This window comes from Triticum urartu, chromosome 5A (genome assembly GCF_056163025.1).
Source record: "Triticum urartu cultivar PI428250 chromosome 5A, HENAU_Tu73, whole genome shotgun sequence".
NCBI classification, from domain to species: Eukaryota; Viridiplantae; Streptophyta; class Magnoliopsida; order Poales; family Poaceae; genus Triticum; species Triticum urartu.
The window spans coordinates 216241224-216313312 of record NC_141877.1 but is presented as its reverse complement, the minus strand read 5'-3'; positions in this window follow the sequence as shown (position 1 = coordinate 216313312).

Sequence of the window (72089 nt, the reverse complement as noted above, 5' to 3'; positions counted from 1 at the left end):
GGAAATATTATTCTCTCTATGGTGGTATGTGGAACTTGTTTTGCAGAGCCGGACACGATCCTCGTGTTCAAAATCTTCTATGAAGTATTCGGAGGAGGAACCCGCCTTGCAATGTCGAAGACAATCTACGCGCCGGACTCATCGTCATTGAAGCCTGGTTTAGGGGCTACTGAGGGAGTCCTGGATTAGGGGGTATCCGGACAGCCAGATTATATCCTTTAGCCGGACTGTTGGACTATGAAGATACAAGATTGAATACTTCATCCCGTGTCCGGATGGGACTCTCCTTGGCGGGGAAGGCTAAACCGGAGGGTTTAGTTCGTAGGACGAACAACAACAATCATACCATAGGCTAGCTTCTAGGGTTTAGCCTCTTCGATCTCGTGGTAGATCAACTCTTGTAATACTCATATCATCAAGAACAATCAAGCAGGACGTAGGGTTTTTCCTCCATCAAGAGGGCCCGACCATGGGTAAAACATCGTGTCCCCTGCCTCCTGTTACCATCCGCCTAGATGCACAGTTTGGGACCCCCTACCCGAGATCCGCCGGTTTTGACATCGACATGGACAAAGACGCCTTCCCCACTTTCTTCGGCTTCTCCGCCTTGGCTGTGGATCCCTTCACCATCGTTGCACACTCGAGTGGAGGAGAGAAGTGGAGGAGTCAGAGCAAGAGAAAGGGGACCTGAGGCCCAAACCTCTATCTCCAAATCTTTTATATCGCTGGACGAATCTCGAGCCGGATGTCCCACCGAAGATCTTTGGATCAATGGCCCGCACGAGAGGCCAAGCGCAGGGCAAGTGCGGCACGTGGCGGATGTCATGCGCAAAAATTGAGGAGCCACGCCCCCACTTTCCCCACTAATGCACGACGTTACCGCTTCTGCGCTCGCATGCGCAAATTCAAATCCCGCAATTTTTGGGCCGAATCAATCTAATTGATTGCCCACAATTCCCTTCCTAAAGGGCACACATCAGTCCGACTGACCACCCTCTGCGTGGACCCATGCACTCGGCCAGGTTAAATACCCGACTGAAGTCTTCTTTAGGATCGTTATGTGACGAGTTTGACGTCCCTCCACGGGTTCACTTGGCCCTCTTAGTAGGCTCCAAGGCGCATGACTCATAAATATGGATTCGTAGAAGGCATGCACTGGCGTTCCCCTGTGATAAGGAGTGGCATCTCTCCGGAGAGTCAGACCACACGCTGGTGTCACCACTCGAGGTGTAATGGCATGCCCTCACTCGGGCCCCTAGTCTATCTCTTTCGAGAGACAAAATGAATGCCAACAGGTTTTTCTCGATGATCAACAACACCCGGTCAACTGGGAAACCTATAATCCAAAATCTGTTCTGTTTTCATCTAAAGGAACAATAAGCCACGACTCGGAAACATATTCCGAATGCCATCGGAACACTTGGATTCAACCGAAGGATCGGTTTGTTTGTTCTACGAAATCCAAACTAATTCGGGGGCTAATGATGTGGTCATCTATTACAGGTAGGGTCAAGGACCCATCATTCAGGACCCACATGGGGCCCATCGCCACCATAGGTAGGTCCTTGGATCATGCCAACATACGAATACTGACATCAAGATGTCCACTCGGACGGCTCAACGGCACTCAGACGACCACACGTCACTTGGCTGATGGACCTCCACTCGGACATAGAAGGCAGGATGGCGTCATGGGAGCTGGAATGGTCGAGGGATCCTAAGTCATCCAATAAATAAAGTCGTAGCTACAGTTACATGTAACTGGCTGTAGTAGAGGCTCATTATACTAGTAACTCACCCATTTAGTGTCATTAAATGCCCAAACGACATGGAGGGCATGGGGCTGCGATGCATTCTATATAAGATATACCCCCACTCCATGGCATGACACGAGCAACCTTTGTAACCATACCCGTGAAATTAAAGCAAGCCTCCGGACATGAGACGTATGGCTTTTACCTCCATGAGAGGGGCTTGAACTCGTTAAACATCAAGTGTTACGCCTGCGCCTTAAATAGGCTCTCTCCTTTATTCATACCCCTAGTACTCATTCTCAGGATCGTAACCCCGACAGAGTTCTCCTAGCTTCCCAAAGGCAGCCACCAGGGCTAGGAAGAAGAAAAATTCAGATGAGGAAGATGAGGACTTCCAACCTAAGGAGGTCACTTCCAAGAAGAAGAATGTTGTTGTTGCCAAGGACCAAGGAGTATGGCAATGCTCAAAGGGAGAGGCATGGAAATTTTTCTGAGATTGCAGCTAGCTCAAGGCCAGGTCAAGGAAAATCTTTGGCCAAAATGGTTGGTAAGAAGAGAGGGAGGACATAGGCTGCCCATGTGGTGTTCAAGCCCACATCTATGAGGAGAGAGGAGGAACCAGTTGCTAATGAGCGACCTCCAAACCAACAGAAGCTCATGGCAGATGTTATGCCTAAGAAGGCAGCCACAACCTCCAAGACCAACACAGCTGCTTCCCCCAAGCCTAAGGGGAAGACAACAAGAAACAAATCGACTACTAAGAAGAACAAGGCCCAGTGCCTGAGAGAGATGAAGATGCTGATGATGATGTTGTAGTGTCGAAAAAGCTCGGACTAAGACTGCAAGAGCACGATGATTCACATCCTCAGGTAGAGAACATGGCTAAGAAAATGGAGAGAACCAGACACGTATTCAGTGAGGAGGACGACTACTATTGACTACCGCTTCCACACCAAGGAGCAGCAGGACTTCTATGAGACAACTCTACTTGATAAAAACCCATAGTGAGTGACATGAGATGGGTCGAGATTGGAAGTTCATCGATGCAAATGAAGGCAACTTCGCAAATGTGCATGAGAACTTCAAGACTATAGGCATTGATGAGTTCACATGCACAACATGGACATATGAGCTCATCATGCAGTTTTACTCTACTACACACTTCTATCCCGATGGGAGGATAGTTTGGATGACTGAGGATAGTTTGGCTATGATCAATACCATTTAGAGGCATACCTTGGTGCCCAAGTCAGGTGATGACAAAATGATTAGAGGACACTCAATCAACAAGCTGCATTTGGTGGACAATTTTTCAGAGGTTGAGAGTGATGGATGTGATTGTTGAGATAATCAAGAGGGTTGCAGAAGATCAAAAGCGCTCATGTGGCTTTGCTCCACACATCAACTCCAAGGTTGGTAGCAAAGTCTACTTGCTTGACCGTCTGCACCTGTCACTCCAGCCTGAGCTAGAGGACTGCATTGTGACCACAACTGAGGATCATCCTACATCTGCTAAGTCTACAAGCAGCGCCAGAAGCTGCGAAGAGTGTTGTTCCTAGCTCTTCCATAGTTCCAAATCTAAAGACGAAGGCTAATCAGATTCTATATCTTCTCCATGCTTCTTAGAGGATTGAGCAGCGTCTGGTCAACCTCATGGAAAGCCAAGAGAGCTTTGAGAGGATTATAGAAACCAACCTCCATGACCTAGATGTTAAGGTCACTGAGGTGCAAACCACAATAGAGATTATGAAGAACAGGTCTTCACACTACTACTCAATTTCAGACAATGCCTAGGTCAGCAGCCGTGCTAGTCACCGACACCAGAGCCACAGTCTCAGCTCCAGCTGTTGCAACATCAGTTGCTTAGTTAGTCCATCCAGCTGTATCTACACCACCAGTCTAGTAGACATCATCCAAGATCTTTGCAGACACACTCATCTCTACATCAACCACGTCTACACACACCAGAGATGTAAGTTAGTGGAGTTTAGCCCTAGGAGCTACTGGAGCCGAGCAGCGTTTAGCTCTTTACTCTTCCAAACTTTTTGGTACTTGTTGCCAAAGGGGAGAATTAGTATAGATCATTAGGGCTTTGAGAGAGAGTGCTTTGCTTTTCTCGTTTGGTTTTCTTTGAGTTTTGTGCTACTTCGTGATACTTTTAGTTGATGCTCATTTTTCGATGCTATGCATGCTTAAATATCTATCCATATGCTCTTTGTATGATCATTCACTTATGTGCTTGGTGATGACTGCTTGTCAAATTTCAGTCTTATCATTTTGAGCGCTCCACCAAGATGTATGTGATATGGAAGAGTGACCCATGATCCTAATCGATTGTGCATTCTCATTCAAACGCAAATTTTTCATAATGCACAATTTAGGGGGAGCTCTTGCTTATCACATACTTCTCTAAGTGATGATGTATTTTATAGATTATATCGTTTGTCAAAGCTTTGATCTATATGTTGTCATCAATTACAAAAAGGGGGAGATTGAAAGTGCAACTAATCCCCATGTGGTTTTGGTAATTCATAACAACATATATATCATTGAACTAATGCTTATTGAAAATAGATTTCAGAGAAGTTGAACGATTGGCATGGAAAGGACATAAGAATGTGGACCCCTCAAAATGCTAAGGACATGGATAAGCAAAGCTTCAAGACTCTACATTTTTGGTTAAGTGATCCAAGGTCACATTGAGTCCATCGGAAAGCCAATATTGTTAAAAGGGGATGAGGTTTTGATCTTGACTCAGTTGCTCAAGTGCTCGAAGATATTGCTCCAAAAACCCTCAAGAACTTTCTCCAATTCATATATGTCCAAACCCTAAAGCGCCAACTTGGTCCCGCAAAAAACATTCATTCCAAACTCACCGAGTTGATCCTATACACTGCCAGAGCCAAACCCTAGAATTTCGGCCTCACCGAGATGATGATTGGTTTCACCAAGTTGCACTCACCAAGTTTCTTTAACCCAGTTTGTTCATTTCAGAAACACCAAGTTGAACTGATGAGAATTACCAAAACGAAGTCTTGCTTAGGTCATCTCATTTCAGTCCGTTCGAGATTCCTAGTTCGGTCCCACCGAAAAGCCCAACGTTCATATCTTTTACACAGGTCGGTCTCACCGAGTTTTTGGTTCAGTATCATTGAGTTGAGTCAAAAGAGTGTAATGATTGGATTTTTTGTGTAGGCCATAAATGCCCCTCCACCCCCACCTTCTCTTAAAGAGATCCATCATAATGAAACTACACTTACACCATTCATTTTTTGAGAGAGAACCACCTACTCAAGTGTTGAGATCAAGGCATTCCAAACCAACCATTCGAACCTTGATTTCTAGCCTCTTCAAGTTGCTTTTGTCGGATTTCGGGTTCCGGCAAAACCCTTAAGGTTCGAACACTAGGGTGTGCGCGAAGATCTCTCCCTCACTGATCATGCCCTCAAGCACTTCGCGATCTCAAAGGCTAGCTCGACGAACTCGCAACACAAGGGACACAAGATTTATACTGAGCAGAAAGGTGGTGCCCCAAATATTGAGCGGGAAGGGAGCCAACAACGGCCAATTTGAAAGGGGACAACTAGTACAAGTTACCTTGACAAAAGCAGTCTTCGCCTGCCAAAGGCTCTGGTGGTGACGCCATCTTGGGCTCCACGGTGACCTCCGTCCTGCCGTGCTGCTGGTCTTGGTCTCGTTGCACTGATATGGAAACCTTTGCTTGATGCATCGGTACTCTTCGTCTCCACTTGCCTCCTTAACACCAAAGAGGAAACAAGGACACCGTGAGCGCTGGCGCCCGCCTGGAACCCACCTGATCTCGATCGTCATGGCTCACGTCATTGGAACCTCGTGAGGTTTGCCTTGCCTTGATCTCTCCGCCCCTCACGAGCCAGCCTAGTGAGGCCGCTCCTGAGGAGGTCTTGTGTCGTCCCCCTCGTGAGGCTTGGCCTCCCATTGCGAGGGTCTTCAATGCTTGTTGGTGAAGATGGGCCGTACGGGCCCACTTGTAGAGCCATGCCGTGGGCTGAAGGCAGGCAAGTCTGGGGACCCCCGTTCCCAGAACACCGACAGTAGCCCCGGGCCCAAGGCGCGCTCGGGGTTGGCTTCGAGGAGAAGCTAAGAGGCAAGTGCGGAGCGCCGCGGGCCCCCAATAGCCTGGGGCCCTAGTCGACGCGTCGCGACTGATTAGACGTGGGCGTCTCTGCTTCCCCATGCTGCATTGATACCCATCTGGCTAGGCGGCTACCGCGGTCTACACGGTTTCCCTCCCGTTGCTGCCGCGCACTCCCCAATTCTTCCGCTTCCTCAAAGCTCAGCCTCTCCCGCGATCCGATCTGAGCTCAATCCTAACATTGCCATGGCATCGAACCAGTCGGAGAAAGGGAAGAGTCCCCTATCCTTCGTCGGGCCTCGCCCGGCTGCTGAGCCTACCGTTGGCAGGTCGCTGGTGCTCAACCAAGAAGCCATGGACAAGGTGCGTCTCATGCTCGCCTCCAGCTTCAATTAGTGGGGAAGGGCGGTGGCCTGGCTTGCGTCTCGTGCCCGTATCGACCGGATAGCCACCGAGGTCCCATTCTTCATCGACGCCCTTTGGGCTGGCCTGGTTCCTCCTTTCTTCGCCTTCTTCAACGCAGTGCTTGCCCATTATCAGATCCACATGCTGCACCTTGATCCCCAATATGTGACCCTTCTTGCCGTCTTCGCCTTTGTTTGTGAGGCCATGGTGGGCATTGCTCCTTCCGTGGCCCTTCTCTGCCACTTCTTCTCATTTCACCTGATTGATCGCCGGCAGAGCTCAGGGTGCCTGAGCTTTCAGGCCGTGGCGGCGACGGCCGGCGCGGGGATTGACTTTGAGCTCCCACCATCCACGAGCAAGTTTCGGACACGGTGGGTATTTGTTGATGTCGGGGTGCTTAGCCCCATGCTCTCTTCTCCATCAGCGCCCGCCATTCCTAGCTCCGGCTGGTGCCACCAAAGGCTCACCGATTCACGCCTTGCCCCCATCTGGCTCAGGCTGAAGAGGCTCAAGGACCTTGACGTGACTGCGCCTATGGTGGCGAAGGAGTTCGCCCGGCACCGAATCGCTCCACTTCTGCACCACTCTCCACCGATGTGGGCCTTGCTCAATAGCAAGGACCACATGAGACTTCAGGGGTCTGGGCTTCCCCTTGAGGCGCGGCGAATGGTGCTCGAGGTATTGACGGGTGTCCCATTGCCAGACGACTTGCCAAGAAAGAATTGCCTTCTGTACCGCTGCTTGAACAAGGCGACATTTGTGGAGCAGATGCCCTCCTTCGATGAGTGGGGGCTGCGTCCAGTCGTTCTGGTGGGGCCCCGTGAGAACCCCGTCGACGTGGTGCCCCTCCTCGCTGCTGGCGTCGGGCTCGCCCAAGTGTGGATGCAGGGGGGCGAGCACCGCTGGAGGCCGATGGCGCAGGCGCCGAGGTGCTGATGCCGCCCAGGGCTCCCGAGGCGTCGTCCTCAGGAACTTGTGACTCTTGCCCTGGGGCGGCGGTTGAGGGGGCGGTGCAGTCCACGTCTCCCGAGGCCGGGGCTCCTGAGGCCTCGGCAGGTCGCTTCGAGGCAGAGCCCGGTAGCTCCCCTCAGCTTGGCGCTCCTGAGGCTGCCCCTTCGAGCACTTCTCCAGTTGCGCCTCGTGTTGGCCGCCATGTCCAGTTCTTTGGTCGGCTTCGCGTGGACTTCGAAGAGCTCCGCAAGAGGAAGGGGTCCCCAAGCCATGGCAGCGGCACCTTCGGGCCATTAAAACGGATGAAGTACATTGCCGTTGACGAGTAAGTACCTTATCTTGGTGATTCTCCGCGTGTTGCTTCCCTTCCTGACGACGTCTCTTCAGGATCCCTTCCGCCAAGGACGTGAAATCTCCAGAGAAGTAGCCTCCTCTCGCCTCGTTTCTCCCGCCAGACTCGAGCGCTGCAAGCCCGCGCGCTGCTCACTGGAGATTTGCTTGGAACTCACGCCCGTCGACAAGGCGTCTTGAACTCGCGCCAGCCCGTCGACAAGGCGTCTTGAACTCGCGCCCTCTCCATCCTTCCTTCACGGCCTTGCTTGGAACAGAACAAGTGTGCCAAGGGTTCCTCCCCTGGTCGTGGACGGTGGCTGGGTGGCTTCGGTCTTGGGATCCTCTTCAAGCAGCGGGCCTCCACTCGTTCGGGCTCCACTTGAGGCATGGCCTGCAACTAGGTGGGCGCCAGCCCCCAGCCCATTGCTGAGAGGGGGCGAGCTGCTTCGAGCCCCATCTGCGGTCCCCGCGGTAGAGGACGGAGTCTGCAGCATGCTTAAGTCGGCGCAAGAATGGAGTGTCGTCCTCCACAAGCTCTTTCAGGAGGTGATGGGCGTGATGAACCGGCTTGGTGAAGATCTCGTGGACATGGACGCGCACCTCCTGGCCGAGGGTCTTCGGCTGGTGGAGGGGCGGTGTAAGCTGAAGGTGGCTATCAACCTCGGGGGCCATCAGCGTGAGCTTGATAATGTGAAGGCCGAAGTTTCCCTCGCAGCCTCTCGTGAGGCCTGCTCCCAAGCTCTGGAAGAGTCTCAAGAAGCTAACCGCTGTCGTGAGGCCGCGGAGAAGCGCATGTGGGAGATCCAAGCCTGGAGCGCCTCCTTCGATCAGCAAGTGGAGGCTCGCAGAGCCATCCTTGCGTCGTTGAGGGGGACGCACGCTGAAGAGGAAGAGATCCGGAAGCGCGAGGAGGCGTTGGCGCTGGAAGCCGTGGAGTGTAGCCTTGAGCTTGAACGTCTGGAGACGAGGGAGCGTGAAGTTGCCCAAGCGGAGGATGTCGTTGGCACGTGTGAGGCTAGGGCCCAGGAGGAGGTCGATCGCCAAGTGGCCGAGGCTCGCCCGGATCTCGAGGGCAGGTACGACCTGAAGCTGAAGCTCATGGAAGCTCAGGCCGCTGGTAGGACTCCTGCCCTCAAGTCCAGTTTGACCGAGGTGGAGTGGCGAGAGGAGGCCGCCGCAGCCGCCCTGGTCTCGGCGCGAGCCGAACTGGCCTCCGCCCGCGCCGAGCTGCTCCCCCTTCAGTAGCGAGTTGCTGACGCCGAGTCTGTCACGCGGTAGAACAGGGAGGAAGTGCTTCAACGGCGGATGTTGGAGTGCGTGCACGCCCCCATGCTCCATGACCTCAGGAACATGGCCAATATCGCCCTGGGCTACATCTGTGATGAGAATGCTCCTCATCCCCACGTGAACCACTACACCAGCCAACTTCGCTTCTTCACCGACGTGGTGACACACCTGGAGAGTCATTCCGACAGAGCTCGCCAACTTGTTGAAGAGAGGAGCCGCGGCCTGCTCAGGCATGCGTTCTCCCGCGTCTTCAGCCATCTCCAGAACATCGACCCCGACTTCGATTTTGACGCCGCCATCGCTCTCGTACCCGAGGCCATCCGGGGTGACCTGTCGCGATGGGTGGAAGACAATGTGGACGCGCTGGTCAGGGCCTTCACTTCTGATGACGATGGGGTGGTGATCGCGGCGGACACGGGTGACGTGGTCGACGACGGTGATGGTGGCGCTGGTGGAGGTGATGGTGATGCCAGCGATGGTGGCAGTGATGCCAGCGACGCGTTTGAGGGCGATCTGGGGGACGTGGCGAGCGACATGTCTGACCGATCCCGTGTTTCCCAGCTGTTTGTCCTGCACACAAAGGCTCGGGCGCAGCCCTTGAGGTTGTAAGAGCATTTTTGGAGGGGAAGCCCCTCATGTAAATATACTACTGCCTCTATCTTGTTAGGTCGAGTTGAATATGTGTCTTCGTGAACTCACGTATCCTGGGGCAAAGTTGCTGTTGCGGTTTACCTTAGCCTGGATGAGCCAGAAACCGACTCGTGAGATTGCGAGTTTCCGGGAAGCTCCTGAGGAACTCGTCGACACGCCCGAGGGGGCCGCGTGATAAGCAAGCACTAGCCGTGGCGCGACATCGCGTGGCGCGCGTGTGCCATGCCTAGCCCCGCTCGCGAGGGGCCTGCGAGGGGGAAGCAACAGGAGCGAACTCCAAATTAAGGCAAGAATCAGATAGCAAGAAATTGCTCGAACGATAAAAGGCACCCCCAGCGCGCATCGATGAAAATTCAACTTCAACTTAAATCTAAATCCAGAAGGCAGGGTTACAAAAAAGAGATCCAAAGCAAATGGCCGCGTCCGGCGCCTAGTATAGTATTCTTGTCTTCGAGTCTTCTCACCAGCGCGGAGCTAAGTGTTGCCACTAGGACGTGGGAGGGAGCCCCCGAGACCCGAGGGCGGCACTCTTGAGGCTCCGAGGCGTGTACAGCCCCACTCATTATGACATGAGAGTGTCACGAGCAGAGACCTTCATAGGCATGAGCCTTACTTCATATCGCCAGACGAGGGCCCCGCCTTGCGCCTCCCTCGACCACCGTTGGGAGCGACCGATAACCTGCACAACACCAAGGGGCAAATGGGACGCCAGCAGCGCCCTCGGCGACCACGGGTCCTCTGCCGGGGGAAGGCTCTGGAGCACCTCCCCGGCAGAGGGCCTACCTTTGGGGGACGCCTTGCTTCGTGCGGCGCGGGGAGGGGCCTTGCTCTAGACCCCTCTCATGCAGCCCCCAGCGTGCCCCCCTGGCGGCAGGGAGGCCAACGAGCTGGGGCCGCCATCCACCGCTGCAACCTGATCCTCCTACGTCCCATGGTTAGCGTAAGCCTGCTCCTGAGAAATTAGTGGTACCCTGTAGCTGTTGTCGCCGCCGTGGTTGGTGAGGCATCCATAGGGCTCCTGAAAGGTGCCGGCTTCTAGCGCCTCCTCCTCCCAGCCCGACTCGAGGAACGAGCCAGGGTCGTCCTCCAGCATGTACTCCTGGTCCACCATGCGGGGCAAGTAGGCCTTCGAGGCCGTCGCCTCAAAGACCTCGCCATAGTGCCCCACGCTCCATGTTTCCCCGCCCAGCGTGCCGTGTTGAGGATGGTAGGGTTGCATCCCACCGGGGCCATAGGTGGCAGCGCTTGTGCCCGCGCCGCCGGAGGTGGCACGGGTGCGAGCGAGCGTCCAGCCCCGTTGGTTGCGCTTGTGTCAGTGAAGCCTGGTGGCACGCCCGTGGGCACGCGGGCACGGCGAGGCCCGCCATGCGGCCCGGCCGCGGCTTGAGGTGTGAGCAGAGAGCAGAAAGGTGGTGCTCCCGAGGCCACGACGTCCAAGAGCTCAGCGATGCGCTCTAGTAATGCATCCCGGCTGCTCTCCATTAATTGGCATCGCAGCAGCTCCCGAGCCACTGTGAGTGCAGCCCTCATGTTTTCTTGCTCTCGTTGGGTGTGTGGTGCCGTGGCTGTGGCGTGGCTTGAGGCTCTTGCGGTTGCCCGCACTTGTCACGGAGTAAGGGCGGACGGCGGCTGACCGCGTCGCCCACGCCCCGCAGTGTTTGGTGGTGCACGTGCTGCCTGGGGTGCTAGCTTGAGGTCTTCTTGAGCGGGCGGTGTTGTTCCTTGAGTCGCTGTACATCGGAGTCGCGGAGTGTCGGGGGACCAACGAGCGGATCAACTGGCGGAACAAGAGCTCCGGCGCACCCCTACCTGGCGCGCCAAATGTCGGATTTCGGGTTCCGGCAAAACCCTTAAGGTTCGAACACTGGGGTGCGCGCGAAGATCTCTCCCTCACCGATCACGCCCTCAAGCACTTCGCGATCTCAATGGCTAGCTCGACGAACTCGCAACACAAGGGACACAAGATTTATACTGGGTTGGGCCACCATTGTGGTGTAATACCCTACTCCAGTGTGGTGTGGTGGATTGCCTCTTGGGCTGATGATGAACAGTACAAGGGGAAGAACAGCCTCCTGAGGAGAGGTGTTGTTGTGCTTGGTGGGTGTGAGGATGGGTTGGATCTAGTCCAAGTTGAGATGGCTCCGGTTCTCTCTCTCCCTTACTATGGTGGCTAATCCTATTTATAGAGGCCCTGGTCTTCTCCCCAAATATTGAGCGGGAAGGGAGCCAACAACGGCCAATTTGAAAGGGGACAGCTAGTACAAGCTATCCTGACAAAAGCAATCTTCGCCTGCCAAAGGCTCTAGTGGTGACGTCGTCCTGGGCTCCACGGTGGCCTCCGTCCTGCCGTGCTGCTGGTCTTGGTCTCGTTGCACCGATATGGAAATCTTTGCTTGATGCCTCGGTACTCTTCATCTGCGCTTGCCTCCTTAACACTAAAGAGGAAACAAGGACACTGTGAGCGTTGGCGCCCGCCTGGCACCCGCCTGATCTCGATCATCATGGCTCACGTCATTGGAACCTCGCGAGGTTTGCCTTGCCTTGATCTCTCCGCCCCTCGCAAGCCAGTCTGGTGAGGCTGCTCCTGAGGAGGTCTTGTGTCGTCCGCCTCGCGAGGCTTGGCCCCCCTCGCGAGGGTCTTGAATTCTTGTAGGTGAATATGGGCCGTACGGGCCCGCTTGCAGAGCCGCGCCATGGGCCGCAGGCAAGCAAGTCTGGGGACCCCCATTCCCAGAACGCCGACAGCTTTCTACTCCAATCCTTCTCCTACCAAAGCCAAATCTGTGAGAGAGTGATTGAGTGTTGAGGAGACCATCATTTGAAGCACAAGAGCAAGGAGTTCATCATCAACGACACCATCTATTACCTTTTGGAGGGTGGTGTCTCCTAGATTGGTTAGGTGCCACTTGGGAGCCTCTAAGATCTTGTCGAGTTGAACCGATGAGTTTGTAAGGGAGGGAGATCGCCTACTTCATGAAGAACTACCCTAAGTGAGGCTAGTCCTTCATGGACGTAAGCCATGATGGAATAGACAAGGTTGCTTCTTCGTGGACCCTCCGTGGGTGGATCCCTCCGTGGACTCGGGCAGCCATTACCCTCCATGGGTTGAAGTCTCCATCAACGTGGACGTATGATAGCACCACCTACCGGAACCACGCCAAAAATCACAGTGTCTTCATTGCATTTGATATCTCTGATCCCTCCTTTACGTTCATATGCAAAGTTCGGTGGTAGCATTATAAGATGATCTCTCACTAAATTTCAAGGTATAAGTGTTCTCCCTGAGTATGCACTGTTGTTATAGTTCGTCGTGCCGATACACCACGTGATGATCGGGTGTGATAAGCTCTACGTTCACATACAACGGGTGCAAGCCAGTTTTGCACATGCGAAATACTCGGGTTAAACTTGACAAGCCTAGCATATGCTGATATGGCCTCGAAACACTGGAGACCGAAAGGTCGAGCGTGAATCATATAGTAGATATGATCAACATAGTGATGTCACCATTGAAAACTACTTCGTCTCACGTGATGATCGGACATGGTTTAGTTGATATGGATCATGGTCTATCTAAGTCGGAGTTCTTAAGTAATTTGATTAATTAAACTTTAATTTATCATGAACTTAGTACCTGATAGTATTTTGCATGTCTATGATGTTGTAGATAGATGGCCTGTGTTGTTGTTCCATTGAATTTTAATGCGTTCCTAGAGAAAGCTAAGTTGAAAGATGATGGTAGCAACTACACGGACTGGGTCCGTAACTTGAGGATTATCCTATTGCTGCACAGAAGAATTACGTCCTGGAAGCACCGCTAGGTGACAAACCCGCTGCAGGACCAACCCCAGATGTTATGAACACCTAGCAGAGCAAAGCTGATGACTACTGGACAGTTCAGTGTGCCATGCTTTACGGCTTAGAACCGGGACTTCAACGACGTTTTGAACATCATGGAGCATATGAGATGTTCCAGGAGTTGAAGTTAATATTTCAAGCAAATGCCCAGATTGAGAGATGTGAAGTCTCCAATAAGATCTATATCTCCAAGATGAAGGAGAATAGTTCTGTCAGTGAACATATACTCAGAATGTCTGGGTACCACAACCACTTGACTCAACTGGGAGTTAATCTTCCTGATGATAGTGTCATTGACAGAGTTCTTTGATCACTGCCACCAAGCTACAAGACCTTCGTGATGAACTATAATATGCAAGGGATGGATAAGATGATTCCCGAGCTCTTCGCAATGCTAAAGGCTGCGGAGGTAGAAATCAAGAAGGAGCATCAAGGGTTGATGGTCAACAAGACCACCAGGGTCAAGAAAAATGGTAAAGGGAAGAAGGGGAACTTCAAGAAGAACAGCAAGCCAGTTGCTTCTCAAGTGAAGAAACCCAAGTTTGGACCTAAGCCTGAGACTGGGTGCTTCTACTGCAAAGGAACTAGTCACTAGAAACGGAACTGCCCCAAGTATTTCGCGGAGAAGAAGGATGGCAAAGTGAAAGGTATATTTGATATACATGTTATTGATGTGTACCTTACTAATGCCCGCAGTAGTGCCTGAGTATTTGATACTGGTTTAGTTGCTAATATTTGCAACTTGAAACAGGGGCTATGGATTAAGCGAAGATTGGCTAAGGACGAGGTGACGATGTGCGTGGGAAATGGTTCCAAAGTCGATGTGATCGCCGTCGGCACGCTACCTCTACATCTACCTTCGGGGTTAGTTTTAGACCTAAATAATTGTTATTTGGTGCCAGCGTTGAGCATGAACATTATATCTGGATCTTGTTTGATGCGAGACGGTTATTCATTTAAATCAGAGAATAATGGTTGTTCTATTTATATGAAAAATATCTTTCATGGTCATGCACCCCTGATGAGTGGTCTATTCTTACTAAATCTTGATAGTAGTGATACACATGTTCATAGTATTGAAGCCAAAAGATGCAGAGTTGATAATGATAGTGCAACTTATTTGTGGCACTGCCGTTCAAGTCATATTGGTGTAAAGCGCATGAAGAAACTCCATTCTGATGGACTTCTGGAATCACTTGATTATGATTCACTTGGTACTTGCGAACCATGTCTCATGAGCAAGATGACTAAAACTCCGTTCTCTCGAACAATGGAGCGAGCAACAGCGTTATTGGAAATCATACATACTGATGTGTGTGGTCCAATGAACATTGAAGCTCGCGGCGGATATCGTTATTTTCTCACCTTCACAGATGATTTGAGCAAATATGGGTATATCTACTTAATGAAACATAAATCTGAAACATTTGAAAAGTTCAAAGAATTTCAGAGTGAAGTGGAAAATCATCGTAACAAGAAAATCAAGTTTCTATGATCTAATCGTGGAGGCGAATATTTGAGTTACGAGTTTGGACTTCATTGGAAACAATGCGGAATATTTTTGTAACTCACGCCACCTAGAACACCACAGCGTAATGGTGTGTTCGAACGTTGTAATCATACTTTACTAGATATGGTGTGATCTATGATGTCTCCCACTGATTTACCGCTATCATTTTGGGGTTACGCTTTAGAGACAGCTCCATTCACGTTAAATAGGGCACCATCTAAATCCGTTGAGACGACGCCTTATGAACTATGGTTTGGCAAGAAACCCAAGTTGTCGTTTCTTAAAGTTTGGGGTTGTGATGCTTATGTGAAAAAGCTTCAACCTGATAAGCTTGAACCCAAATCGGAGAAACGTATCTTCATAGGATACCCAAAGGAGACTGTCGGGTACACCTTCAATCACAGATCCGAAGGCAAGATATTCGTTGCTAAGAATGGATCCTTTCTAGAGAAGGAGTTTCTCTCGAAAGAAGTGAGTGGGAGGAAAGTAGAACTTGATGAGGTAATTGTACCTTCTCCCTTATTGGAAATTAGTTCATCACCGAAATCAGTTCAAGTGATTCCTACACCAGTAAGTGAGGATGCTAATGATGATGATCATGAAACTTCTGATCAAGTTACAACCGAACCTCGTAGGTCAACTAGAGTAGGATCCGCACCAAAATGGTACGGTAATCCTGTTCTGGAAGTCATGTTACTTGACCATGATGAACCTACAACTATGAGGAAGCGATGATGAGCCCATATTCCGCAAAATGGCTTGAAGCCATGAAATATGAGATGGGATCCATGTATGAGAACAAAGTATGGACTTTGGTTGACTTGCCCGATGATCGGCAGACCATAGAGAATAAATGGATCTTCAAGAAGAAGACTGACGTTGACGGTAATGTTACTGTCACAAAGCTCGACTTGTTGCGAAAGGTTTTCGACAAGTTCAAGGAGTTGACTATGATGAGACCTTCTCACCCGTACCGATGCTTAACTCCGTCCGAATCATGTTAGCAATTGCCGCATTTTATGATTATGAAATTTGGCAAATGGATGGAAAAACTGCATTCCTTAATGGATATATTAAAGAAGAGTTGTATATGATGCAACCAGAAGGTTTTGTCGATCCAAAAGGTGCTAACAAAGTGTGCAAGCTCCAGGGATCCATTTATGGACTGGTGCAAGCCTCTCAGACTTGGAATATACGCTTTGATAGTGTGATCAAAGCATATGGTTTTATACAGACTTTTGGAGAAGCCTGTATTTACAAGAATGTGAGTGGGATCTCCGTAGCATTTCTGATATTATATGTAGATGACATATTGTTAATCGGAAATGATACTGAATTTTTGAATAGAATAAAAGGATACTTGAATAAGAATTTTTCAATAAAAGACCTCGGTGAAGCTGCTTATATATAGGGCATCAAGATCTATAGAGATAGATCAAGACGCTTAATTGGACTTTCACAAAGCACATACCTTGATAAAGTTTTGAAGAAGTTCAAAATGGATTAGGCAAAGAAAGTGTTCTTGCCTGTATTACAAGGTGTGAAGTTGAGTCAGACTCAATGCCCGACCACTGCAGAAGATAGAGAGAAAATGAAAGGTGTTCCCTATGCTTCAGCCATAGGCTCTATCATGTATGCAATGTTGTGTACCAGACCTGATGTGTGCCTTGCTATAAGTTTAGCAGGGAGGTACCAAATTAATCCAGGAGTGGATCACTGGACAACGGTCAAGAACATCCTGAAATACCTGAAAAGGACTAAGGATATGTTTCTCTTATATGGAGGTGACAAAGAGCTCGTTGTAAATGGTTACGTCGATGCAAGCTTTGACACTGATCCAGATGACTCTAAGTCACAGACTGGATACGTGTTTTTATTAAATGGTGGAGCTGTCAGTTGGTGCGGTTCCAAGCAGAGCATCATGGCGGGATCTACGTGTGAAGCGGAATACATAGCTACTTCGGAAGCAGCAAATGAAGGAGTCTAGATGAAGGAGTTCATATCCGATCTAGGTGTCATACCTAGTGCATCGGGTCCAATGAAAATCTTTTGTGACAATACTGGGGCAATTGCCTTGGCAAAGGAATCCAGATTTCACAAGAGAACCAAGCACATCAAGAGACGCTCCAATTCCATCCGTGATCAAGTCAATGAGGGAGACATAGAGATTTGCAAGATACATACGGATCTAATGTTGCAGACCCATTGACTAAGCCTCTCGACTAAGCCTCTCTCACGAGCAAAACATGATCAGCACAAAGACTCCATGGATGTTAGAATCATTACAATGTAATCTAGATTATTGACTCTAGTGCAAGTGGGAGATTGAAAGAAATATGCCCTAGAGGCAATAATAAAGTCGTTATTTATATTTCCTTATATCATGATAAATGTTTATTATTCATGCTAGAATTGTATTAACCGGAAACTTAGTACATGTGTGAATACATAGACAAACAGAGTGTCACTAGTTTGCCTCTACTTGACTAGCTCGTTGAATCAATGATGGTTATGTTTCCTAACCATAGACATGAGTTGTCATTTGATTAACGGGATCGAATCATTAGAGAATGATGTGATTGACTTGACCCATCCGTTAGCTTAGCACGATGATCATTTAGTTTGTTGCTATTGCTCTCTCCATAACTATACATGTTCCTATGACTATGAGATCATGCAACTCCCGAATACCGAAGGAACACTTTGTGTGCTACCAAAAGTCACAACGTAACTTGGTGATTATAAAGGTGCTCTACAGCTGTCTCCGATGGTGGTTGTTGAGTTGGCATGGATCAAGATTAGGATTTGTCACTCTGATTGTTGGAGAGGTATCTCTGGGCCCTCTCGGTAATTTACATCACTATAAGCCTTGCAAGCAATGTAGCTGATGAATTAGTTACGGGATGTAGCATTACGGAACGAGTAAAGAGACTTGCCAGTAACGAGATTGAACTAGGTATTGAGATACTGAGGATTGAATCTCGGGCAAGTAACATACCGATGACAAAGGGAACAACGTATACCGTTATCCAGTTTGATGATAAAGATCTTCATAGAATATGTAGGAGCCAATATGAGCATCCAGGTTCCGCTATTGGTTATTGACCGGAGACATGTCTCAGCCATGTCTACATAGTTCTCAAACCAGTAGGGTCCGCATGCTTAACGTTCGGTGATGATTGGTTATACGAGTTTATGTGTTTGGATGTACCGAAGGTAGTTCGGAGTCCCGGATTTGATCACAGACATGAAGAGGAGTCTCGGAATGGTCGAGACATAAATATCGATATATTGGAAGCCTATATTTGGACATCAGAATGGTTCTGAGTGGTTTGGGCATTTTTTCGGAGTACCGGGAGGTTACCGGAACCTCCCGGGGAGTATATGGGCCTTATTGGGCCTTAGTGGAATAGAGGAGAGGGCAGGGAAAAGAGGGAGGTGCGCCCCCCAAGCCCAATCCTAATTGGGAGGGGGGTCGGCGCCCCTTTCCTTCCTCCCTCTCTCCTCCTTCCTTCCTCTCCTACTGCTACTTGGAAGGGGGGAATCCTACTCCCGGAGGGAGTAGGACTCCCCTAGGGCGCGCCATAGAGAGGGCCGGCCCTACCCCTCCTCTACTCCTTTATATACGGGGGAGGGGGCACCCCATGGACACACAAGTTGATCATTGATCTTTTAGCCGTGTGCGGTGCCCCCTCCACCGTAATCCACCTCGGTTATATTGTAGCGGTGCTTAGGCGAATCCCTGTTCCGGTAGCAACATCATCACCATCATCACGTCGTCGTGTTGACGAAACTCTCCCTCGAAGCTCTACTGGATCGTGAGTTCGCGGGACTTCACCGAGCTGAATGTGTGCAGATCATGGAGGTGTCGTACCTTCGGTTCTAGATCGGTCGATCGTGAAGACGTACAACTACATCAACCGCGTTGTCATAACGCTTCCGCTTACGGTCTATGAGGGTACGTGGACGATAATCTCCCCTCTCATTGCTATGCATCACCATGATCTTGCGTGTGCGTAGGAATTTTTTTTGAAATTACTGCGTTCCCCAACAGTGCATACCTGCTCCCTCTGCTAGCCTCTTCACTGCCTGCCTCACCAATTGCAACTAGCTCATGTTGAAGGCCAAAATTCTTCCTCCTTTGCGCATTGCCAACTCCCTTGGCTATTTCAATGGTTCCATCCAATCTCGTGATTAGCGCCTCCCTACTAATGACAAAGGAGAGAGGATGCCTAACCCCGCGTACGCTGACTGGGTTCGTCATCACCAGATCGTCTTCAACTACCTCCTCGCCTCTCTCACCGAGAAAATTCTCCAACAAGTGATCATGTTGCAAACCTCTCGTCAGATCTAAAAGAACCTAGAGCATATGTACTCTTCCCACTCCCATGCTACTGTTGTCCAGATCAAGCTCGAGATAGCAAATTTTCGCAAGGGCAATGTATCCATGGTTGAGTACTTCAACAAGATTCGGATGAACACCAATCATATTGCTGCTCCCAGCCACCCTATGCGCAATGTGGACATTATCACCACCGTCCTCACCTGCCCTGAAAGAGACTATGAGCTGCTCATCACCGCCGCCACCACACACCTTGATGTCATGACGCTCGAGGAGTTATACTCCCACATGATCGGCTTTGAGCGGCATCGCGAGTATAATGCTACATGTCTGCATCAAGCCTTTGGCCACTCGTCTATCAACTACACCGCATGTGACAAGGGTGATTATCACAGCAAGGGCCACGACAACAACGGTGACTACCAAGGCACCAACTACTTCTACCACGGTGATCGCGGCAACCTTGAGTAGTAATCACCGCGGTCACCATGGCCACGCCTGTGATGACCGCGGTCACCATGGCGGATGCAAGGATGGTCATCCGCGTGGCCAGCTCTGCTGTAGTATGGGGCATCGTGTGTGGGAGTGTATCCAATGCTTCAACTTTGCCTTCTAGCCATAGAAAACCAGGATACCGGGCCTGGCAACAGTATCACCACCGTCCATCCTAGGTGATCCAACCTAATATACGAACACCAAAGCAACAAACAACATCACATCTGATCTGGATCGCCTCACCACGCAGGAGAAGTACACGTGCCGAGCTGCATCCATATAGCTGATGATTCCAATTTGCCTATATCTCATCGGGGTCATGCATTCCTTCCGACTCCTTCTGCCACATTCCAACTTTGCAATGTTCTTCATTTCCCTAACATGGATAAAAACATCCTCTTTGTTAGTCGTCTTATCACTATAATAATGCTTATCTAAAGTATTATCCCACTTATTTTCTTATGAAGGATTTAGCCACCAAGATAATTCTTCTTCGATGCAAATCTGAGGATGGACTTTACCAAATACAGCCATACTCCTTCCATGCACTCAAATCGGTCACAATCACAGTGAAAGATTGGCATTCTCGGCTTGGCCATCCGGCATCTCAAGTAGTTCAACATGTTTGGGCATTAAATAAATTAGCTTCCTCAATTAGGTCCTTGAATATTATTTGAAATGCATGACAACAATGAAAGTCACAACAGTTACCTTTTTTATATCATCTATTGTTTCCTATTTTCCTTTGGAACTTGTCTTTTCAGATGTATTGAGACCGGTTAAGAATTCTTCTAGTGGGTTCCAAAACTATGTATAGCTAATTCATTTGGATCTATCTTCTTAAGAAAAAAGAGTGACATGTTTGATATGTTTCATGATTTCCTTCCACATGTTGAACAAGTTCTCTCTCGCAAAATCCTATGTGTCCAGTCCAATTAGGTTGTGAATACGAGAAACTTAGCAATGCCTTTTTTCGTCAACTAGGTATTGAACATCACGTGTCTCGACCGGCATTATATTCATGTTCACACATTTCATTGTCGCTGTTGGTGTTCATACTTTTTCATTGTATTATCCATGCTAGATTTATTTTCTCGCTTTCTTCTTATGTGTTTGAAAAACATTGAAAAAAAATCCAAAAATAGTTCCTGCTTCTTTTGATTTTTCTTTCTAGTTTGATTTAGTTGTAGTATTAAAAGAAAACCCCAAAAAGATTCCCCATTTCTTATTTTGTTTGTTGGGAGCTTTCCCATGTAAATAGTTTTTCTCGTTTATGTTTTTATTTCTTAAATTTCTCTTTTTAAGAAAAACTAAAAACTCCAAAAAAAATCAGTGTGTTTCTCTGAAATTCTTTTTTTTGTTGAGTCGTACCAAGGAGATGACCATGATGAAAAAGTTGAGTGGCTCTCATGTGCATTATTGTTGATCTAACAACAGCACATATTATTTTGGTGCCCTTAGTTGTGTCCCACTCGGCAGGTTTACCCCTAGTTTCCGAAAACACTTGTTCCTGCCAAAACCACTTTGCTCGTCTTATGCTTTTGCCCTTTGACCGTTTGATCATCACTTTGAAAACTTCATAAAAAATAATACTAAATCAGAAAAATTCAAATAAGATATCAAAATGTTCAGAAAAGCATCACCTATATGTGCATGTCATTTGCATTCATGAAAAAAGTGTTGCTAGTCCCCATCTCAGTTTTAGCTCATATGATCTTAGCATGAACAGTAAAATCTAAAAAGCTTCTCAAAATTCTAAAAACATTTGGTGGCAAACTTTGACCAATGTTTTGAGTGCTTACCAATTTTCATAAGGGAATGGCATTCGTGGAAATCATGGTAAAAAAATGAAATTTTGGAGCATTGATTTTTGTTTTTTTGCCAAGACTTCCACGAATGTCATTCCCTCATGAAACTTCGCAAGCACTCAAAACATTGGTTAAACTTTGCCACAATTTTTTTTTTCAATTTTTTGAATTTTTTTTATATTTTGCTGTTCATGCTAAGATCATATGAGCTAAAACTAAGATGGGGGTTGGCCAACACTTTTTTCATGAATGCAAATGACATGCACATATAGGTGATGCTTTTCTAAAAAAATTGATATCTTATTTGAATTTTTCTGAGTTAGTATGAATTTTTATGAAGTTTTCAAAGTGATGGTCAAACAGTCAAAGGGCAAAATCATAAGAGGAGCAAAGTGGTTTGGGCAAGAACAAGTGTTTTCGGAAACTAGGGGTAAACCTATCAAGTGTGACCCAACTAGGGGCATAAATCAATTATCCCTATTATTTTATCTTCTCCTCTGAATAAAATGCTGCAGTCTCCAGCTTAGTCCATGACACTGTTGCACTATTATTATTTTCATATCATTCAGTTGTGGAAGTGAAGGCAATAATGATGATATTTGATGAACTTACTGTGGTAGGGAAAAGCGGGTATGAACTCAACTTTTTTTTGTAAATATGTTTAACTCGGTATCCATGATTCTGCACATTATGATTAAACATGTTTGGAATGACAATTAGAGATTATAGTTGCTCATGCCATGCTTAAGTAGCTAGGAATGTATAATGATTTATCTTGGGTGTCAACATGCATCAAAATAATTGTGATGTGGTATGATGATATGGTACCCTCCTCTGAATGTTTCAAGTGGCTTGACTTGCGCATGTTCATGCATGAGTTGAATCAAAACCAGCATAGCCTCCACGATATTTATGTTCATGGTGTTTATATCCTACTCATGCTAGTATTCAATTTGATTATCCAAAATGCATGCTCATGACCGTTTTCGCTCTCTAGCTGGTCGCTACCCTACCTATTTTCTAGCCTTCGCATGTACTAAGCGGGAACATTGCTAGTGCATCAAAATCCTTATACCAAAGTTATTCCAGATGAGCACACTATATCTACCTATATTCGGTATTATCTTGCTGTTCCAAGTAAATTTGCATGTGCCACCTCTAAAAGTTCAAATGAACATATGTTTTGTGTGCCTGGACCGCTCATGGAGCGACAGGGGGTGGTCAGTATCTTCCATGCTAAAAGGGTTATTCTCATGATCCTTGCATGAGAGGGCTGGTAATAGGGATACCCAGTCCCAAAATAAAAAAATTGTAAATAATTAAATAAAACTCCCCCAGGACTGTTGTTGGTATGGAAGGTACCCATGGATTTGGTTAACCATGGCTTGTGTTTGTTGGTGGAGGGGGAGTAACATTTACTTTTATCGCTTGGGAACTGCTGCTAATTTATTTAGTATCAAAGATATTGAAAACTCTTGGTCGTAACGTTGACTTCAAGGGTATACCTCCCAATATTATATTATCTCTGATTTAAGCTTCGAGCTCTGGCACCTCTGCAAATCCGTACTTTCCTCTACGAAGGGCCTATACATTTACTTTTATGTTATTTTACTTTTATGTTGAGTCATCACCTTTCAAATAAGCACCAAACTTGAGAGCACTATTTTCATCCCCATGCATTGTGTATAGTTAATGTTGAATGCATCATGACTAGATCTCTTCTACCATGAATTACAATGTTTAGTCGCTGCTAGAACTTTGGGGGTGCTTTGCATTTATGTTTTGCGGTCACAGAAAGGACGAGCGAGATACCATTATTGCCATATTATATCATGATTGTTTTGACAAATTTTAGCTTTCGGGATATCTTATTATTGCTCACTAGTATTGACACATGAACACGTCATGAGTACCCTCGACACAGGGGGTGATGCACCATAGCTCACGTCGAAGGAGACCCGACCGACAGCGCGATACGTAAGACAGTCGGCGGGCGCTTTTGTAGACCCGAAACCCCGCGCACCTGGGAGGGACCCCGTCAAAGATTGCGGCAGCTATGGGCTGCCCTAGGTCGATTTGCTTGCCCCTAGAGCCTCGAGACTTTCATCTCTCAAACACGAAGAACAGCGAAGAACGAGAGAGAAAAAACGGTGGGGAAATAAAACGTAGACTGAAAAAGTAGTATATTTATTTGTTCGATTGTGTGTTGTTGTTCAATCGGCCGTCACCCCTTAGGTATATAAGAGGCGGCTGGACTTCCCATGCAAGGAAAAGGCTTGGATTCACGTTCAAAACCCTAGTCAAATTTGGATTGGGTTTTTCCAAACTTTCCAAAATTGTTCGGTTTAAACTGGCTGCACCTTGCGGGTCTTTTTTGTGGTGGTAAACAACCTCAGATGGAAACGATCCCAAAAGCAATCTTGACCGTTTCGATGAGGTGAACAACTTTCATGTTGAAAGTTTTTTTATCAGAGGTCATCTTCAGGGTCAAATTGCTCCAGCAAAACAGCTAAATACTCATGCAGCTTATCAGACATACCCACACATGTGTCTGGTTTCGGGCATCATATTTTGCCCATTGAAGGGTCATGCTGTGCGGGCTCTACCTTTTGCATACGACCTCGGATTGGGACAATATTTATATCAAAATCAATCATTTCAACGAGACGAAGACGATCCGTGCAGATCATTTTTCCATACAGGGCAGTGTTAGGGGCGTAATGAGCCGAACAGTGTCCTGAATACAAAATCTCAGTATTTCAAACACAACTTTTGCCTTCAAGATGAGATCCGATGGCGATGGCCCAAACTTCAAAGATGTTCATATCAACAATACGAAACTTTTTTATGTAGATCACTTCTCCATTTGAGGACATATTAATTAAGTTCTTGACCGTGCCAAAATCTGTGGTCAACACATGCCCCCCTCTTTTTTCGGCACAACTTGGATGCCGGAAAATAATTTGCCCAGAGTTTGTTCTAAGGACGATGTTGTAAGTGCATCTAGTGCCACCCCTAGTTGGTTTTGGAGTATTGACGACAAACCTGGTTGAGGGACTAATGTGTTTGTGGGAATTGCATGATAACACATGTAGTAGTCCCTCATTGATTCAGTTTACCTACCGGAGATGACCCCTAAAAATGTATGAAGACATTGAAGACAAAGGTGGTATGTGAAGATATTCACATTGAAGACTACGACAAGAGAAGACATCGCATGAAGACTATGGAGTGCGAAGACTTAGTTGTTTCGTTGTTTCCTTTTCTTCTTTGTTGAGTCACAGGAACCAACATACTGTTAAGTGGGGTCCCAGTGAACAAAGTCAGAGTGACTAAAGTGATGCTTAACCAAAATCCTATGTCTTCGAGCAAAGAAAATGAGAGCAAAACTTATCCAGAGCTAGATAAGTCAGCTTTACTTGTAGCCCAAGTAAAGTTGCCGCATGTGTTTGAAATCTGACCGTTGGAACACGTGTCAGTTCCTTAGTGACCCAGGGTCATTTCGGACAAATCAGGTCAGGTTTCCTAGTGGCTATAAATAGCCCACCCCCTACACCATAAATTGGTGGATGCTCAGAGTTAGTGCACGGCTTTTGTCGTTTGAGAGCAACCCACCTTGAAGCCTTTGAGAGAGAAATCCTTGCGAGGACAAAGCCCTAAACACTCAGAGCCAAAGAGTGTTAGGCATCACTGAAGTCTTCCTGTCTGTGTGATCTGAAGACTTGTCACACTTGAGGACTGTGAATCCTCCAACCGGTAAAGCGTCGCATTCTGAGCATCCAAGAGTCATTGTGGATCGCCGGTGAACGAAGTTTGTGAAGGTTTGGAAGTCTACCTTGAAGACTTACCAGAGTGATTGGGCGAGGATTGGGTGTCCTTAGCTCAAGGGGAATAAGGTGAAGACACGGTCTTCTAAGTTAAATCTTAGCCTCCCTAACCAGACATACAGTTGTCATAGCAACTGGAACTGGTCCAACAAATCATTGTATTCAACAAGCCACTGGTTCTATCCTTCCCATCTCTTTATTTACAGTTGGTCCTTGTGAAGTCATTGCCTGTTTGCATTGTCCATTTGTCTTCACTTTGTGACTGTTTGTTTAGATTGGTTTCATACTACCTTCCATCCTGATCCGTACCACCTAGCTGCTATTAGTCTTCGTGCTCTCACTTCATTGAATACTTGACTATGGCTTGTCTAGTGTAGTCTACCTTCCATTGCATGGTTATAGGTTCATTTCTATCATTTGTCTTCGAAACTCCCATGTTTTGAAGACTTCCATAAAAACTGCCTATTCACCCCCCTCTAGTCGATAACTAGCACTTTCAATTGGTATCAGAGCAATGTACTCCCTTGTTTTGTGTGATTCGGTTTAACAACCTGGAGTTTTAGCTATGTCGACTGCAGGGATAATCAAAGTCTCCGCTGCGTGCCCTATCTTCGATGGCACTGATTATCCCAAATGGAAGACTATGATGAGGAAGCGACTCCTTTCAATGGAAAGTGAGCTTTGGACGGTCACGGAGATTGGCCTCACCGACTTATGCAAGATGGCGGATGCCGAAGACATTCAAAAGTCACTCTGCGGGATGTCAAGGCGAAGGACATTGTATGCTCCTCTCTGTCCAGAGATGAGTTTAGGCGCATCATGCATCTCTGCAATGCAAAGCTTATATGGGATCGGATTTCTAATGTTTATGAAGGTCATCGGACACGCCAGGATCCCTGTTCCTCGACTTCAAGGAGTCACTTAAAACAATGTCTCCCGAACCCAAGCCATCCTCTCCGACCTACTGCTTCATGGCACGTGGTGCCAAGGTAAACTCCCGTGATGCCTACTTTCAAACATCCAGTGAAGATGACTCTGATTGTGGTTCCAAACCCAGCTACAAAACACTTGCCAAAATTGCAACTGAACAACAGAAAGCTATGGAACATATTCAAAAATTGTTAGACAAGAGCGATGACCTGTTCGACGCTGAAATGACTTGATCGCAGTACTTAATTGAATACATAAAAAATCTTCATGAAACTTTCTCAAAAACTCATGAAAAGCTTTCCTATGATTATCTTCAAAGGAAGCAAGAACTTGAGAAATTGAGAGCGGTTCATGAAGATCGTCAAAAGGAAAACGAGTCAGTTCGCGCTGAACAGATCAGTCCCGCTCAGGAAGGATTTGAACCACCATGTCTTAAATGCCTTGAGCGTGATAACACTACTTCTGTTGCTGAATGTTCTACTGCTGCTACTGTTGCAATATCTTCAACTTTTGATGTGGTAACTAACCCCTCTGCTGGGGATGCCACTGCTATTGCTGATGAAAATGCTAGGTTGAAGACATTGCTTGAAACAGGGATGTACAAAAGTCTCAAAGGGCATCAGACACTATGTGATGTCCTCAAAAGGCAGATTCTGAACCGAAACCCTAGGAAAGAGGGTGTTGGGTTCGAAAGGAAAATGAATGCTAATGACTCTTACTAGAAGCCTGAGCAGTACCCCAAAACCACATGGGTTGCTGCAAAGGAACCTTCAGTGGATCCATCCACCCTATCTGGCTTCACTTGTGCTTATCCTATTGTCATTGATGAATCCTTTAATGCAAACTATAAACTATTTAAGAATCAGAATGGTGAAGTGTTTGCCAGGTATATTGGTACTAACTGTGGGAATGGTCCACCTATGAAGAAAGTTTGGGTGCCCGAAAGGTGTCTAGAGAATCTTCCTATGAATGTCGTCATGACACCACAAGGGAAGAAGACAAACCCCAGACCACAGGCTTCATACGGTCCAAAGGCTTCATACAGACAGAGGACTCACCTGGGTCACACTAACACAAATGTTTTGCAAGGAAATCATACCCAGGCCTGTGAATATGAGCGTGTTTCGTCAAACTGCCATGTTCATAAGACCAAGAACTACTCTGCTTATTCCTATGAGTATTATTCACCTCCTGCAAAACTATTTGCTAGAGCTTCAAAGCCAAAGTTCTTAGATGCTGCACTTAGACTCATTGCTTCGAAGCCACCCTTGAAGATGTGGGTGGCTAAGAAACATTAACTCTCTTTTGCAGGGAAAGGTCTCCAGCTGAAAATTAAATGCATCTGAAGCTATTGCTGGGGACCTAAAACATCTTGTAGGGCACAAGATGAGATGCCCGAATGGTCTTATTATGTATTTTGTTCCTGAGTCGCTTGCTATTTGTCCTATCAGTCCTAACCTCGATCTCAGCTTTCATAATCCACTTGCTCGTCAAATTTTTATGCTTCACAATGCTCTTCGTGAAGCCTATCCCCCTAACTGCACTGTAGGGTATGACACCAGCTGCTTCAGAATGGATTATTGATAGTGGATGTACTAATCACATGACTGGCGAACGAAGTCTTCTCATGGACTCAACTTTACGTCCATCTGAAAAAAATCACGTCACATTTACTGACACTGGTAAAAGCAAGGTATTGGGTCTAGGTAGAGTTGCAATCTCAAAGGATCGGCACATGGATAAAGTGATGCTTGTTGAATCCCTTGGTTTCAACTTAATGTATGTCTCAATGCTTTGCGATTTGAACATGATTGTGATATTTGGAAAATATCATTGCTTTGTTCTAATGGAATCTGACAAGTCTCTAGTCTTTGAAGGGTATCGGAAAGATGATTTGTACATGGTAGATTTCTCAGCAGGACCACAGCTTGCCGTATGTATTCTTGCAAAAGCTTCAGAGTGCTGGCTCTGGCATCGGAGGCTAGGGCATGCTGGATGAGGAACTTGCATACTCTTGCAAAGAAGAAGCACATCATAGGCATCGAGGGCGTCAAGTTCAAGAAGGATCACTTATGTGGTGCCTGCGAAGCTGGAAAGATGACGAGGGCCGAGCATCCCTCGAAGACAATCATGACAATGACTCAACCCTACGAACTGCTACACATGGACCTCTTCGGCCCTACTCACTACTCTACCCTTACTACTACTGCTTGTCTCTATGGCTTCGTCATTGTTGATGATTATTCAAGATATACATGGGTACATATAATCCTTTACAAGAATGAAGTGCAGGATGTCTTCGGATGCTTCGCCAATCGAGCCATGAACAACTATGGCGTCAAGATCAAGCACATCAGAAGTGACAATGGTACTGAATTCAAGAACACCGGCCTCGACACTTATCTTGATACATTGGTCATCACTCATGAGTTTTTAGTTCCGTACACGTCGTAGCAGAATGGCATCGTGGAACGCAAGAACAGAACACTCATTGAGATGGCTCGGACGATGCTCGATGAATACAAGACACCAAGAAAGTTCTGGCCTGAAGCTATTGATACTGCATTCCATGTCATCAACCATGTTTATCTTCACAAGCTTCTGAAGAAAACATCCTATGAAATCCTCACTGGTAAGAAGCCAAATGTCAGTTACTTCAGAGTATTTGGTGCTAGGTGCTGGATCAAGGATCCACATCACACTTGAAAATTTGCACCGAAAGCACATGAAGGTTTTATGCTTGGTTACGGAAAGGATTCGCACTCCTACAGAGTCTTCACCTCTTTCACTATAAAGTGGTTGAAATTGTGGATGTGCGGTTCGACGAGACTAACGGCTCGCAAAGAGAGCACCTGCCAAGTGTGCTAGATGAAATTACACCTAGTGAATCCATCAAGCTTATGGGAACTGGAGAAATCATATTGTCTGAAGTACAGCTTGAAGAGGAACTTATCATTTATGCACCTAATCAACCTGAAGACAATGCTCAGCCTGAAGACAATCCTTCAAACGATGACAATGATCAGCAAGAGCAAAATCTTCATCCAGTTCATCCTCGTGTTGCAAAGGAAGTACAGATTGAGAAGATATTTGTAGCATCAATGCACCTGGTCCACTCACTCGTTCAAGGGCAACACAACTAGCAAATTTCTGTGGGCACTTTGCATTCGTCTCAATATCTGAACCCAAGAAAGTTGATGAAGCCTTCATGGAACCTGAATGGATTCAAGCTATGCAAAAAGAGCTGCAACAGTTCGAGCTGAATAATGTATGGGAACTGGTCAAGCGTCATGATCCTTATAAACACAATATCATAGGCACTAAATGGATATATCGCAACAAGCAAGTTGAGCATGGTGTGACGCCCGGATAATCGTGCTACAGTAATCTCACGTTAATGGTGACACGTCACCTCTGTCAGTTTAGTTAATCTCGGGTTAGTTCAAAACCGTTTCAAATTCAAAATTCAATTAAAGGCAAATAATAAAAGTTTTCAAACAACGAAACCAAAATGTTCAAGGTGGGTCAGATAAATCATGTGTAAATACGATGGAGAAACCAAACCTTGATAAAATGTTTAAGGGCTCTAAACTAACTAAAACAGTAGTGAAAACAATTAAACAAATACCTATTGGATTTTATAAAATATTAAAATATTTTATTATGGGTTAAGAATTGATGTGACAGCACTTTGTTTATAAATACTACTTTAGATACTAGTGGTGATTTTTGTAAAAACTAAAGATTAAAAGAAACTAGAAATAAGATAGAAAAGAAAATAAATAAAAAGAAAAGGTCTAAACAAAAACAAAACAACAAAGAAAGAAAAGGAAGAAAGACCCCCCCTGCTGGGCCAAGTGGCCCAGCTGGCCTCCACCGGCCCAGCCGGCCAGCCCACTCCCTCCCCTTAACCCCCGAAACCCTAGCCGTAACCACCCGTCGCCCCACTCGCTCCCCCCACTCCCCTCGACCCCCCCCCCCCCCCCGTCTCTTCCCTCTCCCCCCGATCTGGATCGAGGGGCGCACGCCCAACTCCGTGCGAGCGCGCCGCGCCCCCAGACACCGCGAGCCTCTGCGCCCCCGCCTCCTACCACCGGCGCCCCGCCATCCTTCGCGCGTCCCGCCCCTACCACACGTCCATGTCGTCGGTGCCGTCCCTGACGCCGCCGGCACTCACCGTGGCCACCGTCCTTGCGTGTCGTCCTCTTCGTCGCCGGTGCCGCATCGCCGGACCTCCCTGACTCCTCCACGAGCCCGCTGCCATGCCCCTCCTGCTCCCCTGTGAGCCGCCGTCCTCCATTCCTCTCCTCTTCCCTATAGATCGAACGCGCCCGCGCCGTACCGATTCACCGCGACCTCACCGCGCCCCTGCTGCGCTCGGGCCGTGCCTGGCTGAGCCCTGCACACGCCGCCCGCGCGTGTCCGCAGCCCCGCGCTATGGCCGTGCTCGCCCGCGCCTTGTCCGAACACGTCCACGCCACACCCAGCGACGCCCGCGGTCGCCTTGCTTCTCCTCCTGTGCCGCTGTCACCGGCGACCGCAGCTGCTGCGTCCCCGGCCGCACCCTCTGCTGCTCATGACCGAGCACCCTCGGCAACGCTCCACTGCAGGCGCGCACCCGCCGCCCCACGTCTCTGTCCTGCCGGCCTCGATCATGGCCTCGCCGGAGCCGGGTTCGGCCACCGCGCCCCTGCCCTTCCCTGTGCGCGTTCGTGCACAGGAGGGAGGTGGCCTGAGCCACTTACAGGTGGGGCCCTCCCCCTGTAAATCAGATAAAAGGATAAGAGTAGAGAAAAATGAAAATGGAAAATAAAAGGAAATAGTAAAGTGAATTAATTAATTAACCTTGCTTAATTTGACCTAATTAACTAGCTTAGGTGTTTAAGCCTATTTTAATTAAATTGTGACAATGACATGTGGGTCTCACATGCACTATTCACACCATTGACCAGTCAACCATTGACTTGGTCAACTGGGTCTCCTGGCCCCACAGGTCATAGGCTGTGGCTGGCTTCTGTTGTGTACACATAGCTTTTTACTACTTAAATTGAATTAAAATAATTTAGCAAATGAATTAAAACTTTAGAAATTAACATAAAATAATCCGTAACTCGGATGAAAATACTTTGTACATGAAAGTTGCTCAGAACGACGAGACGAATTCGAATACGTAGCCCGTTCATCCGCCACACATCCCTAGCATAGAGAACACGCAACTTTCCCCCTCCGTTTCATCTGTCCGAAAACGCGAAACACCGGGGATACTTTCCCGGATGTCATCCCCCTTCACCGGTATCACCTACTACCACGTTAGGGCACCTCTAACGCCGTTACTTGTCATGTCATGCATCACTATGCATCTGTTTGCTTAAGTATTTATTGTTTCTTCCCCCTCTTCTCTCGATAGACACCGAGACCGACGCCGCTGCTGCCCAGTACGACTACGGAGTTGACGACCCCTCTCTCTTGCCAGAGCAACCAGGCAAGCCCCCCTTTGATCACCAGATATCGCCTACTCTTCTCTATACTGCTTGCATTAGAGTAGTGTAGCATGTTACTGCTTCCCGTTAATCCTATCCTGATGCATAGCCTATCCTTGCTACTACTGTTGATACCTTTACCTGCAATCCTAATGCTTAGTATAGGATGCTAGTTTATCATCAGTGGCCCTACATTCTTGTCCGTCTGCCATGCTATACTATCGGGCCGTGATCACTCGGGAGGTGATCACGGGTATATACTATATACTTTATACATGATACATGTGGTGATTAAAGACGATTCTGCTCGTAGGAGCACCCGCGAGTGGATCTTTGAGGCGGAGCGACAGGGCAGGTTCAGACCACCTAGGAGAGAGGTGGGCCTGGCCCTGGTCGGCGTTCACGGATACTTAACACGCTTAACGAGATCTAGGTATTTGATCTGAGTCTGACCATTTGGTCTATACGCACTAACCATCTACGCGGGAGTAGTTATGGGTATCCTAGCGTCGTGGTATCAGCCGAAGCCTTCGTGATGTCAGCGACTGAGCGGCGCGCCGGATTGGAACGTAAGCCTGCTCTTGTATTAAGGGGGCTAGTTCTGCTTCCGGCCGCGTTCGCAACGTGCAGGTGTGCTAAGGGCGATGGGCCCAGACCCCTGTGCGCTTAGGTTTAGACCGGCGTGCTGACCTCTCTGTTGTGCCTAGGTGGGGCTGCGACGTGTTGATCTTCCGAGGCCGGGCATGACCCAGGAAAGTGTGTCCGGCCAAATGGGATCGAGCGTGTTGGGGTATGTGGTGCACCCCTGCAGGGAAGTTAATCTATTCGAATAGCCGTGATCTTCGGTAACAGGACGATTTGGAGTTGTACCTTGACCTTATGACAACTAGAACCGAATACTTAATAAAACACACCCTTCCAAGTGCCAGATACAACCGATGGTCTCTCTCTCACAGGGCGACGAGGGGAGGATCATCGGTTAGGGTTATGCTATGCGATGCTACTTGGAGGACTACAGTCTACTCTCTTCTACATACTGCAAGACGGAGGTTGCCAGTAGCGTAGTCTTCAAAAGGATTAGTTATCCCCCTCTTATTCTGGCATTCTACAGTTCAGTCCACCTATGATAACCTTATTCCATTTGATACCCATGCATTGTAGTGTAGCTCCTTGCTTGCGAGTACTTTGGATGAGTACTCACGGTTGCTTTCTCCCTCTTTCCCCCCTATCCCTTCTACCTGGTTGTCGCAACCAGATGTTGGAGCCCAGGAGCCAGACGCCACCTTCGACGACGACTCCTACTACACCGGAGGTGCCTACTACTACGTGCTGCCCGCTGACGACGACCAGGAGTAGTTAGGAGGATCCCAGGCAGGAGGCCTGCGCCTCTTTCGATCTGTATCCCAGTTTGTGCTAGCCTTCTTAAGGCAGACTTGTTTAACTTATGTCTGTTCTCAGATATTGTTGCTTCCGCTGACTCGTCTATGATCGAGCTCTTGTATTCAAGCCTCCGAGGCCCCTGGCTTGTAATATGATGCTTGTATGAATTTTTATTTGTAGAGTTGTGTTGTGATATCTTCCCGTGAGTCCCTGATCTTGATCGTACACGTTTGCGTGTATGATTAGTGTACGATTAAATTGTGGGGCGTCACAAGTTGGTATCAGAGCCGACTGCCTGTAGGAATCCCCCTTCCACACTCTTTGGCCGAAGTCGAGTCTAGACATTGCAAAACTTTTACTAACATGGTTGTGTGTCTCACGGGCACACGTCGCCATTGGGTGGTTGTAGGATCTTTTATTCCTCGTCTATACTCTGGGATTCTAATCTCTCTTCTATTCGGGTTTAATGAATTTGCTAAAAATCTAATTTAAGTTCTCGAAAATACTTTCTCCCGGAGAGCCCTTCAGTCCAGATGATCGCCGGCTGCACTAGAAGATTTCGAAGATACTCTCCGATATTCTGTCGAGACCTTGTGCGTGTTGCTTTTCCAATTCCCTTCTATCGATAAACCTTTATGGATAACCACGTACACGTGCCATTCATATAATCATTCCTCATTGATCTTGTTATTAAAAGATGCCCCAAAATTCTCTCTATTGTTCCGAGAATACTTTGTGTCTACTGCTTTGCATTTATTTGCCACATGAATACCACTATGGGTAAATTTCTAGCACTCACCGGATATTTGCTCATCCCCAGTTGGTTCATGTATTTCACAAAAGTCTTCAAAATACTATTTGAACTTCCGAAAATCTTGAGTAGCCTATTACTCTTGAAGTTCTTACTTGCTTGCACTATGGTTAATCCCATAAGTCTATAATTTTATTGGCATCCCTTATCATCATCATTTTGAGTCTATTGATTCAAAATGTTGTGAATGCTCGCCATCCTCAATCAGATCCAATGATTCATCCTTCCGGCTCACACGTCATTTTGAACATGAGCTGGTTATCGACCAATCAAATTGTCGTTGATTGTACCCCTAAGTCTATTCGACTGATCCATTCTTAATGAGAGCGTTGGCTTTTGATCCCTTGATTTGGAAATGATAATTCCTTTGTATTTAAGATTTGAAATACTCAGTTGTTTATATAATCTGATGCCCTTTCATTCCATCTTCCTCAGATAGAGTACCGATACTCGCATCAGCTCCATTGTAGACCGGAGGATCCCTTGTTGGATTATTATCCGGCAGTGTCCTTCCTATTCAATAATCTTGTGAGCCTTTCCATGGGTATATGATACCTTTGGTAAATTGTATCATCTGTTTTGCTAACCATGCTCTACTTTCGAGCTTGTGATATTTACTCTTGAAACTTGTGGTATACGTTTCTATGAAACCCCGATGGGTTGAACCTATACAACCTTCTCTAAAACCGTGTGAACTCGAAAGTTTTCACGAGTCATACACTTCTGGTATTTTGCCAGATGAAATTTCAACAATACAACTTCTTCAAAAGTGAGGAGGGATTGAAAGGTTATGCATTGGAGAAGTGGGAGTCGACCTTGAACTTTGGGTTCATGCCCATGGACACGATGTAGATCTTATCGTTAAAGCTTCTCTTAAATTAAATTATTCCTTTAGTATAAGTTCATCTTATATCTGAGATCTGACCTTTTGCAATCGTGGTTCCGACCATGTTCTCCTTTAAATACCATTTCGCGTGCAAGTTTAAGCGCTTGTATTTTGCAGAGCAATACCCCAGTCCAACCTCTACTTTGACTTGTCATCGAGTATTACCCCCTCTGGTATCTCGAGATTATCACGGAACTGCATAACTTCTTATGAGTTCTTCTTCAAGTATTATTTGACTTTCGCTGCATCATCATTTGACTTGATGTCATCGCCAACTGATTGCATCTTCATGAAATTTCTCGACAAATGTGTCGTGGTCATCATCAACATCCTGAGCTCTTCCAAGAATTATATCAAATTCTTGATGAGAAATACCATCCTCGCCCCTCAATGGTTTGTGTTATCTCCGACCACTTTATTGCCTTCCGTTAAACACAAAATCATTCGTGTTTTGTGTTATACCTTGAGATCCTTGCTATCCAGCATTTGCTCTTCTTTACCTTGGAATATTACTACCTTTTATGTCAAGAATGTCGTGGTAATTTTACCACCTCTTGAGAATTCTTGATATAGTAATATCTCTCGCCTTTTGCGTTCATTTCTTGGTCTCCGTGTTAATTCTAACCGGAATACCGACAAATGGTCTGTGATGTGTAAATTCTAAACTTCTAGCAACCCTATTTTCTTTGAAGTTATTGGTCTACAGTTCCATTCTAAGTCTATTGCTTATTGAATCATCATTCGAACATTGATCGTGCTACCTAGTCCAGATTCCTGGGTGCACCCTTCTATCATTGTTCAGTTGTGTATGTTTCCCTCGAGCATACATCATTATATCATTTGATCCGACAAATGATATTTCCTTGTTCACATAATTGTGGAAATCAAATCCTTTGGAAATCTCGATGATTTGTTGCTGAGCCTATCAGCCACCTCATCCTCTCCTTGGTTTAATGATGAACTCCTGTTGCGGAACTCGCTTCCATAGTTCAATTCCCGAGAATCTTAAAATGTCATCTTGACAATTTGTGTTGCACTTTCTTCTCAGGTATCCTGAAATCTGAGTTATCCTAACACCATTCAGATCTGAACCTCAGTCGGATATGATGGTTGGAACATATTTCCAAGAGTTATAACATTGGTCTTTATGTGACCCAGTAAGGTGATGTCGTGCCTAGCACACCTGTCCCGAGGACCTATCATTATAGTTTCCTTTTTAACAAGGTTAACCATTCTTCCATGAGGAAATTGTAAGACTTATTCTACAAGTTATTCCTGATGGATCCTTTGTGTTTCCAAAGTCTGATCTCCATAGGATGACCATGTCAATGCTATCTCGAAGCATGTCTATGGTACTCTGAATTTCAACAAGAACATTTGAAGCCCAATGCTAAATGTTTCCTGCTCTATTATCCAAACACCGTTGTATGGATAATGTCATGAAAATCTCTCTCCCCTACCTAAAGAGTTTTCTACGTTATATCCTGTCATGGATATCATGCTCAGCTTGTCCTTGAGAAGGATATACCCTTGAAATATGTTGAAATATGTGTTTAAACACATTTTTCCTTTCCATTGTTCTGTTTAACCTGAGGATCACCTTTTCCTTTCCATTGGTTTGTTTAACCCTTCTTGTGATCTATATGATCTAAACAGTAAGGTTCTTCTGCTCATGTAAACACATCGGTGTACGATTCTGTCAGCAAGACCCTGTTACTATTGTTTATGGCATTCCGGTAGCCACCGATGGATGAGAACTTTGCCTATTGGCCCGCCTCGTTCAACGAGCAGGAAAATGGTTCTCTTTGTCCCTCGCCCTTGGTACTGATGTTGTTGCTGACATAAATGATAGGCTATCCTCTGACATACCTTGCTTACATGATCGTGCAAGACGTCACCGCCCTTCCTACTTTTAACCCACATGGTGGGCCCATAAACCACAGTTCCACAGGATCGAAACCTGACTCTCCTGTACACCCCCTGTTCCTAAAGTTATTCCTCGTGCGTGGCCTTGTATGTAATTCACGGACCACCGTCCTAGTGATCTATTCTGGTAATAGACGCAATACTCAATCTCGTTGCTCTGGACCCCTTTCGCGTGTTGTTTCAGACATCGAACGATTGCCTATCCATTTGAAACTTCTCATGGTACCTCCGTACCTTACTCTTGATGTATTTTATATGTTCAACTCGAGAGATAATCTTATGTTCATTCATGGGTTATCCCCAGATTGTTTCCCTCATAAGCATTCTATCGTAGCCAAGCTGCCCCTTACCTATTCGTAATTACGTTGGAGTTCCCGAAGAAAAGGACGACTTCACCATGATGACCTGAAGCGGAGGAATGAAAACATCAACGTAAAGGATCGACCATTTCGAGAAGAGCAAGCAAGACCGAGATGACTCGTTAGAATTTCGTAACCAGATCTTTCCCCCTTACTCCCCTCTTAAATCTCGGGACGAGATTTCTTGTAGTGGAGGAGAATTGTGACGCCCGGATAATCATGCTACAGTAATCTCACGTTAATGGGGACACGTCACCTCTGTCAGTTTAGTTAATCTCGGGTTAGTTCAAAACCGTTTCAAATTCAAAATTCAATTAAAGGCAAATAATAGAAGTTTTCAAACAACGAAACCAAAATGTTCAAGGTGGGTCAGATAAATCATGTGTAAATACGATGGAGAAACCAAACCTTGATAAAATGTTTAAGGGCTCTAAACTAATTAAAACAGTAGTGAAAACAATTAAACAAATACCTATTGGATTTTATAAAATATTAAAATATTTTATTATGGGTTAAGAATTGATGTGACAGCAGTTTGTTTATAAATACTACTTTAGATACTAGTGGTGATTTTTGTAAAAACTAAAGATTAAAAGAAACTAGAAATAAGATAGAAAAGAAAATAAATAAAAAGAAAAGGTCTAAACAAAAACAAAACAACAAAGAAAGAAAAGGAAGAAAGACCCCCCCTGCTGGGCCAAGTGGCCCAGCTGGCCTCCACCGGCCCAGCCGGCCGGCCCACTCCCTCCCCTTAACCCCCGAAACCCTAGCCGTAACCACCCGTCGCCCCACTCGCTCCCCCCCACTCCCCTCGACCCCCCCGTCTCTTCCCTCTCCCCCCGATCTGGATCGAGGGGCGCACGCCCAACTCCGTGCGAGCGCGCCGCGCCCCCAGACACCGCGAGCCTCTGCGCCCCCGCCTCCTACCACCGGCGCCCCGCCATCCTTCGCGCGTCCCGCCCCTACCACACGTCCATGTCGTCGGTGCCGTCCCTGACGCCGCCGGCACTCACCGTGGCCACCGTCCTTGCGTGTCATCCTCTTCGTCGCCGGTGCCGCATCGCCGGACCTCCCCGACTCCTCCACGAGCCCGCTGCCATGCCCCTCCTGCTCCCCTGTGAGCCGCCGTCCTCCATTCCTCTCCTCTTCCCTATAGATCGAACGCGCCCGCGCCGTACCGATTCACCGCGCCCCTGCTGCGCTCGGGCCGTGCCTGGCTGAGCCCTGCACACGCCGCCCGCGCGTGTCCGCAGCCCCGCGCTATGGCCGTGCTCGCCCGCGCCTTGTCCGAACACGTCCACGCCACACCCAGCGACGCCCGCGGTCGCCTTGCTTCTCCTCCTGTGCCGCTGTCACCGGCGACCGCAGCTGCTGCGTCCCCGGCCGCACCCTCTGCTGCTCATGACCGAGCACCCTCGGCAACGCTCCACTGCAGGCGCGCACCCGCCGCCCCACGTCTCTGTCCTGCCGGCCTCGATCATGGCCTCGCCGGAGCCGGGTTCGGCCACCGCGCCCCTGCCCTTCCCTGTGCGCGTTCGTGCACAGGAGGGAGGTGGCCTGAGCCACTTACAGGTGGGGCCCTCCCCCTGTAAATCAGATAAAAGGATAAGAGTAGAGAAAAATGAAAATGGAAAATAAAAGGAAATAGTAAAGTGAATTAATTAATTAACCTTGCTTAATTTGACCTAATTAACTAGCTTAGGTGTTTAAGCCTATTTTAATTAAATTGTGACAATGACATGTGGGTCTTAGATGCACTATTCACACCATTGACCAGTCAACCATTGACTTGGTCAACTTGGTCTCCTGGCCCCACAGGTCATAGGCTGTGGCTGGCTTCTGTTGTGTACACATAGCTTTTTGCTACTTAAATTGAATTAAAATAATTTAGAAAATGAATTAAAACTTTAGAAATTAATATAAAATAATCCGTAACTCGGATGAAAATACTTTGTACATGAAAGTTGCTCAGAACGATGAGACGAATTCGAATACGCAGCCCATTCATCCGCCACACATCCCTAGCATAGAGAACACGCAACTTTCCCCCTCCGTTTCATCTGTCCGAAAACGCGAAACACCGGGGATACTTTCCCGGATGTCATCCCCCTTCACCGGTATCACCTACTACCACGTTAGGGCACCTCTAACGCCGTTACTTGTCATGTCATGCATCACTATGCATCTGTTTGCTTAAGTATTTATTGTTTCTTCCCCCTCTTCTCTCGATAGACACCGAGACCGACGCCGCTGCTGCCCAGTACGACTACGGAGTTGACGACCCCTCTCTCTTGCCAGAGCAACCAGGCAAGCCCCCCTTTGATCACCAGATATCGCCTACTCTTCTCTATACTGCTTGCATTAGAGTAGTGTAGCATGTTACTGCTTCCCGTTAATCCTATCCTGATGCATAGCCTATCCTTGCTACTACTATTGATACCTTTACCTGCAATCCTAATGCTTAGTATAGGATGCTAGTTTATCATCAGTGGCCCTACATTCTTGTCCGTCTGCCATGCTATACTATCGGGCCGTGATCACTCGGGAGGTGATCACGGGTATATACTATATACTTTATACATGATACATGTGGTGATTAAAGACGGGTCGGCTCGTAGGAGCACCCGCGAGTGGATCTTTGAGGCGGAGCGACAGGGCAGGTTCAGACCACCTAGGAGAGAGGTGGGCCTGGCCCTGGTCGGCGTTCGCGGATACTTAACACGCTTAACGAGATCTAGGTATTTGATCTGAGTCTGACCATTTGGTCTATACGCACTAACCATCTACGCGGGAGTAGTTATGGGTATCCTAGCGTCGTGGTATCAGCCGAAGCCTTCGTGATGTCAGCGACTGAGCGGCGCGCCGGATTGGAACGTAAGCCTGCTCTTGTATTAAGGGGGCTAGTTCTGCTTCCGGCCGCGTTCGCAACGTGCAGGTGTGCTAAGGGCGATGGGCCCAGACCCCTGTGCGCTTAGGTTTAGACCGGCGTGCTGACCTCTCTGTTGAGCCTAGGTGGGGCTGCGACGTGTTGATCTTCCGAGGCCGGGCATGACCCAGGAAAGTGTGTCCGGCCAAATGGGATCGAGCGTGTTGGGGTATGTGGTGCACCCCTGCAGGGAAGTTAATCTATTCGAATAGCCGTGATCTTCGGTAACAGGACAATTTGGAGTTGTACCTTGACCTTATGACAACTAGAACCGAATACTTAATAAAACACACCCTTCCAAGTGCCAGATACAACCGGTGGTCTCTCGCTCACAGGGCGACAAGGGGAGGATCATCGGTTAGGGTTATGCTATGCGATGCTACTTGGAGGACTACAGTCTACTCTCTTCTACATACTGCAAGACGGAGGTTGCCAGTAGCGTAGTCTTCAAAAGGATTAGTTATCCCCCTCTTATTCTGGCATTCTACAGTTCAGTCCACCTATGATAACCTTATTCCATTTGATACCCATGCATTGTAGTGTAGCTCCTTGCTTGCGAGTACTTTGGATGAGTACTCACGGTTGCTTTCTCCCTCTTTCCCCCCTATCCCTTCTACCTGGTTGTCGCAACCAGATGTTGGAGCCCAGGAGCCAGACGCCACCTTCGACGACGACTCCTACTACACCGGAGGTGTCTACTACTACGTGCTGACCGCTGACGACGACCAGGAGTAGTTAGGAGGATCCCAGGCAGGAGGCCTGCGCCTCTTTCGATCTGTATCCCAGTTTGTGCTAGCCTTCTTAAGGCAGACTTGTTTAACTTATGTCTGTTCTCAGATATTGTTGCTTCCGCTGACTCGTCTATGATCAGGCTCTTGTATTCGAGCCTCCGAGGCCCCTGGCTTGTAATATGATGCTTGTATGACTTTTTATTTGTAGAGTTGTGTTGTGATATCTTCCCGTGAGTCCCTGATCTTGATCGTACACGTTTGCGTGTATGATTAGTGTACGATTAAATTGGGGGCGTCACAAGTTGGTATCAGAGCCGACTGCCTGTAGGAATCCCCCTTCCACACTCTTTGGCCGAAGTCGAGTCTAGACATTGCAAAACTTTTACTAACATGGTTGTGTGTCTCACGGGCACACGTCGCCATTGGGTGGTTGTAGGATCTTTTATTCCTCGTCTATACTCTGGGATTCTAATCTCTCTTCTATTCGGGTTTAATGAATTTGCTAAAAATCTAATTTAAGTTCTTGAAAATACTTTCTCCCGGAGAGCCCTTCAGTCCAGATGATCGCCGGCTGCACTAGAAGATTTCGAAGATACTCTCCGATATTCTGTCGAGACCTTGTGCGTGTTGCTTTTCCAATTCCCTTCTATCGATAAACCTTTATGGATAACCACGTACACGTGCCATTCATATAATCATTCCTCATTGATCTTGTTATTAAAAGATGCCCCAAAATTCTCTCTATTGTTCCGAGAATACTTTGTGTCTACTGCTTTGCATTTATTTGCCACATGAATACCACTATGGGTAAATTTCTAGCACTCACCGGATATTTGCTCATCCCCAGTTGGTTCATGTATTTCACAAAAGTCTTCAAAATACTATTTGAACTTCCGAAAATCTTGAGTAGCCTATTACTCTTGAAGTTCTTACTTGCTTGCACTATGGTTAATCCCATAAGTCTATAATTTTATTGGCATCCCTTATCATCATCATTTTGAGTCTATTGATTCAAAATGTTGTGAATGCTCGCCATCCTCAATCAGATCCAATGATTCATCCTTCCGGCTCACACGTCATTTTGAACATGAGCTGGTTATCGACCAATCAAATTGTCGTTGATTGTACCCCTAAGTCTATTCGACTGATCCATTCTTAATGAGAGCGTTGGCTTTTGATCCCTTGATTTGGAAATGATAATTCCTTTGTATTTAAGATTTGAAATACTCAGTTGTTTATATAATCTGATGCCCTTTCATTCCATCTTCCTCAGATAGAGTACCGATACTCGCATCAGCTCCATTGTAGACCGGAGGATCCCTTGTTGGATTATTATCCGGCAGTGTCCTTCCTATTCAATAATCTTGTGAGCCTTTCCATGGGTATATGATACCTTTGGTAAATTGTATCATCTGTTTTGCTAACCATGCTCTACTTTCGAGCTTGTGATATTTACTCTTGAAACTTGTGGTATACGTTTCTATGAAACCCCGATGGGTTGAACCTATACAACCTTCTCTAAAACCGTGTGAACTCGAAAGTTTTCACGAGTCATACACTTCTGGTATTTTGCCAGATGAAATTTCAACAATACAACTTCTTCAAAAGTGAGGAGGGATTGAAAGGTTATGCATTGGAGAAGTGGGAGTCGACCTTGAACTTTGGGTTCATGCCCATGGACACGATGTAGATCTTATCGTTAAAGCTTCTCTTAAATTAAATTATTCCTTTAGTATAAGTTCATCTTATATCTGAGATCTGACCTTTTGCAATCGTGGTTCCGACCATGTTCTCCTTTAAATACCATTTCGCGTGCAAGTTTAAGCGCTTGTATTTTGCAGAGCAATACCCCAGTCCAACCTCTACTTTGACTTGTCATCGAGTATTACCCCCTCTGGTATCTCGAGATTATCACGGAACTGCATAACTTCTTATGAGTTCTTCTTCAAGTATTATTTGACTTTCGCTGCATCATCATTTGACTTGATGTCATCGCCAACTGATTGCATCTTCATGAAATTTCTCGACAAATGTGTCGTGGTCATCATCAACATCCTGAGCTCTTCCAAGAATTATATCAAATTCTTGATGAGAAATACCATCCTCGCCCCTCAATGGTTTGTGTTATCTCCGACCACTTTATTGCCTTCCGTTAAACACAAAATCATTCGTGTTTTGTGTTATACCTTGAGATCCTTGCTATCCAGCATTTGCTCTTCTTTACCTTGGAATATTACTACCTTTTATGTCAAGAATGTCGTGGTAATTTTACCACCTCTTGAGAATTCTTGATATAGTAATATCTCTCGCCTTTTGCGTTCATTTCTTGGTCTCCGTGTTAATTCTAACCGGAATACCGACAAATGGTCTGTGATGTGTAAATTCTAAACTTCTAGCAACCCTATTTTCTTTGAAGTTATTGGTCTACAGTTCCATTCTAAGTCTATTGCTTATTGAATCATCATTCGAACATTGATCGTGCTACCTAGTCCAGATTCCTGGGTGCACCCTTCTATCATTGTTCAGTTGTGTATGTTTCCCTCGAGCATACATCATTATATCATTTGATCCGACAAATGATATTTCCTTGTTCACATAATTGTGGAAATCAAATCCTTTGGAAATCTCGATGATTTGTTGCTGAGCCTATCAGCCACCTCATCCTCTCCTTGGTTTAATGATGAACTCCTGTTGCGGAACTCGCTTCCATAGTTCAATTCCCGAGAATCTTAAAATGTCATCTTGACAATTTGTGTTGCACTTTCTTCTCAGGTATCCTGAAATCTGAGTTATCCTAACACCATTCAGATCTGAACCTCAGTCGGATATGATGGTTGGAACATATTTCCAAGAGTTATAACATTGGTCTTTATGTGACCCAGTAAGGTGATGTCGTGCCTAGCACACCTGTCCCGAGGACCTATCATTATAGTTTCCTTTTTAACAAGGTTAACCATTCTTCCATGAGGAAATTGTAAGACTTATTCTACAAGTTATTCCTGATGGATCCTTTGTGTTTCCAAAGTCTGATCTCCATAGGATGACCATGTCAATGCTATCTCGAAGCATGTCTATGGTACTCTGAATTTCAACAAGAACATTTGAAGCCCAATGCTAAATGTTTCCTGCTCTATTATCCAAACACCGTTGTATGGATAATGTCATGAAAATCTCTCTCCCCTACCTAAAGAGTTTTCTACGTTATATCCTGTCATGGATATCATGCTCAGCTTGTCCTTGAGAAGGATATACCCTTGAAATATGTTGAAATATGTGTTTAAACACATTTTTCCTTTCCATTGTTCTGTTTAACCTGAGGATCACCTTTTCCTTTCCATTGGTTTGTTTAACCCTTCTTGTGATCTATATGATCTAAACAGTAAGGTTCTTCTGCTCATGTAAACACATCGGTGTACGATTCTGTCAGCAAGACCCTGTTACTATTGTTTATGGCATTCCGGTAGCCACCGATGGATGAGAACTTTGCCTATTGGCCCGCCTCGTTCAACGAGCAGGAAAATGGTTCTCTTTGTCCCTCGCCCTTGGTACTGATGTTGTTGCTGACATAAATGATAGGCTATCCTCTGACATACCTTGCTTACATGATCGTGCAAGACGTCACCGCCCTTCCTACTTTTAACCCACATGGTGGGCCCATAAACCACAGTTCCACAGGATCGAAACCTGACTCTCCTGTACACCCCCTGTTCCTAAAGTTATTCCTCGTGCGTGGCCTTGTATGTAATTCACGGACCACCGTCCTAGTGATCTATTCTGGTAATAGACGCAATACTCAATCTCGTTGCTCTGGACCCCTTTCGCGTGTTGTTTCAGACATCGAACGATTGCCTATCCATTTGAAACTTCTCATGGTACCTCCGTACCTTACTCTTGATGTATTTTATATGTTCAACTCGAGAGATAATCTTATGTTCATTCATGGGTTATCCCCAGATTGTTTCCCTCATAAGCATTCTATCGTAGCCAAGCTGCCCCTTACCTATTCGTAATTACGTTGGAGTTCCCGAAGAAAAGGACGACTTCACCATGATGACCTGAAGCGGAGGAATGAAAACATCAACGTAAAGGATCGACCATTTCGAGAAGAGCAAGCAAGACCGAGATGACTCGTTAGAATTTCGTAACCAGATCTTTCCCCCTTACTCCCCTCTTAAATCTCGGGACGAGATTTCTTGTAGTGGAGGAGAATTGTGACGCCCGGATAATCATGCTACAGTAATCTCACGTTAATGGGGACACGTCACCTCTGTCAGTTTAGTTAATCTCGGGTTAGTTCAAAACCGTTTCAAATTCAAAATTCAATTAAAGGCAAATAATAAAAGTTTTCAAACAACGAAACCAAAATGTTCAAGGTGGGTCAGATAAATCATGTGTAAATACGATGGAGAAACCAAACCTTGATAAAATGTTTAAGGGCTCTAAACTAATTAAAACAGTAGTGAAAACAATTAAACAAATACCTATTGGATTTTATAAAATATTAAAATATTTTATTATGGGTTAAGAATTGATGTGACAGCAGTTTGTTTATAAATACTACTTTAGATACTAGTGGTGATTTTTGTAAAAACTAAAGATTAAAAGAAACTAGAAATAAGATAGAAAAGAAAATAAATAAAAAGAAAAGGTCTAAACAAAAACAAAACAACAAAGAAAGAAAAGGAAGAAAGACCCCCCCTGCTGGGCCAAGTGGCCCAGCTGGCCTCCACCGGCCCAGCCGGCCAGCCCACTCCCTCCCCTTAACCCCCGAAACCCTAGCCGTAACCACCCGTCGCCCCACTCGCTCCCCCCCACTCCCCTCGACCCCCCCGTCTCTTCCCTCTCCCCCCGATCTGGATCGAGGGGCGCACGCCCAACTCCGTGCGAGCGCACCGCGCCCCCAGACACCGCGAGCCTCTGCGCCCCTGCCTCCTACCACCGGCGCCCCGCCATCCTTCGCGCGTCCCGCCCCTACCACACGTCCATGTCGTCGGTGCCGTCCCTGACGCCGCCGGCACTCACCGTGGCCACCGTCCTTGCGTGTCGTCCTCTTCGTCGCCGGTGCCGCATCGCCGGACCTCCCCGACTCCTCCACGAGCCCGCTGCCATGCCCCTCCTACTCCCCTGTGAGCCGCCGTCCTCCATTCCTCTCCTCTTCCCTATAGATCGAACGCGCCCGCGCCGTACCGATTCACCGCGACCTCACCGCGCCCCTGCTGCGCTCGGGCCGTGCCTGGCTGAGCCCCGCGCTATGGCCGTGCTCGCCCGCGCCTTGTCCGAACACGTCCACGCCACACCCGGCGACGCCCGCGGTCGCCTTGCTTCTCATCCTGTGCCGCTGTCACCGGCGACCGTAGCTGCTGCGTCCCCGGCCGCACCCTCTGCTGCTCATGACCGAGAACCCTCGGCAACGCTCCACTGCAGGCGCGCACCCGCCGCCCCACGTCTCCGTCCTGCCGGCCTCGACCATGGCCTCGCCGGAGCCGGATTCGGCCACCGCGCCCCTGCCCTTCCCTGTGCGCGTTCGTGCACAGGAGGGAGGTGGCCTGAGCCACTTACAGGTGGGGCCCTCCCCCTGTAAATCAGATAAAAGGATAAGAGTAGAGAAAAATGAAAATGGAAAATAAAAGGAAATAGTAAAGTGAATTAATTAATTAACCTTGCTTAATTTGACCTAATTAACTAGCTTAGGTGTTTAAGCCTATTTTAATTAAATTGTGACAATGACATGTGGGTCTCACATGCACTATTCACACCATTGACCAGTCAACCATTGACTTGGTCAACTGGGTCTCCTGGCCCCACAGGTCATAGGCTGTGGCTGGCTTCTGTTGTGTACACATAGCTTTTTACTACTTAAATTGAATTAAAATAATTTAGCAAATGAATTAAAACTTTAGAAATTAACATAAAATAATCCGTAACTCGGATGAAAATACTTTGTACATGAAAGTTGCTCAGAACGACGAGACGAATTCGAATACGTAGCCCGTTCATCCGCCACACATCCCTAGCATAGCGAACACGCAACTTTCCCCCTCCGTTTCATCTGTCCGAAAACGCGAAACACCGGGGATACTTTCCCGGATGTCATCCCCCTTCACCGGTATCACCTACTACCGCGTTAGGGCACCTCTAACGCCGTTACTTGTCATGTCATGCATCACTATGCATCTGTTTGCTTAAGTATTTATTGTTTCTTCCCCCTCTTCTCTCGCTAGACACTGAGACCGACGCCGCTGCTGCCCAATATGACTACGGAGTTGACGACCCCTCTCTCTTGCCAGAGCAACCAGGCAAGCCCCCCCTTTGATCACCAGATATCGCCTACTCTTCTCTATACTGCTTGCATTAGAGTAGTGTAGCATGTTACTGCTTCCCGTTAATCCTATCCTGATGCATAGCCTATCCTTGCTACTACTGTTGATACCTTTACCTGCAATCCTAATGCTTAGTATAGGATGCTAGTTTATCATCAGTGGCCCTACATTCTTGTCCGTCTGCCATGCTATACTATCGGGCCGTGATCACTCGGGAGGTGATCACGGGTATATACTATATACTTTATACATGATACATGTGGTGATTAAAGACGGGTCGGCTCGTAGGAGCACCCGCGAGTGGATCTTTGAGGCGGAGCGACAGGGCAGGTTCAGACCACCTAGGAGAGAGGTGGGCCTGGCCCTGGTCGGCGTTCGCGGATACTTAACACGCTTAACGAGATCTGGGTATTTGATCTGAGTCTGACCATTTGGTCTATACGCACTAACCATCTACGCGGGAGTAGTTATGGGTATCCCGGCGTCGTGGTATCAGCCGAAGCCTTCGTGATGTCAGCGACTGAGCGGCGCGCCGGATTGGAACGTAAGCCTGCTCTTGTATTAAGGGGGCTAGTTCTGCTTCCGGCCGCGTTCGCAACGTGCAGGTGTGCTAAGGGCGATGGGCCCAGACCCCTGTGCGCTTAGGTTTAGACCGGCGTGCTGACCTCTCTGTTGAGCCTAGGTGGGGCTGCGACGTGTTGATCTTCCGAGGCCGGGCATGACCCAGGAAAGTGTGTCCGGCCAAATGGGATCGAGCGTGTTGGGGTATGTGGTGCACCCCTGCAGGGAAGTTAATCTATTCGAATAGCCGTGATCTTCGGTAACAGGACGATTTGGAGTTGTACCTTGACCTTATGACAACTAGAACCGGATACTTAATAAAACACACCCTTCCAAGTGCCAGATACAACCGGTGGTCGCTCTCTCACAGGGCGACGAGGGGAGGATCATCGGTTAGGGTTATGCTATGCGATGCTACTTGGAGGACTACAGTCTACTCTCTTCTACATACTGCAAGATGGAGGTTGCCAGTAGCGTAGTCTTCAAAAGGATTAGTTATCCCCCTCTTATTCTGGCATTCTACAGTTCAGTCCACCTATGATACCCTTATTCCATTTGATACCTATGCATTGTAGTGTAGCTCCTTGCTTGCGAGTACTTTGGATGAGTACTCACGGTTGCTTTCTCCCTCTTTCCCCCCTATGCCTTCTACCTGGTTGTCGCAACCAGATGTTGGAGCCCAGGAGCCAGACGCCACCTTCGACGACGACTCCTACTACACCGGAGGTGCCAACTACTATGTGATGCCCGCTGACGACGACCAGGAGTAGTTAGGAGGATCCCAGGCAGGAGGCCTGCGCCTCTTTCGATCTGTATCCCAGTTTGTGCTAGCCTTCTTAAGGTAGACTTGTTTAACTTATGTCTGTTCTCAGATATTGTTGCTTCCGCTGACTCGTCTATGATCGAGCTCTTGTATTCGAGCCTCCGAGGCCCCTGGCTTGTAATATGATGCTTGTATGACTTTTTATTTGTAGAGTTGTGTTGTGATATCTTCCCGTGAGTCCCTGATCTTGATCGTACACGTTTGCGTGTATGATTAGTGTACGATTAAATCGGGGGCATCACACATGGTCAAGTTGTCAGAAACAAGGCTCGTCTTGTTGCTCAAGGATACACTCAAGTTGAAGGAATTGACTTCGATGAAACATTTTCTCCTCTGGCTAGGCTTGAAGCTATAAACATACTGCTAGCCTATGCAAATCAGCATAACATCCTTCTGTATCAAATGGATGTGAAGAGTGCCTTTCTCAATGGCAAGATTGAAGAAGTGTATGCTGCACAACCGCCTGGTTTTGAAGATCCAAAACATCCTGACATGGTTTACAAGCTCAACAAGGCACTGCTTGGTATGACACATTCAAGGACTTCCTGAAGAGCAAAGGCTTCAAACCTGGTTCCCTGGATCCCACACTCTTCACGAAGACATATGATGGTGATCTGTTTGTGTGCCAAATATATGTGGATGACATTATCTTCGGCTGCACTAATCAGAAATACAGTGATGAGTTTGGACATATCATGCAAGAGCAATATCAGATGTCCATGATGGGTGAGCTAAAATTCTTCCTTGGTGTTCAAATACGGCAGCAATGCAACAAGATCTTCATATCTCAAGAGAAATACCTCAAAGATTGCATGAAGAAGTTTGGAATGCAAGACTGCAAAGGTTATACGACGCCAATGCCAACCAAAAGTCATCTGGGTCCTGACGCCAATGGTAAAGAGTTTGATCAAAAGGTATACCGCTCCATGATTGGTTCTTTGCTTTATTTATGTGCATCTAGGCCATATATCATGCTTAGTGTTTGCATGTGTGCCCGATTCCAAGCGGCACCAAAGGAACCGCATCACTTAGCTGTGAAGCGAATTCTTCGATATTTGGCTTACACCCCAACACAAGGATTATGGTATCCAAAGGGCTCAGAGTTTGATCTAGTTGGATTCTTGGATGCTGATTATGCTGGTGACAAGGTGGATCACAAGTCTACATCAGGCACATGTCACTTTCTGGGACTATCACTTGTGTGTTGGTCTTCAAAGATGCAGAACTGTGTATCTCTCTCCACTGCTGAATCTGAATACATTGCTGCTGGATCTTGCTGCGCTCAGCTTCTATGGATGAAGCAAACACTCAAAGACTATGGCATTCATCTGAATCAAGTGCCACTCTACTGCGATAATGAAAGCGCCATCAAGACTGCCAACAACGCAGTTCAGCACTCGAAGACAAAGCACATTTAGATCCGTCATCACTTTCTCAGAGATCATGTCATGAAGGAAGATATTGATATCATTCACATCAACACTGAAGAGCAACAGGCTGATATCTTCACAAAGCCCTTGGATGAGAAAAGGTTTTGCAAGTTGCGGTGTGAGCTAAATATTTTGGAATCCTCAAATGTCCTGTGATCATGCACACATCCTGACACTTATGCATGTTGATGACTTAGATGAGCAACACACGAAGTAACATATATCTTCAAATAATGAAGACTTACACTCTAAGTGTGAATACATTAACGTGGAATTTGACTTCGGAGCGCCATGATAATTGTGCGCCGTGTCTGGGTCTAATACTTCCTATACGGTGGGTAACGCCACCACCAAACTTTTGTTTGGAGTGTTTTCTGTTGGCGTTACATTTGCAAAGTCTTCGCATTTGGTTTGTCTTCAATATTAACATGAATTCATGTTTATCTTCACTATATTGATTTGGTCTTATTCGGATGTATTCATATATTTGCATTCTGTCCTCTACAACATTCACTTATAGCTATGTCTTCTCGTTTGGATCTTTTGAACTAAGTGAATGTGATCGGACCCTAACCTTTCTATGCTCCCGTCTCAAATCTATCTATCCAAATCATATGCATTCTATTGAAACTGTCAAATGTCTTTGCTGCGTCCTTGTCAGCAGAAGATACAAAGACAAACATTAAATCTATTTTAAATGATCAATCCTTTTTGTCTGAAACCCAGAGAAGCAGGAACGACCACCCGACAATCCAGGCGTGCGTGGGAACATGGAACAACCTCCAATGTGTTGCATGTTCGCCATGTGTCCTTCAGATGTGAACCGCCAGGGGCACCTGCGTAATAACGCTGCACTGTCCCTGTCCTTATAAATACACGCCACACCCCAGTCATTATCTCTTCTTCCACTTCTCCTTCTCGCACAAACCCTAGCGCCACCGCTAGCCCTCGACGATGCCGGCGACGAAGCGCTTAGCTTCCGTGACCTCACCGACACCGTCCTCACGCCGGCCACGGACATCGTGTTCTCCGCCGTTGCCGTAGGTGTCCTCCGTCGCCAAGTTAGGGCACGGAAGATCGAACTGCTCGGTCTCATCTCCTACTCCATCTAGCAGTTCCTCGTGTGGTAAATAAAAACTCTTTTTACAGTCCTTTTTGATCCAATATATTCATCTTTTTCAACCACAAGTGGTTTCTGTCCCAACACATTGAATCTATTCCTTTCTGAATCTCATAAAATGCCAAGTATGTTCACTTATGCTTCACAAAGTAGTTAGATTCCTCACTTGTACTTATCCATGGATTCGTACAAATCTGGAACCAAGTCTCTACATATGAGTGAAAATCTTTGCACTATGAGGTCAATGTCTTCTAAACTGATTTATCTTCAAAATCTTCTGAGAATGCATATGACCTCTTCCCCTTCCCTTGGATCTCTAATGTTGTCACAGGTACATGCCCGTGGGAGAATCCCTTGGTTCTCGTAGTCTGCATTCATTTGCAAAGTTCTTACAGCATCACATCAATAATCCCGAAGCTAATTCTTGTCTGACCAGCAGAAGGAAGCCTTTGCATGTTCTGAAGCCTTTCAGTCTGAACTTCATGGCAACAGAAAAATCAGTCAGGAAGGGCGGCAGACAGCACCGTGAAAACACTGCTAAGGACCTGCCACCGGATCTGTATGAGTTATACAAGTCAGATCCAGAAGAGACCTATGGAGAACGCAAGAACCGAATCCAATGGATTCGAAGACATTGGGCAGAGGAATGGTTCAAGTACAGATTTGTCACTGACGGATATGCTGAAAAGAATGCCATCAAGGGCCCCAGGGGAGATATTATATACAAAGGTCTACAGCCCAAGTCGAAGTCCGAAGCTATTGCTCAAGGCTTCTACCCCTACATGATCCATGGACCTCAGCCTGCTAATGCCGACCCATCCTCTCTGTTATGGTGTCGTGAAGACAATCTCTTTAAGAGCAACTTCCAGTTTGCCAAAACTTTTGCCAAAGAGAACAAGAAGTCACTAGGGCTAGACTTCAACCCCGGTCCCTCTGCTCCTCGTGCCAACGGCACACGTGATGCTGAACCCAATATTGTTGGGCCCTTCTACAACCTTGAAGGTCTCATCACTCACATTCAGGTTCAAGGGGCAGTCGTGGATCACTCTTCAGATGACGCTGATTCTGACGAAGCGCCTGCACCACCGAAGCTTGTGAAGCAAAAGAACCCAAAGGCTTCAAAGCCCTCCTCCGCACCAAAGGTCTCGCGGGCGAAGCCTCTGGCCACTGCACCCCCTGAAGCCAGTGTGCAGTCTGAAGATCTCTCTCGTATCTCCAAGTCTGACAAGATGAAGAAGCCCATGCAACCAACTAGTCAAGCATTCACACCTACTACCGTTCTGAGGAACGAGAACGAAGCCATTGATCTGTCTAGTGACGACGATCTTGGCGATGATGCTCTTGAGCTGCTTATAAAGAGCAAGCAAGAGGCAGAAATCTTTGATGCGGAGATCCTGTACAAGTTCATTGATGAGTGGTTTGACAGCCTAGACCTCGGTTTTGATGATCTTTAGCTCCCAATTGGCCTCAGCTTCTCTTTCCATGGAGCCATTGCTCCTGAGCTGGCTCTTGCATAGAAAATTGTTGAGCTGAAGCACAAGATTGATTATGAAAAGGCTCAGTTCAAGAAGCACAAGGCCAAGCTCAACGTGGAAGACGTCCAAAACTTCAAGGTCATGCTGCATGAGCTCAAGGAGGCGTTCCGGAAGAAACGTGAAGAAGCAAAAGGTTCTCGTGAGCGCATGAAGAATCTTGCTGCCAAATGTGTTCAAGGCTACAATGAAGCTGAAAAGCGCAAGGCTTTGGGGCGACCAGGCATCGACCCCAGAATGGCTGCTAAGAAGAAGAAGAAGTCTGCTGTGGCCCAACCAGAAGCATCAAGGCATGAAGAACCTCACATTGTCTTCCCGGCCAGTATGATAGGCTCGAGGCCTAAAGTCCCCACAGTGGCTTCAGAGCTCAAGAAAACTGGGGCAGCTGAAGCCGAAGCCCGAAAGTGCAAGACCAAGGCCACCACTGATGATGCTCCACCGACCAAGAAGAGAAATACAAAGAAGAAAGACCGGGCTGATCCCACAGAGCCCCTTGTTGTCGAGCCAATCTCAGTGGCTCGTCATGCATCTGAACATCGTGAGCGACAGTTGATAGTTCATGAGCGTGCTTCCATAGAGGCTCCAAAAGTTGAAGACATTCCAGCTGTTGACCCCACCGCAGCTGAAGACATTGGTCATCAAGACAATGTTGATGATGATGAAGTCCTTCCTCAGATCGAACACAATGTGGTATCATCGTCTGTTCTCACGAATAGCGAACTCATCAGCATTAGTCGTCCATTGACGCCAATTGCTCAAGATGACTCATGGGCTGATCACCCACAAGACTCCCTGATACGTCTCCAACTTATCTACTTTTCCAAACACTTTTTCCCTTGTTTCGGACTCTAACTTGCATGATTTGAATGTAACTAACCCGGACTGACGCTGTTTTTAGCAGAATTACCATGGTGTTATTTATGTGTAGGAGCAAATGTTCTCGGAATGACCTGAAATTTCACGGAGACACTTTTCAGAAAATAAGAAAAATACCTGCCAAAGATGAAGGCCAGGGGGGCCATCACCTTGCCACGAGGGTGGGGGCGCGCCTACCCCCCTAGGGCGCGCCTGCCCCCCTATGGCGCGCCCCCTTCCTCGTGGGCCCCCTGTTGCCTCTCCAACTCCAACTCCACCTCCATATATTGAGTTTCAGGGAGAAAAAAATCAGAGAGAAGAAATCATCGCGTTTTACGATACGGAGCCGCCGCCAAGCCCCAAAACCTCTCGGGAGGGCTGATCTGGAGTCCGTTCGGGGCTCCGGAGAGGGGAATCCGTCACCATCGTCGTCATCAACCATCCTCCATCACCAACTTCATGATGCTCACCGCCGTGCGTGAGTAATTCCATCGTAGGCTTGCTGGACGGTGATGGGTTGGATGGGATCTATCATGTAATCGAGTTAGTTTTGTTAGGGTTTGATCCCTAGTGTCCACTATGTTCTGAGATTGATGTTGCTATGACTTTGCTATGCTTAATGCTTGTCACTAGGGCCCAAGTGCCATGATTTCATATCTGAACCTATTATGTTTTCATCAATATATGAGTGTTCTTGATCCTATCTTGCAAGTTTATAGTCACCTATTATGTGTTATGATCCGTTAACCCCGAAGTCACAATAATCAGGATACTTACCGGTGATGACCGTAGTTTGAGGAGTTCATGTATTCACTATGTGTTAATGCTTTGTTCCGGTTCTCTATTAAAAGGAGACCTTAATATCCCTTAGTTTCCGTGAGGACTCCGCTGCCACGGGAGGGTAGGACAAAAGATGTCATGCAAGTTCTTTTCCATAAGCACATATGACTATGTTCGGAATACATGCCTACATTATATCAATGAACTAGAGCTAGTTCTGTGTCACCCTAGGTTATGACTGTTACATGATGAACCACATCTGGCATAATTCTCCATCACCGATCCATTGCCTACGAGCTTTCCATATATTGTTCTTCGCTTATTTACTTTTCCATTGCTATTGCTATCATTACTACAACATGCCAAAAATATTACTTTTACTACTGTTATCTTTTCCTACCGTCATCACCACTATCATATTACTTTGCTACTAAACACTTTGCTGCAGATATTAAGTTTCCAGGTGTGGTTGAATTGACAACTCAGCTGCTAATACTTGAGAATATTCTTTGGCTCCCCTTGTGTCGAATCAATAAATTTGGGTTGAATACTCTACCCTCGAAAACTGTTGCAATCCCCTATACTTGTGGGTTATCAAGACTATTTTCTGGCGCCGTTGCCGGGGAGCATAGATCTATTCTTTGAGCCACTTGGGATATATATCTGCTTATCATTATGAAGAACTTGAGCGATCCAAAAACCAAGATCTGTCCCTCAACTACGAGGGGAGGTAAGGAACTGCCATCTAGCTCTGCACTTGATTCACCTTCTGTTTTGAGTAAGCTTGCGACACCTACAGTTGCTTCTGCTATTCGTTCTGATATGTCGCATGTTATTGATGATGCCACTTCTGCTATGCATGATACTTATGATGAAACTACCTCTATGCCTGATACTACTATGCCACTTAGTGCTTTTCGTGATGAACAACTTGCTAGGGCTAGAGAAATTGAAAATATTGAATCTGATGATACTGATGAAAGTGATGATGAAGAACCACTTGCCATCCCTAAGGGTTATGTTTTTGATCAAGATGCTTCTTTAGCTATTTTAGCTTGCAGAAATAGAACTGAACTTAAAAAATTATTAGCTAAATGGAGTAAGCAATCTCTAAATGCTAGAATGAAACCTGACCCTACTTTTGCTACTTCACCTATCTTTGTTACTGATAAGGATTATGAATTCTCTGTTGATCCTGATATAATTACTTTGGTTGAATGTGATCATTTTCATGGTTATGAATCTGAAACTGTTGTGGCACATCTTACTAAATTGAATGATATAGCTACCCTATTCACTAAAGATGAGAGAACTCGCTATTTTTATATCCTTAAAATATTTCCGTTCTTATTAAAGGGTATTGCTAAGATATGGTTTAATTCTCTTGATCCTAGTTGTGTGCGTTGTCCCAAGGATATGATTTATTACTTCTCTGCTAAATATTTCCCTGCTCATAAGAAACAAGCTGCTTTAAGGGATATATGTAATTTTGTGCAAATTGAAGAAGAGAGTCTCCCACAAGCTTGGTGGAGGCTTCTCCAATTACTTAATGCTTTGCCTGATCATCCTCTTAAGAAAAATGAAATACTTGATATCTTTTATAATGGACTAACCGATGCTTCCAGAGATTACCTAGATAGTTGTGCTGGTTCTGTTTTCAGGGGAAAAACGCCGGATGAAGCTGAAATTCTATTGAATAATATGTTGACAAATGAAAATAATTGGACACCTCCGGAGCCAATTCCTGAGCCTATTCCTAAATCAATTCCGAAGAAGAGGGGTATTCTATTTCTCGGTCCTGAAGATATGCAAGAGGCAAAGAAATCTATGAAAGAAAAAGGTATTAAAGCTGAAGATGTTAAGAATTTACCTCCTATCGAAGAAATACATGGTCTTAATTTACCGCCTGTTGAAGAAACATATAATCCAAATCCTTTACCTATTGAAGAAACTCATGGTCTTGATAACCCGACACAGGTAGTAAAGGTAAATTCTCTCTGTAGATATGATAAATCTGAAATCCCATTTACTAAATTTGCTAGCCCATTCTTAGATGAGTTTGATAAATTTATGGCTAAGCAAGAAGATTTTAATGCTTATTTTGGTAGACAATTAAAATACAATTCAAATATGCTTGGACACTTGGGTGATTATATGGCTAATGTTAAAAGTGAACTTAAACTTATTTGTAAACATGCTTCTATGGTTACCAATCAAGTAGAACAAGTACTTAAAGCTCAAAATGATTTGCTCAATGAATTGAATAGTAAAGATAATGATTATGCTGTTAGAGTGGCTACTAGAACTGGTAGAATGACTCAGGAACCTTTGTATCCTGAAGGCCATCCAAAGAGAATTGAGCAACATTCTCAGAGAAATAATATAGATGCACCTAGTTCTTCTAAAAAGAAGAAAAAGAAAAATGATAGGACTTTGCATGCTCCTAGTGATCCTATTGTTGAAACACCTGAGAATCCAAATGATATTTCTATTTCTGATATTGAAACACAACCTGGTAATGAACCAGAAACTAGTGATAATGCTAATAATAATGTTCATAATGATGCTCAACCTAGTAATGATAATGATATAGAAATTCAACCTGTTGTTGATCTTGATAACCCACAATCAAAGAATCAACGTTATGATAAGAAAGACTTTGTTGCTAGGAAACATGGTAAAGAAAGAGAGCCTTGGGTTCAGAAACCCATGCCCTTTCCTCCCAAACCATCCAAGAAAAAGGATGATGAGGATTTTGAGCGCTTTGCTGAAATGATTAGACCTATCTTTTTGCGTATGCGATTAACTGATATGCTCAAAACCAATCCTTATGCTAAGTGTATGAAAGATATTATTACAAATAAAGAAAGATACCGGAAGCTGAAATTTTCACCATGCTTGCTAATTATACTTTTAAGGGTGGAATACCAAAGAAACTTGGAGATCCATGAATACCCACTGTACCATGCTCCATTAAAATAAACTATGTTAAAACTGCTTTATGTGATCTTGGAACCGGTGTTAGTGTTATGCCTATCTCTTTATATCGTAGACTTGATTTGAATAAGTTGACACCCACCGAAATATCTTTGCAAATGGCTGATAAATCAACTGCTATACCTGTCGGTATTTGTGAGGATGTGCCCGTTGTAGTTGCAAATGTTACTATTTTAACGGACTTTGTTATTCTTGATATTCCCGAGGACGATAGTATGTCTATTATTCTTGGAAGACCCTTTTTGAATACTGCAGGGGCTGTTATTGATTGCACCAAAGGCAATGTCACTTTTCATGTTAATGGTAATAAGCATATGGTACACTTCCCGAGGAAACAACCTCAAGTTCATAGTATCAACTCTATTGGAAAAATTACATCGATTATATTTGGAGGTTTTGAATTTCCTCTTCCTACTGTCAAGAAGAAATATGATATTCTTATTATTGGGGATGTGCATATCACCGTTGAGGTAACATAGTGTCATTCGAAATTTCTCCGGTTCCATGTTATTCGGAATGAGTTCGTTAACAAGACTTGATCAACCTTGTTAGTGGATTCCTTTTGATGATCATGAGATGGATGAAACTAGAAGGCACAACTTTCTGTATCCCACTTTTACTTTCTGTTATTTATATTAAATAAAATAAAATAATTATTTGTCTGTCTGTTATCTGATTATCCGTGCAATATAAAAATACCTCGAAAATAAATGTTCTCCAAATGCCCTAAAAAATAAACATGATTTTTTCTAGAATATTTGAGGATTTATGGAACAAAGAACACACCAGGGGGGCCAACCACCTTGCCACGAGGGTGGAGGGCGCGCCCCCCCTGCCTCGTGGGCCCACGGTGGCCCTCCTCCACTTATTCCTGCACCCACACACTTCATCTTCCTCCCACAATCACGAATAACCAGCTCAAGCATGAGTTCTAGCTCATCTTGCTGCCATTTTCGATCTCCTTGCTCAAAGCACCTCTCACAAAACTGCTTGGGGAGATTGTTCCTTGGTATGTGACTCCTCCATTGGTCCAATTAGTTTTTGTTCTAGTGCTTTATTCATTGCCAATTTTTGCTGCTTAGGTGACCCTGTTCTTGAGCTTGCATGTCAAATTTATATGGTTCCAAGTAGTTTTGATGCATGATATAGGCCCTAGGCACTTGTAGGAGTAGTTACTATCAATATTATTGAGTTTGGTTTACTTTTATTTCCAAGTTACTAAAAATTTCAGAGTTTTTCAGAAAATTATGAGGAGACTTTTGAGGGGCTCATCGAGCCAAAGCTCGAAGGAAAAGGCACCAAAGTCTAAGTATAATCTGCCTCGCACCGCGGAGGTTCGGGCGTGTGAATGGCCTTCCGAGGATTTCTTAAGAGCAGCCGTGATTTATGAAGATTTTCATGAATTGGCTCAGACTGCAGGCCTTACCACGTTCCTCCATGACCAATGCGATCAGTCTCTTGCTCACAAATACCTTTGTGCAAAACTTTCATTTTCATTCTAGGAACTCACCACCTACGGTGGAGTTTCATTTATATGATGAGCATAAGGAGATGTCACTTTATGATTTCTGTCGGATTTGTTTAGTCCCTTTTGAGGGCAATACAGAAGAACCACATCGTGATTATGTGGAGGGATTTATTGACACTATCACTGTAGGGGAAACAAGGAAGGTTTCCGATGCACGAATCACTAGCATTCACTTTCCTGTTTTACGTTACTTTGCATTATTTGCTAGTCGTTGCTTAATTGGTTGTGGAAACTGTGGAAACCTGAGTATCCCTAATATTATTATTTTGCACCACGGTTTATACGGTGATAACTCTTTTAGTATGGGCGGCATTATTGCCAAACGGTTAAGTCTGAATCATACCAAGGGCCCCATCTTTGGAGGCATCTATGCTACACGCCTAGCTGCACATTTTAACATACCTATTAGGCACGCTGAGAAGGAAGAAAAAGTGTTGCCTCGTGTTTATCTAGATTATAAAAGTATGGTAGCACATGATTTTATTGTTAAGAATAGGGAAGGAGAGCTTAAATATCAATTGTTCTTTAATAGACATCATCCTGAGACTCTTACCTTCCTTGCTCCTTCTTTGTTTGATTTGACTGTAGGCATGTACCTTGTTCCGTTGACGGCTATCCACGCCTACCGGAACCCTGCACCAGCCGAGGAGCCAGAGCCGGAACCACAATTTGATCCTTCACGACAGTCTAATTATCAGTGGGATCCGGAGATGATTGTCAGACAGTGGCAATCGGAGTCTTCCTCGTCTGCACCACAGTACGACCCCAACTACTATTATGGATATCAGCCAGGCCAGCCGTGGCCATAGACCAACTTAGACCAAAAGCCTAAGCTTGGGGGAGTACGTATTTCTCACCGACATTACATTTATGCTCACACACTCATTGCTAGATGTCGGTGCTCATACTTTTTCATTGTATCATCCATGCTAGTTTATTTTCCTTTTTATGCTTTCTTCTTGTGTGTTTAATAAACCTTAAGAAAAACCAAAAAATTAGTTGTAGCTTTTAATCAGTTTACTTTCCATGCTTGTAGTAGTAATTAAAAATAAAACCAAAAAATATTTCCTGCTCTTCTTTTGCTTGTTGGGAGCTCTCCCATGTAAATAGTTTTTTTTTCTTTTCTTTTCTTTGGGGGTCGATAGGAGAAGACCATAATTAAATTGTTGAAGTGGCTCTTATATGCATTATTGTTGATCTGACAAAAGAGACCATATTGCCTTGTCTTCTCCTGTTTATTGAATGCCTGCAGATTCCAGCTTAGTCCAATGTACATGCACTATTATTATTATTCACACTATTCGGTCGTGCAAGTGAAAGGCAATTATGACGATATACGATGGACTGACTGAGATGAGAAAAGCTGGTATGAACTCGACCTCTTTTGTTTTTGTAAATATGATTAGTTCATCGTTCCTGATTCAGCCTATTATGAATAAACATGTTTGCAATGACAATTAGAGATCATAGTTTCTTATGCCATGCTTGATTAGCTATGAGTTATAATGGTTTACCTTGCGTGAAAACATGCTATTAAAATGGTTATGATGTGGTATGATAGGGTGGTATCCTCCTATGAATGATTTAAGTGACTTGACTTGGCACATGTTCACGCATGTAGTTGAAACAAAATCAACATAGCCTTCACGATATTTATGTTCATGGTGGATTATATCCTACTCATGCTTGCATTCGGTGTTGATTAATTTTAATGCATGTTCATGACTGTTGTCGCTCTCTAGCTGGTCGCTTCCCAGTCTTTTGTTAGCCTTCACCTGTACTAAGCAGGAATACTGTTTGTGCATCCAATCCCTTAAACCCCAAAGTTATTCCACATGAGTCCACTATACCTACCTATATACGGTATCTACCTGACGTTCCAAGTAAATTTGTATGTGCCAAACTCTAAACCTTCAAATAAATATATTGTTTTCTATGCTCGAATAGCTCATGTATCAACTAGGGCTGCATGTATCTTCCATGTTAGGCGGGCTATTCTCAAGAGGAGTGGACTCCGCTCCTCACTCACGAGATAGATGGCTGGTCACCGGGATGCCCAGTCCCATGCTTTATGCAAACTAAATCAAAATAATTGCAAACAAAACTCCCCCTGGGACTCTTGTTAGTTGGAGGCACTCGTTGTTTCGAGCAAGCCATGGATTGATGCTTGTGGTGGAAGGGGGAGTATAAACTTTATCATTCTGTTCAGGAACCTCCTATAATGTGTGTAGCATGGAAGATATCGCCATCTCTTGGTTGTTATGTTGACAATGAAAGTATACCGCTCAAAATATTATTCACCTCTATTGCAAAACCGAGCTCTGGCACCTCTACAAATCCCTGCTTCCCTTTGCAAAGGGCCTATCTATTTACTTTTATGCTGAGTCATCATCCTCTTATTAAAAAGCACCAGTTGGAGAGCACTGCTGTCATTTGCATTCATTGCTGTTAGTTTACATTGAGTATGACTTGACTGGATCTCTTTTACCATGAATTACAATGTCTAGTCAGTCCTTGGTTTTTAAAGGTGTTATGCATTTATGTTTTGCGGTCTCAGAAAGGGCTAGCGAGATACCATCCTGTTATATCATATTATGATTGTTTTGAGAAAGTGTTGTCATCCGAGTTTTATTATTATGGCTCGCTAGTTGATTATGCTATTGGTATGAGTAAACTTGAGACCTATGCATTATTGCGAATGTGGTTTATGTTATAATCTTTGCTGAAAACATGAATGCTGGTTTTACATATTTACAACAACAAGAGCAAACAGAGTTTGTAAAAGTTTTTCTTTATAACTTTCATTTTATCAACTGAATTGCTTGAGGACAAGCAAAGGTTTAAGCTTGGGGGAGTTGATACGTCTCCAACGTATCTACTTTTCCAAACACTTTTGGCCTTGTTTTAGACTCTAACTTGCATGATTTGAATGGAACTAACCTGGACTGACGTTGTTTTCAGTAGAATTACCATGGTGTTATTTATGTGCAGGAGCAAACGTTCTCGGAATGACCTGAAACTTCACGGAGACACTTTTTAGAAAATAAGAAAAATAACTGCCAAAGATGAAGGCCAGGGGGCACCACCTTGCCACGAGGGTGGGGGGCGCGCCTGCCCCCCTATGGCGCGCCCCCTGCCTCGTGGGCCCCCTGTTGCCTCTCCAACTCCAACTCCACCTCCATATATTGAGTTTCAGGGAGAAAAAAATCAGAGAGAAGAAATCATCGCGTTTTACGATACGGAGCCGCCGCCAAGCCCCAAAACCTCTCGGGAGGGCTGATCTGGAGTCCGTTCGGGGCTCCGGAGAGGGGAATCCGTCATCATCAACCATCCTCCATCACCAACTTCATGATGCTCACCGCCGTGCGTGAGTAATTCCATCGTAGGCTTGCTGGACGGTGATGGGTTGGATGGGATCTATCATGTAATCGAGTTAGTTTTGTTAGGGTTTGATCCCTAGTGTCCACTATGTTCTGAGATTGATGTTGCTATGACTTTGCTATGCTTAATGCTTGTCACTAGGGCCCGAGTGCCATGATTTCATATCTGAACCTATTATGTTTTCATCAATATATGAGTGTTCTTGATCCTATCTTGCAAGTTTATAGTCACCTATTATGTGTTATGATCCGTTAACCCCGAAGTCACAATAATCAGGATACTTACCGGTGATGACCGTAGTTTGAGGAGTTCATGTATTCACTATGTGTTAATGCTTTGTTCCGGTTCTCTATTAAAAGGAGACCTTAATATCCCTTAGTTTCTGTAAGGACCCCGCTGCCACGGGAGGGTAGGACAAAAGATGTCATGCAAGTTCTTTTCCATAAGCACGTATGACTATGTTCGGAATACATGCCTACATTATATCAATGAACTAGAGCTAGTTCTGTGTCACCCTAGGTTATGACTGTTACATGATGAACCGCATCCGGCATAATTCTCCATCACCGATCCATTGCCTACGAGCTTTCCATATATTGTTCTTCGCTTATTTACTTTTCCATTGCTATTGCTATCATCACTACAACATACCAAAAATATTACTTTTACTACTGTTATCTTTTCCTACCGTCATCACCACTATCATATTACTTTGCTACTAAATACCTTGCTGCAGATATTAAGTTTCCAGGTGTGGTTGAATTGACAACTCAGCTGCTAATACTTGAGAATATTCTTTGGCTCCCCTTGTGTCGAATCAATAAATTTGGATTGAATACTCTACCCTCGAAAACTATTGCGATCCCCTATACTTGTGGGTTATCACTCCCCCCGTCAAGAAGAATCCCCAAGTACTCCCCGACCTCAAGTCACCACTTCGGTGCTTGAAGACGATGACTTTGTGGCCCAGCCAACTCCCTCTCCAAAGGCGTCGCCCACACTCCACAGGCTTCGCAAAGGACCAAGGCCACAGGTCACTTTGTGAAGTGTTGCAGAAGGAGAAGAGCGCCAATCTGTTTCACGCAAAGTATTTCCTAAAGCCTCTCCTACTGCGAACATCCCCGACTCTGAAGCCAAAGCGGCTGAAGATATTTCGGCTGCATTAGTCGATGAACAAGAAGAACCAAGACATGAAGAAGAACGTGTTGCTACACCCCCAACCAACCCTGACGTTGTTCTCGAGGAGAACGTGTCCGACCCTCCAGCTACTCGAGTGGAGGTTGATAACATTGAGGCGACCACCAACACCCATACTGACACCAATGACGTTGTCATGGCTGAAGCTACTTTGGCGCCTGAAGTTAATGTGGTGCCAGAAGTGATTGCACCTGAAGCCAATCTGCAGCCAAACGTCAATGCCACTACTCCTGTACCGCCTCCACGGCCACACACCCTTGAGCAACCATTCTATCAAGGACAACTTACCACCGTCCGCTGGCCCATTCTGGTTCCTCCACCTGCTGCCGGTCCGCAATTTGACTATCATGTGGAGCACAGGCCTTAGGTCCAGAAGACAAAGCCAAGGATACCAAGGTTTCCAGGTACTGGAACTTCACCAGGATCGTTTAATCTGAATGGCTTCAAGGCACACAACACATTCTTTGACAGTGTCAAGAACCCCTACACAAGGCCAAGAATCTCCTCAGATCGATTCTGGAGTTATCAGCAGCACATCTACTATTCCTGCATCTTATACAATCAGGGGCGCATTTTCCCTCATATACGTATAGACAACGAAGCCATGGCTGGCCTGCCCTGCCTAGAAGAAGCCCTTCACTGCTTCAGAGATGCTGGCCTTCTACAGTTTGTGACTACCAAAGAACATTGGAATGAAGATCTTCTGCTACAATTCTACGCTACCCTTCACATTCACGGCTACAACAGGGATCCGAAGACTTGGATCCTTGAGTGGATGATAGGCGATGTACACCATGAAGCTAAATCCCAAGACATCATTGAGCTTACTGCCCTGCCCACTCCTGGCAAACATTATGAACCAGGTTGTCAGCTACACCAGAATGCGTTGGGAAGCATCTTCCAGAAGCCAGAGCCAAATATGAGCTACATGTTGAGCATGATGAAGCCACTGCCACAAGACGCTGACTATCCTAAGGAGTTCTTTGTTGAAGACCTAGAGTATCTTCCCCGCACTATTTATCATATTATCAGGCGAACTCTCTAGCCGGTCAAAGGCCATTCTCCTGTAGCGAAGCTTGAAGGAGCAATGAAGACATTGGTTTTCTATATCTTCAATGGCATCAGCTTCAATTCTCAAGACTTCTTCATCAGGCAATTGGCTGCATCTGGCACCGATATCTTTGGTCTGAAGTTCTATGCTCCATGGATGATGCGCCTCATCAAGCTTCATTCTACTATCAACTATCAGCCGTCTGCGCGCAATCACCTTATATTCTTGCCAGAGGTTGATCTGTCTGTCGAAGCCATTTACCCATAGCCTGCAAAGGAGCCAATTTATCTTCACAATGTCAATCATCAAAGCTTCACCCAGCCCATTGAAGGAGTTCAGGCCGTTTCTCGTGTTTATCCCTTGGCTGGCAATACACGTGCCCCTCGCACCCAAAGGCCTCGGAAGCGATCTCGTGTTCTCAATGACTGAGAGCTTCTCATCACTCTACATCAGAAATAGGATAAGCATCATGACTGGCTTAAGCGTCAGATGCAAAGCCTCTTGGTGGACGTCAATCGCATTCAAAATCTTGCCACCAAGAATGTTTTTGTTACACATGAAACCTGTCGGAGGTCTTGGATGAGTTTGACGTTACTCAGTGCTGAAGCTGGTCTTCAAGATGATGTCTTCACAGAGAGATTCAAGTTTGACTCAACTCCTCCGAGGAATGCTCACTTGCGTCAGACTCCCTCACTTGAAGACTCTGACTATTCTTCCTCAGCTGCAACAGTTAATTACAGAGTCATAGATGATCAAGATGATGATACCTCGCCACCTCCAACTTCGGCGTGTATCGACACTGCACCAAGTTCGTCTGCACCACCAAACCTCAACGACGACCCTGCTTCATCGCGTACTCCATATGGGGGAGAAGAATATGAGTTGATAGTCTTCAAGCGGGTCCATATGGGAGGTTGCTATACTTTTTCTACATTTGCCAAGTGCTTACAACTATCGCTTTTGATACATTTGGTTCGTTTTGAGTTGTAACACTTAAACTTGATGTTCGTCTGCTACCTTTTCGACACTATGTGATGCGATGATAAATTCCACATGTGCGACGATAAATTCCCCACAAAGTCATTTTGCAGACATCCATTTTTCATTATGCATGTCATTATCTTCATTATATCCTTTCATGCATGATAAATTGTCTTCATAAGTAGAAGAGGAGCTCCGCAAGTACGACCTGCCATGTGCATTTGCACTCAAAAGCAAAATACTTATATGCACATCTTCAGGGAGAGCCTTTCTGCAACTTACGAAGACAATACCTAAATCCTTTACAATTTCACATACTTTTATCCCCGTTGAAAACTTCAACCAGTTTGTCATCAATCACCAAAAAGGGGGAGATTGTAAGTGCATCTAGTGCCACCCCTAGTTGGTTTTGGAGTATTGACGACAAACCTGGTTGAGGGACTAATGTGTTTGTGAGAATTGCACGAAATCACAGGTAGTAGTCCCTCATTGATTCAGTTTACCTACCAGAGATGACCCCTAAAAATGTATGAAGACATTGAAGACAAAATTGGTATGTGAAGATATTCACATTGAAGACTATGACAAGAGAAGACATCGCGTGAAGACTATGGAGCGTGAAGACTTAGTTGTTTCGTTGTTTCCTTCTCTTCTTTGTTGAGTCATAGGAACCACCGTACTATTAAGTGGGGTCCCAGTGAACAAAGTCAGAGTGACTGAAGAGATGCTCAACCAAAATCATATGTCTTCGAGCGAAGACAATGAGAGCAAAACTTATCCAGAGCTGGATAAGTCATCTTTACTTGTAGCCCAAGTAAAGTTGCCACGTGTGTTTGAAATCTGACCGTTGGAACACGTGTCAGTTCCTTAGTGACCCAGGGTCATTCCAGACAAATCAGGTCGAGTTTCCTAGTGGCTATAAATAGCCCACCCCTACACCATAAATTGGTGGCTGCTCAGAGTTAGTGCACGGCTTTTGTCATTTGGGAGCAACCCACCTTGAAGCCTTTGAGAGAGAAATCCTTGTGAGGACAAAGACCTAAACACCAAGAGCCAAAGAGTGTTAGGCATCACTGAAGTCTTCCTGTCTGTGTGATCTAAAGACTTGTTGCACTTGAGGACTGTGAATCCTCCAGCCAGTTAGGCGTCGCATTCTGAGCATCCAAGAGTCATTGTGAATCGCCGGTGAACGAAGTCTGTGAAGGTTTGGAAGTCTACCTTGAAGACTTACCAGAGTGATTGGGCGAGGACTGGGTGTCCTTAGCTCAAGGGGAATAAGGTGAAGACACGGTCTTCTGAGTTAAATCTCAGCCTCCCTAACCAGACGTATAGTTTTCACAGCAACTGGAACTGGTCCAACAAATCATTGTCTTCAACAAGCCACTGGTTCTATCCTTCCCATCTCTTTATTTACAGTTGGTCCTTGTGAAGTCATTGCCTGTTTTCATTGTCCATTTGTCTTCTCTGTGTGACTGTTTGTTCATATTGGTTTCATACTATCTTCCATCCTGATCTGTACTGCCTAGCTGCTATTAGTCTTCGTGCTCTCACTTCATTTTATACTTGACTATGGCTTGTCTAGTGTAGTCTACCTTCCGCTGCATGGTTATAGGTTCATTTCTATCGTTTGTCTTTGAAACACCCATGTTTTGAAGACTTCCATAAAAATCGCCTATTCACCCCCCCCCCCTCTAGTCGATAACTAGCACTTTCAGATGTCAACACTCCATCGTCCATTTATATGTGCTTAGGGCGGTAATTATATATCGGCTGTTGCCTATCTAGGCTTCTTGCCACACATTTGGGTGATACTTCTTTAAATACTTGCGATTGAGAGCTCGAGGTAACATTTTGCCTTGTACGGATTCCACCAAATATGAGTTTCCGGGAACTACTCTAGTAATCTTAAAAGGACCTTCCCAACTAGGAGACCACTTCCCGAATTTTCTATCTTTTGAACCAATTGGTAGAATCACCTTCCACACGACATCGCCAACTTGGAAATTCTTCAACTTGACCTTCTTATTGTAAGCTCTTGCCACCCTCAACTTATCTCTCTCTATGGCCTTCAAAGCAGCCAAACATTTATCGGTGACTTCATCAATATTTTCCATCATCAATTTATAAAAGTCTACCGCCGACAAATCATTTTGTTTGGCTATTCTCAAAGCATTCAAATTCACTTCCACTGGTAAAATGGCCTCTTGACAATATACGAGCTCATATGGAGTTACCTTTGTAGCACCATGCCTTGAGATTCTGTGTGCCCACAAAGCTTCGGACAGTAGCTCATGCCATCTCCTTGGATTATCCTCAATCTTCTTCTTGATGAGCTTGATTAATATTTTATTGCTAGACTCAGCTTTTCCATTTGCTTGGGCATAATATGGGGAGGAATTGAGCAACTTTATCTTATATGATTCGGCAAATTCTCTAACTTGATGTGACATAAAGTATGAACCTTGGTTCGTTGTTAATGTTTGAGGAATGCCGAATCTATGAAGAATGTGCTCAGTTATGAATTGAATTACCTCTGTATGCGTCATATTTTTGAGCGGTATTGCTTCAAAACATTTAGTGAAATAATCAGTTGCCACCAACACGAACAGATGCCCTTTTGAAGAAGTATGAATCTCTCCAATAAAGTCTAATCCCCAACCTCTAAAAGGCCACGGCTTGATAATAGGATGTAACATAGCAGCGTGAGCCAAGTGAATATCACCAAACTTTTGAAAATCTTCACATCCTTTATAATACTGGAAGCAATCATTAACCATTGTCGGCCAATAAAACCTAGCACTTCGTAATAACCATTTCATCTTGGGGGCTGACTGATGAGTGCCACAAATACCTTCATCGACCTCTCCCATAGCAACTCTTGCTTGGTCCTCGTCCAAGCACTTTAAAAAAACATCATCAACCGTTCGACGATAGAGATCATCATCTCTCATTGTGTATTTGAAAGCCATACGCCGAATAATCCTGTCCACCCTTTTACTAGGATCACACAAATAATCAATAATGGGTTTCCTCCAATCTTGATTTTCTCCTGCATTAAATATTTTATTAGTGGCCGAAACGGTGGGCTCTGGTTCAGCCTCCCCTATGTTGGGAAGACCAGACATCGGCCTTTCAGAAATATGAAACATGCGACGATAAACATGATAGCCAGATGCTTGTTGTGCCAACTCATTTGCTCTCCAATTGTCATGTCTTGATATATGAGCAATGCTAAAATAATCCAGAACAGAAATTATATCTAGACATTTATCAAGATAAACATTAAGTGATTCGTCAAAACATTGAAAAACTTTGGATATCTGCTGCACTACTAATAACGAATAACCAAAAGCCTCAATATGTGTAACACCTATGGCAAGCAACATCTCTAAGCCGAATAACAATGCTTCATATTCGGCTTGATTATTTGTGCAAAAATATTCTAAGCGGCACGAGGCTTCAAAAACAACACCATGAGGAGATATGTAAACAATAACGACACCTTGGTCGTTGCTACAAACTGAACCATCAAAATATAATCTCGATGGTACTAATGAGACAAGGTTTATATCAATATCATGCTTGGCATCAATCTAATGCTCAACAATAAAATTCGCAACAATTTGGCCTTTCATGGATTTCATAGATTCATAAGCCAAATCAAATTCAATTAAAGCATAAGCCCACTTGCCAATTCTACCACTAAGAATTGGCCTATGCAACATGTATTTGATGACATCGGTTTGACAAGCTATAATGCAAGTACTAGGCACTAGATAATGTCTCAATTTTGTGCAAGCATAATATAAGAACAAGCATAATTTCTCTTTAAATGTATACCTTGTCTCGGCTTCCAATAAGCGTCGGCTCAAATAAGTAATAGCATGCTCCTTCCCTTCGGTCTCTTGAGTCAAAACATCACCAATAATACCTTCCTCCGCTGCAATGTACAGTCTAAATGGCTCCCTATGCCTGGGCGCTTTCATAACCGGAGGAGTGCACAAATATTTCTTAATCATATCAAATGCCTCTTGTTGTTTTGCCCCCAAGTAAAATCAACATCATTTTTTAACCGAAGGATAGGAGTGAATGCATCAACCTTCCCTGATAGATTGGCTATGAACCTCCTCAAATAGTTGACCTTGCCAAGGAATTTTTGCATATCTCTCTTGCATGTTGGAGCCTCTACTTTTTGTATAGCTTCTATCTTTTTGGAATCCATTTCCACGCCATCTTCATGAATAATGAAACCCAGAAACTTCCCAGCCGATACACCAAAGGCACACTTCAAAGGATTCATTTTCAGCCAATATTTCTTCATTCTTTCAAAAGCCAAACGCAAATCAGCTAAGTGAGATTCAAAAGCATCCGATTTGACAACAATATCATCAATACAAACTTCAAGTATGACACCGAGTAAATCATGAAAAATCAAATTCATAGCCCTTTGATATGTGGCGCCATCATTTTTTAACCCGAATGTCATCACTGTCCACTCGAATAAACCAAGAAAACTAGGGCAACGAAAAGTTGTCTTGGACATGTCCTCTTTGGCCATAAAAATTTGATTGTATCCGGCATTACTATCTAGAAAGCTAATAACCTTATGTCCAGAAGCATCATTAATAAGCATATCGTCTATTGTCATGGGATACTCATCTTTGGGTATATCCCTATTCAAATCTCTGAAGTCAATGCACACCCTTAACTTGTCGGATCCTTTCTTCTCCACTGGGACAATGTTAGAAATCCCCTCAGCATACCTGCAAGGTCTAATAAAATTAGCTTTAAGAAAACGACCGATCTCTTCCTTGATCCGGTCATATGTTTTTGGATTAAACTTTTTGGCCGATTGTTTATATGGTCTAAAACCAGCCTTTATAGGTAACCGATGCTCCACTAGCTTCGGCTTAAACCTGGCATCTCATGATATTCCCATGCAAAGCAACAAACATATTCTTTCAATAGCTCGATTAACTTAGCTTTACAATCGGCTTTCAAATTTTTGTTTACAAACGTCGGCCTAGAAATTGAACCATCTCCTATATCTATCTCTTCTAATGGATTGACCGATGTAAAACCTTGTCCTAATTTATCCATATCATCTAACTCTTCTATGGACTCATACATATCGTTCTCATTGGACCGATATTCTACAAGTCGCGTTTGTAACCACTCTGAGTTAGGATCCATTTAAACATATCATACCTTGGAGCCGATTGCATTCAGTCAGCTTTAACGAGACGGGCACGAAACCATTCTTGGTCGTGCTAAGAAAACCGAACTCTGACAAGTCACGTCCTATCAAGCAAGTAGCATTTGGGTGTTGCAAATCCACCGATGCCTCGGCCAAAGCAACATAGGTCGAGTTATCCGCATGAATGACTTCCACTTCATCATCAAGCCACTGAATCAAAAACTGGTGCATAGTGGATGGCATGCACTGGTTTGCATGAACCCAATCACGACCTAGTATGACGTTGTAGTTACCTTTCACCTCAGCGACAAAGAATGCGGTAGCCAAAGTTTTACTTCCCACCGTGAGCTCCACATACATCACACCTTTGGCTTCAGTTTTCTCTTTGCCTTCAAATCCATTGAGCACCATGTTGGTCTTTATCAACTCTTCATCATGCAGCCCCAATTTTTTGAAGACCGAATACGGCATAAGGTTCACCACAACACCACCATAAACAAGTATCCGAGTGAGCAGTGACCCATTGATATGACCTTTGAAATATATAACTGTTTAAGATGCGTTACTCGGTCTTTTGGCTTCTCGAATATTGCATTTTTAGGGCCAAAATCCAGCTGAGCCACCTCCCCTTCCTCATCTATAGCACGAAACTAAGCGGGTAAGTAATACACCATATTAATATCCATACCATCATGAACCGGTGTAGACTTGTAATCTAACAAATCCTCCTCTTCCCCTAGTGTATCCACCAATTCTGAAATTTGTTCGAGCGAAGAGGAAGCAATAGGTAACGCAGACAATGCAATGATTACATCGTCCTCTTTTGGTGGTGTAGGTCCTGCTGTGATAGGCGTAGAAGCCACTGCATCTTGTATTTATTTAGGCCTCCACACTTGTTTTGTAGGTACCATGGGTCGAGTGTCATTGAACAACTTATCCCTTTGCTTCTTGGCCTCTTGTTCTATCATCTCTTGACTCCTTAACCTCTGTAGTTTCCTCTTTTGTGTCTTAGTTAGCCCTGGAGGACACCACTTTGGCTGAGTGTATTTAGGATCTCTCGTCTTTACTTGGCTAGTGCTTGCTTCATGGTCATTAGCTGAGTGCTTTGGCGCGATAGCAAGTATCGGCTTAGTTGGATTGCTATGCATAATCGGCTGTTGTATGGTGAATGTTTCGTGCCCAAGATGAGTGAGTCGGCATCGATTTTTTCCTTGCTTTTGCTTGACTCGACCATTGCAGCACTTAGCGACTTAACATGCCATTCTTGCTTGCCGACCCTTTTTTGATTATCTTGCACTGGACAACTGACATCATTGTTCAAATGACCTCGTGTGGGATAAGAAAGTCTCCCATGAACGGGCCTCCTTGGTTCTGCCCAACCCGGATGAAAAGCATAAGGGGCCATTGGGGGCGGCCACCATCCTCCATTGAAGTCTCCCATGTAGCATGGCACATAGGGGGTGGCGACATCCATGGTCCCGGCGCCCACAATCCATATGGCCTTGCATGATGCTGAAATTCTTCCCGAGGAGGTGACCTTGAGCGCTTCAAATTTGATGACCGGTTAGAGCT